A 54,231-nucleotide genomic window follows, 5' to 3' on the forward strand; every position below is an offset into this window, starting at 1 on the left:
GAATGGGCTAGAGAGATGGCTCAACCATTGAAAGCTAGGCTGACAACCGAAACTGTTATAAAGTGATCTCTCTTGTTGATAATTCCCTAATTCCATCCTTATGTTAGCTAGCAGTGTTTACTTATCTTGAACAGACCACTGCTGGTTGTGTACTTCATCTACCAGTACATGAATAATCAGTCAAGAATTTCTTCTATGGTCTTGGAACTTGGTTCTTCTTGTTTTTAAATCTTGCTGCATAACTGGTTCTTTATAAGTCATTTACTTTCCAGGTTAGCAGGTTATCTAGTGGGGTTATGTTGTTTAGTTTACGTATTTCAAGTATATTTTTCAGAGGCTTTGAGTCATACTTAATAGGTAAAGCAGTGAATTTGCGTTTGGGTGGTGGTTTTGCTTTGGTGAATATTCTTTCAAATCCATCTGTCTTAGCACTCTTTTCTTGAGTAGCATCTTTATCAAAGTAACCCGCAATTTTTTTGGTTAAGCTAGAAAACGTTCGGGATAAATGATAAAGTGTGTTTGGAGGTCTTTTTTCAGAAGCCAGACTGTCATGTTTCCTCTTTTGTCTCTCCTTTATAGTCTTTTGCACCCGTTTAGTAGAGAAGAAGAACAAGTCTTTGAGCTGCGATACAGGCTTAGTTCTTTGAAGTTCAGAAACAGTACTGGGCTCATGATTAAATAAAGCTTTGACCATGTCACAGTTTTTTTCTAGAACAGTATTCTTCCTTGCATATGTGATAACATAGGGAGTGAACCTTTTTATCGTGACCAACATGTCTATATATGCTTTGTCATAGAAAGTTACTGGGTTTGTGTGGCTTTCTTCCTGTATAGTAAACAAACAGACAAACAAAAACAGAGTCATAAGTCCATGGAGGCAAAGCTATATATGTATTTTAAGCATGAAAATAAATTTGTAAAATATCTTAAATGACTATATAGAGAGGTACATGATATCAACAAAAATAACTTTCAAATACATAAAATCAGGTGCTTTTCTATGACACAATGCCTTCTCAAAATTTGAAGCCTTGGCCTTCTTAAATCCTTTCTGAAATAAGGTGAGGTATACAGAAGTAAGTACTTAAATTCTTGGGGCATTGTGAATTGAGAGAAGAGGGTTAGTAAGAAAGAACACTGTGTGGGTGATTCTTAAAAGTCCATACTCTAGAAATAAAAGGAACATACCCCCTAAAATAGATTGAGTCAAAGATCTAAAGACATAAGTGAATATAAGCCCAAGTGACCATATATGGCTATTCTAATTTTAAATTTGAATTATATCTATTATTGGGATGTTTAAAACTGTACCTTAGGACTTATACAATACTTGGTAAAAGTGTTTAATATATATTTGAATAAAGTAGCCAAAGTAATACATAGATATCATAAAAATAGAACATGCTTTATTATAGCAATAACAAAATCTATAAAAGTTTTTTTAATTACTACCCCCACATTGGCATAATTAATTTTCACAATCCCTAATTCTTTCTCTAGGAAAAAAATTATTTCCATGGAAACTAGTAAAATATGCATATTACCAACCAGTATGTGCTTTGCAAATCTTAAGTCAATAATTTCTACATTTAAAAAAATAAATAATAGAGATTTATTTCTCACAGCTTTGAAGGCCCGAGAGTCCAGACTCCAAGATGGAATTGATGTGGTGTCTTCTTTGTCCTCTATAGTTGACACTGTCTCACTGTCCTTGTACAGGAGAAGATATGAAGGCAGAAACAGCTCAGTCAGTTCCCTGGAGTCCTTTGTAAGAGTACCGACCCATTCCTGAGAGCTGGTGCAATCACCTCATAAACATCTCTCCTCTTGTGACTATTACACAAGATCTTAAGCCCCAGCTTTTGGATCTGGGGCAACAGAGACGTTCAAACCACATCAACAGCCATCCTTGGGATGGGCATTCTACCACTTTACCTGGCCACTGGGAAAGGGAGCCATGCTCACTGATTTCTTAGATGAAGAAGGACTTGGGACAAGAAGAAGCCAGGGAAGGGCCGGAGATGGGCAGAGAGAAAGATCGGTGGTGGGGGAAGCTGGCACAAAGGGTTGGTTAGGAGCCATTACAGGCTGTCTGGACTGGGGGATGGACTGGAAGGGGACCTCAACTGAGGCAGCGCTTCTCTCTTCCATATTAAACTCTGACATTTGCTCTGTCTTGGGCCTAGAGCTCCATTCAGTTGAATGAGTAGAGCCACAGCTGGTTCCTCAGCTTGAGGTCCCCTAGACTTTGGGCAAGTCACTGTCTTATGCTAGCTACAGCGACCCGGGAGGTCTCTAGGTAGAGTAAATTAAGACAGAAGCAGAGTGTGTACCAAGGGCAGTGAGGCTGACTGAGCCCTGGACAGCAAGCCCGGGTGGTCTTTCCCAGGATGAAATCAGAAATTAGATTGATGGTATACAAGTGTTCTTAGCATGAAATATATCCCAATGGCTGTGATTCCTGAAAAGATGACCAGAGAACCAGTTTTACTATCCTTTGGTGATAAACGTATTACCAACTTAGCCACAATAGTGGCCTTTGCATTAGTTTTGGTTTATCCAACACTGTAGGTAATTCCCATACTATAAGCCAGTGGTTCTCAACCTTCCAAATGCTGCAACCCTTTAATACAGTCCCTCATTTTGTAGTGACCCCTGACCATAAAATTATTTTGTTGATACTTTATAACTGTAATTTTGCTACTGTTATGAATCATAATGTAAATATCTGATATGCAGGATATCTGATATGTGACCCCAAAGGAGTCACAACCCACAGGTTGAGAACCACTGCTATAAGCCCATGCATTGTCAGATATAGAAACTATTTTCACCAGCCTTCCTGGAATTAGGGAATGGGACTCTGCCAATCAGATCACCTATAGGCATCTTCAGTTTAGAAGGAGTTGCCATGATAAGCTAGGGATTTGGGGGGGGGGGGGAACTAGTTATTTAGGATTGCAGAAGCTATAGAGGTCTTAGAAAGTGTCTCTGCTCTCCAGCATCAAAGTTGTTAATTATGACCTGTGACTGTAGCAGAAACTCAACAAAGCAGAGTGGGATGTATTTGGATGATTCCTAACAAGATAGACTTCAAGTCACATTGTCCTTTCAGCCTTCTCAGAGGCTCGTGGTATTCATTTTTACGGAATAGTAGCAGATATTACCATGGAATAAAGCACTGTCTCTCTTGGACCAAGGTCAGTTATCTTGATTGTAGGATTAGTCAGTACATCCTCAAAGATCAAAGGGAGTAAGATGCTCTGTTTTACTGGACAAAGTGTTCTTGCTTGGTTATCTCTGGTTGGCTCATTTTCTTTTGTAACAGAATCCTTTACCAGTGGATGATCCTTTCTCCTTAAAATGAACATAGTTTAGGGATCGTATTATAGGGGCAATTTCAGCTAATCATCTCTTCTCTCTCTCTCTCTCTCTCTCTCTCTCTCTCTCTCTCTCTCTCTCTCTCTCTCAGTTACTGCCAATATCCCCACTGATCCAGTAGACATTAATCAACTTGATAAGGCCAACCCTCCCTGCCTGGTTTGTGGGAGAAGCATTTCAAGGAAGCCAAACAGTTGCCTGGGTACCTGTGGACTTTGAGTGGGGAGCGTGCTGTGGAGGCTGAGTGGAACACTATGGGAAGAGAGACATCTGACACAACCTTTTCTGGGGCTTTTTAACAGTTTAGTTAAGAGGGTGCAACCGTGTGCACAGACATACAGAAAAAGAGGTTTTGTCTCCGGATTCCTTTGATTTACATGGGAAGTGGGCTTATTATTATAGGCTTTTGAGGTAACCCATAGTGTAAATTTGGCAAAGATGAGGTAGATAGCCTCATTCCCAGAGGGCAAAGATGGAGGAGATGACAGAGCCTCAGAAAACCTGTCCTCTCTGTGAGTCCTCAGAGTGGACCCTGACCAACTTCGTGGAGAACTGACCATGAGCTCATAAGCCACATATAATCAGCAGCAGGAGAGATCTGGCTCTGACCCTGGTCCAGTACCTTGATTTTCCTTTTCCCAAAGTTCATCAAGGTCCTCACTTGTGCATACTCCACAGATACTGTCTTGTAAGAAACAGAAGGGCAAGTTAAGCCCAAAGAGCCCATCCATCATTGCTATAAGTTGTAAGTAGGATTTTTGCTCCATTATGCAGAGATGCTGATAAGAATAATCTAGGTGTTATACAAAAAAAATAATAAAACCACTTTTTCACCTCTGTGTGGAAGTATAACTAAGTCTGTGCCTACTGCAAAACTGTAGTTATATTCTCTGTCTTCACTTGACTGTGCTCAGGTCCAGATGGAATGCCCATTAGCTGTCTGGCCTGGGACTCCTCCTTTGATGGAGGAGCAACTGTTAGTCGTAAGCCAGGAAAAAGATCATCCTTCTGTATTACGCAAGGGAGCACTTGTTCTACCAGAGCCATAATTGAACAGTACTAAATATTCACATTTTAAAAACCAATTACCCCTTTTCCGTAGAATCTGTGGAGTGGACTGTAGAGTACATGGACCTCTTAGCTCTCTTTTTGTTTTCATCTGAAATCACAGATTTTCATAAAAAATAGGTTAAGTTTATGCTACCTAGAAAATGTCGGTATGACGTATCTTGTAGTTTAAAATCACATAGAAAACATCTGGTGTAGTGGAAAATCTGTAGTAGCTTGTTGTAGTGTATGTTAAGTGAGTGACCATGGAGGCCAGAAGTGTCAGATCCCCTTAGAGCTAAAGTTACAGGTATTTGTGAGTTGTCTGATGTCGGGGCTGGCAATCAAAATCAAATCAGTAAGTGCTCTTACCACTGTGCCATTTTGCCATCCATACTTCTTGAGTGAACAAGATAGAAGATATAGGCTTCAGTGTTCAGCTGTGGCAGTGTAAACATAAAAGTAGCCTTAGAGAGTTTTCGTGGAGAAAAGTTTTTTTTTTTTTTTTTTTTTTTTTTAATGTTTTTTGGTACAAGGTCTCATGTGGCCAAAGCTAGATCTGAATTCCCTGTATAGTTGGGGATGGCCTTGAACTTCTGATTGTTTTTCCTCTACTTCCCACGTGCTAGAATCATAGACATGTACTAGCATACCTGGTTTTATGCAGTGCAGGGAACCCAAGGCTTCATGCAGGTTAGGCAAATGCTTTACTAAGTGAGCTGTATTTCCAGCCCAGAAAAGCATATTTTAAATATTTCTACAATATCAAGTTGCATGACCAATAGGAAGCTTGGGATACTCAAACATGTTGGTATGGAGAGAAGTCACTTAGCAGATAGCAAATGGATCTTACCACCTGACATGGGGAAGTCTTCAAGGCTGAATTCTTCCAGGTATATTTAGTGGCCACTCCAGAATTTTATTGCCTTTTTAAATGATTCCAGAAACATACTGTCTTAGTAATTGTTCTATTGCTGTGAAGAGACACCATGACCAAGACAACTCATAGAAGAAAGCATGTAACTAGGCAGAGGTGGGGGCCTTTCTTATAGTTTCAGAGGGTTAGTCCTTAATGAAAACAGGAAGCAGACAGGCATAGTGTTGGAGCTGTACCTGAGAGCTTTATATCCTCATTGGAAGGCAGTAGGCAGAGACACTGGTACTGGTGTAGGCTTTTGAAACCTCAAACTCCATCCCCAATGATACACCAACTCCAACAAAGACATACCTCCTAATCTTTTCCAAAAAATTCATCAACTAGGGACTAAGTGGGTGGGGGGGACTCAAAACAGCTTGATCACATAGCAGCCATGATAGGCTTCAAGGCCCAAACAGCTTTGGTGACAGACTTACTGGCAGGCAACACCTGGATCCAGGAGGAGCCATAAGCTGACCTCACCTAAGGAAGGCCTGCATCTAAGGGTAAATACCTGACATTCCAAACATTCTCTATACCCTTAGACAAATGTCAGCCAATCAGGGTCCTGAACCCTGTAAATCCCCTCACCCCAACTTCTGCTAAGATAAAAACCTCACCCTGTCTGGCTTCGGGCTCTCTGCTCTCACTACTGTATTGGACAGAGAGTCCAAGCTCCAAGCTTGAAATAAAGGCTTTTTGTTTTTACATATGGGATTCAGTCCCTGTGGTCTTTTTAGGGTCCCTGTGATCTGGGCATAACACTAAATGTTAGAATTCCTAGCCACTCCCCAAACTACATGACCACAAGTGTGTGCTCTGGCAAGATTCTTAGTCATCCCAGGGCCTTAAGTCCTATGTAATCTGTGCACTGCATGATCACATAATCTATGCACATGTGTGGCATAGCTATGCAAGCCCATATGTGCATTGCTGGGGAGGAGGGACCTATAAAAGGGGGTTCCACTTATTCTTCCCCCCTCTTCCTGCACAGTCGTTCCATAGGCCTATGCACATCTTTCTTATTCCCTCCCCTTAATAAACTCTTATAGTGGGTTTTGTTGTACCTCATGGCTTTTCTCCGATGGTAGATAGCACCGCTTAATGAATAACACTAAGCATGGAAATATATTAGCCCATTGATGCCATTCCCAATCAAACCGTCATATCCCGCTCCCTGACCTCTATAGGCTTATAGCCATATCGTAATGCAAAAGGCATTCAGTTCAATTTAAGTCTCTATAATCTTTCAGCCTCAAGATTGCTTAAAAATCCAAAGTCTCTTCTGAGACTCAAGGCAGCCCTGTAACCTCTTGTAAAATTAAAATTAAAAAGCAGCTCACATACTTCCAAGATATAATGATACGGAATGTATATTACCATTCCAAAAAGGAGGAAAGGAAGCGTAGTGAGGAAATACTGGGCCGGCAAGATTGAAACTCAGCAGGACAAACTCCAAATTCTGCCTCTCCATGCCTGATCTCCAACTTCTTTCAGCTTTGTTGACTGCACCACACTTCTTTCTTTTGGGCTGGTTCCACATCCAGTCTGCAGCTTTCCTAAGCAGGTATCCCATGGCTCTGGCATCTCCAACATCTTGGGGTCTCCAGTGTAATCCAGGCTTCACCTACATAGCTCCATGCAATGACCTTTCTGGGCTTCCATCAGGAACTGCTCTGTTAAACTCTTAGCCTTGGTGGCTTTCTTTAACAGTGGTGGAAGATTCCATAGCCCCTATACACTTGACTTTTAAGCCAGAACCGCTTGGCTGAAGCTGCCAAGTTCTTTTGCTTGCTGAGGCTAGAACCTGGGACACCCCACCCAGCCCCCAGGGTTTACATTTGCATAAACTTGGATTTATTGATGATGTCTAGGCCAAGGAAATGCTTCCGGTTTATTCTTTTCACAACTGCTGGTGGTGTTTTGCCTTGAGGATTCTGTAGGCTGGAACCTCCAGTTCACTCCTGCTTGATCCAGAAAGCCCCATTCCTCTCTCTCCAAACCCTGCCCTCTCAGAAAATCTCCAACAAAGAAAAGGTGTCAAAAAGCCCAGTTCTGTATTCTTGGAGGCTGTGGCAGCTCCTCCCATGAAGTTGCCAGTTGCCCAAGACCCTACCTAAAGCAGTCAGTTTTTGATCATACTTGGGCACAAACCCAGCTTGTGGAGGACACGTCATCGCCCCCTTGCCTACAGAATATGTATGCTCCCTGCTTTAGTTCAGCTGTGTGATTTCTCTGGACCCAATCTCTGGGCCTGAGGGCTCACCTAGGAGTTGGTTTGCTCAAATATACATCTTCTTTTGTTTTTTGGCTTGATCTGGCTTACTGCGTCAGCAGAGAAACCTATTATCGCATTACAGAAAATCTATTAGGTACCACTCCCTTTATTCTATTTTGAATCTGGCCTTTGTTTAAACTTTTAATCTTGAGCACAGGACCTGGCTCCAGCATTACATTTTCTGTGGGTTTTTTTTTTCCTCCTCAGACTGTATATTTTTATTTCTTTTTGTCCAACTTGCTCCTTTTTATTGTAGATCTACATGAGTAATCACTAATAACCACACAACACAGTCAATATATTTGCTCTCTTAAAATCTTCTCTGTTGGTGTCATTCATCCAAAACTCTTCAACTGAGCCTCCAGAAATTCTTTTGGACAAGGGCAAAAAGCATCCATATTCTTTGCCAAAATATCACAAGGATGATCTCCAATATTATCCCCCTTAGAAACCTCTACCATAGTTCGTGTATCTCTCAGCACTGTAGTGGGTAGCCATCCCAGCATTGGCCTGGAAGTTCCAACCCCCATTGAGGCTTCAGTAATGATCACGCCCACAAGGCGGGGCAGAGGAGGGAGCGGAAGACAGAGGATCGAGAGGAGGGCTCTCTCTTGGTTCTGGGACGCTGGATGCAGGAGGTAGACCGAGCAGAGTTCTCCAGAGAACACCGCCAGACTGCGCCATATCTTTGCCAGACCCTACAACCTAACCCTTCATTTGTAAGTTTCCCCACAAAATAAACCTCCCTTTTAACTACGTGGAGTGGCCTTAATAATTTCACCAATAAGCACTACTTTCTCTCTTGCTCCTACTAGGATGGCCCATTTAGCCCTGCTTAAAGAATTCAACCACTTTTCTAGTCCAAAGTCCCAACATTTTCCACATTCCTCCAAACAACAGTATGTGCAGTCTTGCCCACAATATGGCACTCCCTGGTATCAACTTCCATCTTACTGTATGTTCTATTGCTGTGAAAAGACACCATGACCAAGGCAACTCTTATAAAAGAAAGCATGTAACCGGGGGCTTGTTTATAGTTTCAGAGGGCTAGTTCATAATGAAAGCAGGAAGTGTACAGGCAGATCCAACTCCCCTACTCTCATCCCCCATTTTTGGAACCCATGGATAGTAAGTAGCGCTTTCCAAATATTCTTGGATATGTGGTAATCACTGGACTTCAGTCAGCTTCCCAGGGCCTACACTCTTAGAGAAAACTGGTTTTCATTTCCCGGCTTTGGAACAGTAGCTGAGAGCCCTACATCCTGTTCTAGAAGCAGCAAGTGGAGAGACAGACAGAGACAGAGAGGAGAGCAGGCAGTGTGCCTGGCATGGGCTTTTGAAACCTCAAAGCCCATCCCCAGTGACAGACGTCCTGCAACAAGGCCACACCTCCTAATCCTTCTCAAACAGTTCCACCAACTGGGACCAAGCATGCAAGTGTATGAGCCTCTTGGAACTATTCTCATTCAACCCACCACACATGCTGTTAGTGAGGTATTCTGATTCTTCTTGTCATCAAGTAGTTTCATTTTCGTATGTTGATCTGAACTCTTTTCCACATCCTCACAAACATTACAATTGGTATTATTTGTAGAGTACTCACTCAAGAGTGACAGCAAAATAAAGACATTTTGGAAAAACAAGGGTCCAAAGAGTTAGCAATATGGCACAACACTTCATGCATCCCATTGTCAGCTGAAGAAAGTCAATGTGAACACAGAAGGCTGTGTGCAGGAGCCGGTGGTGGGCACACGCTTGGAGAGGTTACGCCGTAATGTCCAATTATTATTGACTTTTTAAACCAGCATCTGGAGGTGATGGATAGATAGTTCAGTGATTACAGCACTTGCCATGCAAGCTTGAGGACAATAGTTCAGAAATCCTGTTTGTAATTCCACCACTGGGAAGGTAGAGATGAATCCCCAGAGTGAGCTTGCTAGCTAAACCAGCCATATTGGTAAGCTCTGCGTTTAACTGAAAGGCCCTATCTCGATGAATAAGGTGGACAGTGATTGAGGAATGCTCCTGACATCAACTTCAGGTTACTGGGTGTGTACACACACACACCACACCATGCAAACACACACATATTCACACCACACATTCCAAAAACGAATATTTTCAATTTTAAACTAAATTTTATTGGTATTTGTCATATTGGTACAAGTTCTTTTCTCAGTTATTCTGACAATTACATTTTCAGTATTTTAGACTGGCGTAGTGTTGGTTTTTTGTTTCCTTTTCAACTTTAAAAAGTATTTATTTCTTGCGTATGGGTATCTTGCCTCCATGTGTGTCCATGCATTGTGTTCATGAGTGGTGCCTGCAAAGGCCAGAAGAAGGCATGAGATCCCTGAGACTGACAGATGGTGGGCAGCTGCCATATGGATGCTAAGAATTGAACCTGGGTCCTTTGGAAGAGTAGCCAGTGGTCTTAACTACTGAGACATCTCTCCAGTCCCTTAACTTTATTTAAAAAAAAAAATAGTATTAGATCTTTGAAATTTTCATAAAACATATTTTGATCCTACTCACCTCTCCTCCAGCACTTCCCAGATCCAACTCCCCCACTGTCATCCTCCATTTTGGAACCCATGAAGAGTAAGTAGTGCCTCCCAAATATTCTTGGATGTGTGGTAATCACTGGACTTCAGTCAACTTCCCAGGGCCTACACTCTTAGAGAAAACTGGTTCTCCCTTTCCCAGAAGCTATCAATTGCCAATAGCTACATGGCGAGGGGTGAAGTTTCATGCCCAGCCCCACTCCCCACACTGGCATTTGATCTGGCTTGGGTTTGCACAGGTCTTGTGCATACTGTCAGAACCACTGTGAGTTCCTATGTGCAGCTGCCCTGCTGTGTCTGGAAGACTCTATTTCCTTGTAGCTGTCTTTGCTTTATTGAGGTAAAATTTATATGCAATAAAATGTTCACATCTTAAACATAGAGTGTAAGGATTCTGTCCTAATTATGTCACCAGCCTGTGATGGTGTCCCAGCCTAAAAAGTGGGTGTGCCCTCTGTGCGCTCTCCTTTTTCCGCACTCTCTCTCCTTCCGTACCCCGCCCCAGTGTTCTCTTTCTCTCTCTCTCTCTCCCTCTCTTCCTCTTTGTCTAAATAAAGCTCTAAAAGGTAACCATGGCTCATGACTTTTCTCCAGCACTCTCCTCCCTCAGCATGGCCACCGCAGGTGGCAGCCAGCCACGAGTGCCACCGCCTTAACTAACATATAGTTTGGAGAATCGTGACAACATATTCATTTAAAACTAAGCCTTATATCATGACTCCAAAGATGGACTTTTGGGAAGTGGGGGAGGAATCACCAGGCCTCTTTATTTGCTCTTCTTCCCAATGTGGCCACACTGGATATATCTTCTTTTTCTGCATGTTCGGTGGCAAGTTAATCACAGATGGTAGGAGAGATCAAAGAATTCCATGTAGCTGCTAGGGTGACTTTCTTCCAGGAAGCTTTTTTCTTATATTCCACCTTCAACCAGCATTCGAACAACTGGACTTTGCTTTAGACTTGAGGAAGTTTGACCTTTAATAAGTTTCTCCCTGATCTTTCTACCCTGGAGTTCGTCTTCACTTTAGTTTTGAGTCTCCATTGAGCTCTACAAGTTCTCTCTGAGTCATTTTGGTGACTGGCTTGGTTTTTCTGAGCTGTTTTGCTTCTGTTGGGCTGTTTGGGCTCGATGTCCCTTGTATGGCAGGCTTTGTCAACTTGAAAGGGTTTTGAGGCTGTGCTGCACCATTGGGGTTCTGTGAGCCATTTAAGACAAAGAGACAAGGTCTCTATTGTGGTTTGTGTCGTGAGAAATAAGATGGTTAGGGTGTGTGAGATGGCTCCAAAGGTTACGCACTTGCTGCCAAGTCTGGTGACCCAAGTTTGATGCCCAGAACTCACTGGATAAAAGAAGAAAATCACGTCCCTCATGTTGATGTTGTCCTTCAACTTCTACACATGCAAAGTAGGATGCATGTGCATGCATATATGCATACACATAACATAAAAATATAAGTGTAATTAAGTGTTTAAGTTTTTACTGTCTTAATTCTATCTTTTATCCTCCCTAGGGAGAATTTTACCTGACCAGTCTTTGGTGAGCTTTGATTTCTAAGCAGTGATGAAGACAGGAGATGGAAACAGGTTAGGCATATTGGGAGCAAGCATCCTAAAAGTAAACAGTTTCAGATTTGTTCTTGGCTAGAGTAGATGTCTTTGGTTTTGTCCTGGCTGAATGCCAGTAGTGCCAGACTGGAGCTCATAAAATAATTTGTAAATGGACTTGAAATAAGCATAGGACTAAGGAATCCAGACTTTACCATTTTTTCTAGTAGTAATAGATGTTGCAAAGTAATAGCATATTATGTCTGTCCAACTAAACAGTGCTATTCCTTGGTTATATATTTTCTTAATGTTTATAATGTAGATTCTTTGCTGTTACATTTTAGCTCTTTTGATGTAGACATGTAATTTGCATACCTGTAAATGGAGTAGAGACTTTCTCCTTCTCACTAGCATTGGATTGACTGGCATCTGTAGGATACAGGACTGAAGACTCTAATGATCTTTTACACCGGTTTCTAGGTTGAGACTGCAGAAAATTGAAGGGCTTTGCATATTCTGCCTAAACAGCAGGAGAAATGGAGACTTCTTAGAAATTGTGTCTTTCTGCTAGGAAGCCTGGATGGGACCGACCTAGGCCCTCTGCATGTGGGTGACTGTTTGTACCTTAGTCTGTTTGTGGGGCTCCTAGCAGTGGGATCAGGAACTGTCCCTGGCGCATGAGCTGGCTTTTGGGAACCCAATCCCCAAGCTGGGTTGCCTTGCCCAACCTTGATGCAGGGGGCAGAGCTTGGTCCTGCCTCAACTTGATATTCCCTACTGTGTTGACTACTATGGAAGGCCTGCCTCTTTCTGAATGGAGACAGAGGAGGAGTGGATGGGGTGGGGAGGTAGGTAGACGGGAGATAGGGGAGGGAACAGGAGGAGAGGAGGGAGGGGAAATTGTGGTCCGTATGTAAAATAAATGAAAAAACATCATAACAAAAATAAAAAAAAGGAATTGTGTTTTTCCATCTGTATGGTAATTTGTACTTTATTGTTCAAGTTGTTTGTTTGTTTTTGTTTTTGGAAACAGAGTCTCATGGATCCTAGGCTGACTTTGAGCTATTTTGATTCTCCTGACTCCAACTCTTGAGTGCTCAGATTCCACGTACGTGCCACCACACCCAGTTTATAGTATGGTAAGAATCAAACCTAGGGAATTATGCACATCAGCTACATTCTCCCATCCTTAATTTCTTAGATTTTGAATATATAACTATGATAACTACCAACTATTTTGTTCTTAAAATACTTGCTTTTTTCAGTACTGGGATTGAACCTAAGGCCTCATGAATGCTAGGTTATACCATTGAGCTTACACTTCAGAGCTGAGTACTTTCAAATACGGTGTTTTATGTAATCCCCGGAGGTAGATGTTATCATTACACTTTATGAATAAGGGGAAAAAAACCAAAAAGCCAAGGAACTGAAGAGATTTTTCTAGGTTTGTGTTCACTAATGACCATTTGCCTTGTTAATGAAACTTGGACTTTATGTTTATAATAAACATTTTTCTAAATGGAAGTGAAGTTCAGACCCAGGAAAGCATCCAGTTGTGTTATAACAGAAATGTTCACACAGAGCGGGACAACAGAAAAGTTCAGAGTAGAGGACAAGAGGTTTTTTTGTTTTTTTGTTTTTTTGTTTGTTTGTTGTCTGAGCCTTTTTTTTTTTTTTTAAACCTCTCTGGTCTTTTATTTATATATTATGGGTTCTGAGAATGAGGGGAGATTTCATCTTGCCCTAGTCAAAATGTCAAAAACCACCAATAAAATATATTTTAACAAATGCTGCTGGTGCTGATGATGTGGGGAAAGAGGAACATTTATACACTGTAGGTGGTAATGTAAATTACTACAGGCATGATGGACACTAATGTGGACGTTCCTCCAAAAACTAAAAATAGAATGACTGTGTGACTGAGCTTTTCCACTGCTTGGTATATATTCAAAGGATGCTAAGCATTGCATCACAGAGGTACTAGAACATCCATACTTATTGCTACACTACTCACAATAGCTAAGAAACAGATCCTTCAAGATCCTCATCAACAAATTAAAGAAGAAAGAAAATGTGTTATATAAGCATAATAGAATTTTGTTCATCCATGAAGAAAAAGGAAGCCACGATATTTGCAGGAAATGAATGCAGTGGGAAATCCTTATGTTAAGCAAAATAAGCCAGACTCACAAAATACTAATGGTTTCTCTCATATGCAGACTCTAGGTTTAAATTGTGTGTGCACACACACACATACATAGATCATAAAAGTTGAGAGGATCATGAGAAGGAAGGTAGAGATCTTAAGGTAGGGGTTACTATTGCTGTGGTGGAACATCATGACCAAAAAGCAAGTTGGGGAGGAAGGGTTTATTTGGCTTGCATTCCATATAGCTGTTCATCATCAAAAGAAGCCAGAACAGAAACTCAGATGGAAAGAATCTAAAGGCAGGAGCCGATGCAGAAGCCATGGAGTGGTGCTGCTTACTGGCTTGCTCCCCATGGCTTGCTCAGTCTGCTTTCTTGTAGAACCCAGGACCACAAGCCAGGGATGGCACCAACTACAATGGTCTGGACCCTTCCTCATCTATCACTAATTAAGGAAATGCCCTACAACTGGACCTTATGGAGGCATTTTCTCAATTGAGGTTCCTCCTTTCAGATGACTCTAGTTTGTGTCAAGTTGACGTAGGAGTAGCCCCCACAAGAAGGCCATAAGAAAACAAAATCTAAAGATACAGAGAGTGATGAAATACATGTAATGTGACAAGCCCACAGTTGACATTGTACTCTACTCAGTAGGGAATACTTTTTCTCTAAGGTCATTAAGAAGACGATCAATCTCCACTTTCAGCAGTTTTAGTCAACACAGGAGTAGAAGTTCTACCCAGAGCTAGCAGGCAACGGAAAGAAATTAAGAGTATCCAAATTGGAAGGGAGGTAGTCAAGTTGTTTCTGTGTACAGAAAGCAAGATCTTATTTATAGAAAAATGTAAAAATTTTAAAAAACATTATACTTGATTACAAATTCAATAAAGTGGATGATACAAAATCTACATACAAAAATTAGCCAATAAATCTGAGAGAGAAATTAAGAAAGCCATTATATTTCTCTCTCTCTCTCTCTCTCTCTCTCTCTCTCTCTCCTAGCAATTTAATCAAGGAGATGAAAGAAGGTAAAGAAAGCACATACACATCCCTGAAAAGGAAAACATTCTATGTATGTGATTTGGAAGAATTACTAATGTTAAATTGTATATCCTGTCTAGTGCAATCTACAGATTCACCTTATTTAGCTTTCAGTCACATCCTCCATAGCTATGTATAAAATCCCAAAATTTTATGGAATCACCAAAGGCCCTAAATGGCCAAAGAATTCCTAAAGGCAGAGAAAAAGCTAGAAAAAGTAAAACACCGAAGTCTAAAACATATCACATATCACCCAGCATAACAGAGCGGCATACATGCAATGTTGAAACATTGGAGGTTGACATAGGAGCACCTTGAGCCTGGATTGGCTGCCCAAAGAGCGTCTGTCTTTAAAGAAAATGAGAGCTATAGTGCAACTTCATATAGAAGGCCTTTCTAGCAAGAGCCAGGCCCAGGTCCCCAGCACACACAAAAAGGAATGCTTAAGCCCTATTCCACAGCACAATGAGATTACTATAGTTATATATTCCAAAAACTAGCCCAGAGCATTTGGCATGTTTCTCAACATAGAGAAGTAAATGTTTGAGGTGATGGATATACTAATTATCCTGATTTCATAATTACACATTACATGTGTGCCAGTTAAGACCTTGTCAAAGAACCAGGCCCAAATAGATAGATGAATAACTTCTTTCAAACTTTCATGCAGTAAAAACAAAACAAAACCCCAAAAGAACAAAACTCATGTCAATTAACTTAAAAAAACAAACAACTTTTCAGTTGTTTAAATTGTCTGGCATAGTCTTAACATCAAAGCCTGAAAAGAACCTACATGTTAATGTCACGCTGTTAAGAGTTTTAATAAATACATTATATATGCATTATTTTATAATAAAATGCTAAATAAGATACTAATTAATACTATACAAAATAATACTTCAAGTGAAGTATTAGGAATGCAAGATCTCTAAGAGATATGTTATTGTAATTCATTCCCCAACAGGCTAAAATGGACAGAAAACAATGTAATATTTTTCATAACAGTTTCAGTGTTTGCTTGCTTGCATGTTTGAGACAGGATCTTTCTATGTCACCCATGCTGGCCTTGATGTTGCAATACTCTTGCCTTTGCTTCTCTGGTGCTGGGATGACAGGTATGTACCACTATGCCAGGTCCAATGCGATTGTTTTAATAGCAATACTACCATAAATAGTTTGATAAATGTAATAGCTCTCATGAATAAAACCATAATAAATCTATACAAGGTAGCTATTTTAGCATAATTTTGAAGTTTACAACTATAAAACCAACAACTAATATCATAGCTAAGGTAATGAACCCATTAGTTTATGAACCGGTAAGGGTGGCGGGCATGCTGCTGGGGCTGATGGCCCAGCCTGCAATCCCAGCTCCTTCAGAGACTGGGGCTGGAGGAACATAACTTTGAAGCTACCCTTGGGCAGCATTTTACTTATTTTGTTTGCCTCAAAACAAAAAGTGAAAAGAGTCCTGGGGTGTGTGTCTAGATCAGTGTTAGAACACTGCCTACCATGGGCAAGGCCATAAATTCAATGCCTAACCCCATACCAATTTAAAAAAAGAAAAAGAAAAAAAAGCAACAACTATCACCATTATTTATGAATTTTTAGGAAGCACAGAGTAATGAACTGGGAATAATGATGAAACTTGCAAACACACACACACACACACACACACACACACACACACACACACACACACGAAAACAAAACAAAAATGCCTTTGGCAATTCTGATTCACCATGAATCAGTCTCTTATCACTATTATCAAAACTACCTTGCCTCATATGAAAAAAAATACACACACACACACACACACACACACACACACACACACACACACACACATTCCGTACACTTAAAGGCCCAGGATAGTGAAAGAAAGCAGAGACAAAGAGAAAGCCCTGAAATTTGGAATAACTGCTTTGTAGGGCGTGAAGTTGCTGTTTACATGAGGGTTAACTTGACTGCAGGCTGCAGCTGGCCTTGCAAGGAGGTACAAAACCCAGAAGAGTAAAGCCCAGAATGTGACAGAGCACGAAGTTCAGAGCCACCAGAGCTGCTGGAAGCTGAGGGAGGGATGCTTGCAAGAAGGGCACCAACAGGAGGCTTTCTGGCCAAATCTGTGGTGGGCCCCGGATCCATGCAATTTAGGGAGGACTCTAAGTGGCCAGCTAAGGCAGACACAACTGAGCTAAAATATGAGCTGCTCTTCAAGAGGAATTTTGTGTTTTGTGCATCAAATGGACTGCTAAGACAGTGTTTTTTGAAGGATAAGTGTCGTAAATACAACAACCGTGACATCCAAAGTAAACCTAAGTTGATGTACAGAGGACTAGGAAAAGAAGTCTCAATAGAAATAAAGCCAAGTGAGCACAGCCCTAAAGTGACCCAGATGTTCAAACAGATCTTTAAAATTAATGTTCTCGTGTGTAAAATAACGGGTTTCACTTCAACATGTTCATATGTCTATAACACTGTATTTTGATCTGTCAATTCCTCCATTACCTGGCCTTGCACCTACCCCATGTCACTGATCTTCTTAGCCCAAATCTTTAATACTTGAATTTAAAAACATCTCTGGCTAACTTAAACAGATATAGAAGGAAAAAGTCAGGAGCTTACAGGGAGAAAACTGGAGCTTTTATGCATATACACAAAAAATAGGAGTCAGAGACCCATGGAAAACAACTACACACATAACCGAGTAACAGAAGGCGAGCAAAGGGAGAATGGACTAGAAAAATAATTGAAGAAATGAGGCCATGGTAGTTCTTCAATTTGGGGAAACACGTAATTAGTGAGTTGCAGAACCTTGGTCAATGCTCTAAGGAGTCAAAGCGGAAAAGGCCGTGGGTAGGAACAGAGTCAAACTGCTGAGAAGCAGACAGCAAGGGCAGATCTTGAAAGCAGCATAAGAAATAAGATCCAGGACTAACAACTCCAATCCTGTGACTACTCAGCAGAGAACATGGGAGTCAGAACTGGGAGCCAAAGGATGCTGGCACATTAACGTGGGAAAAGGGAAATTACCATCCATATACATATTAGTAAGCCAGAATTTGGTGTCAAGGAAAAACTTCCTTCAGAAATACCTTTAAAAGAGAACTAAGGATTTGATGCCTGCAAACCTCTAAAGTATTCTGAAAGAAATTTGTTAATCAAAAAGAAAATACCAGAAATTTAGTTTCAGAGATGACAGAAAAAAAATCAGATCTGGTAAATACTCAGTTACTTTTTACATATAGGATTATTTCTTTGAAATATATAAGAATATCAAAGGCAGAATATATATTTTCTTATAACAAAGAGCCCAACCATTTTCCTATAAGAAAAGTGTGTACTGTACATAACAGTACAAATGATAGGGTAATAATGAGACCTGCACTATTCAAAGCTTTTTACATAGTAGTATGATTTTTTACTTTAAACAAAGTATGAAACAGTGATGTGTGGGTTTTTGTTGTTGTTTTTTGTTTTTGTTTTTGTTTTTTGTTTTTTGAGACAGGGTTTCTCTGTATATCACTGGCTGTCCTGGAACTTGCTCTGTAGACCAGGCTGGCCTCGAACTCATGGAGATCTGCCTGCTTCTGCCTCCTGAGTTCTAGAGTTAGGGGCATGTGCCACCACACCCTGCTCAGTGAGAATGTGTTTTAACATTCATAGAGAATACCTAAACCCCAAACAGGTACTATATGTAAATAAAATAGAAAATTAAAGTAAAATTTTAATATATGCAGTGTTTTGAGTGAGGATGGCCCCTATAGGCTTATATGTTTGAATGCTTGGCCTCTGATTGGTGGACAGTTTGGGGAAGGATCAGGAGGGGCGGCCTTGTTTGAGAAGCTGCATCAATAGGAACAGGCTTTGAGGCTTCAAAAACAAAAGCCTATGCTACTGCTGACTAGCTCTCTCTTTCCTCTTTCTCCTCCCCTCCTTCTCCCCTCTCCTCTCCTCTCCTCTTTTCCCCTCCCCTCTCCTCTCCTGCCCTGCCCTCTCCTCTTCTCCCCTCTCCTCTCCCCTCCTCTCCCTTTCTGTCTCTTCCCCTTCCTTCCTGTCTTCTTCTTTCTTCTCCTCTCCTCCCCTCCCCTCTCCTCTCCTTCTCTCTTCCCCCTCATCTCCTTCTCTCCTCTCCCCTCCCCTTCCTTCCCTCTTCTCTCCTCCCCTCTCCTCTCTTCTCCTTTTCTCCTCTCCTCTCCTCCCCTCCCTTTCTTCTCCTCTTCTCTCCTCTCCCCCTCCTTCCTCTCTCCCCTGACTCCCTTTCCCTCTCTCTCTCTGCCTCTTTCTTATGGACCAGATGTAAACTCTCAGCTACTGATCCCATGCCATGCTTGCTTGCCTGCTGCCATCCTCCATGCTATGATGGTCGCGGACAAACCCTCTGAAACTGTAAGCAGGCCTCAGTTAAATACTTACTTTTGTAAGTTGCCTTGGTCATGGCATCTCTTCACAACAACAGAAGAGCAATTAAGACAAACAGATTCAAATAATCTCAAAGGTTATATCAAAGGCAGGACAAGGGGAGCAGAGGAACAATAAACACAGGGACTATTAGTTTTGAGTGTGAGATGTTCTTCATAGGCTCGTGTGTTGGAGTGTGTGGTCCCAGCGGATGCTGTCTTGGAAATAGGACATGGGTGGAGAAAGCAGGTTCCTGGCAGATGAGCCTTGAGGTTTACACAGACTTGCCCTACTTTCAGTGCTCACTATGCTTTCTGTTCTGCTGAGGTGTGAGGAGGTCAGCATGCTGTTCCCACCATGTTGCCGACTGCCACCATCCCTACCATGATGGTTTGTATCCTTTCAAACTGTGGCCCAAGTGAGTCCTTCCTGCCTACAGTTGCTTTTGATAGGTATTCTGTCACAGCAACGAGAAAAGAGTAAAAACAGAAAACTGTTCAGAGAACTGGGGGCTTTGCAAAGATAAACCTGACTATACAGTTTTTAGGCACTGAGGATTGGTTTATAGGGGGAACAAGGGAATGTATGGAGCTTCAGACTGGAGAAGAATGCCAAAATAAAAGGCATAATTTGTTGATTTTGGTGGGAATGTTGAAAACCAGATTATGACTAGTCACATGATAAAAGTGTGGACAATATAGGCTGGACTGAGCAAAGACTCCATGAGGAATTGGGCCAGAGGGAATTCATGCTATATGCTGACAATTAATTTGCTGTGTTCTGCCCATTGTACTCAAAATCTAAATGAAACTATTGGTCTAGTTTGAATTCTATTGCTGAGATAACCATAACTAAAACTTCGGGGAAGAAAAGGCTGATTTCAGCTTACAGGTCAGGGCACATCAGTGAGGAAAGTCAAAGCAAGAATTCAAGCAGAACATCATGGAGGAATGCTGCACACTGGATAGCTCACAGACATACTTAGCTATCTTTTATATATAACCCAGAACCATCTGCCTAAGGAATGGTACCCCCACAGTGGGCTGGACCCTTCTATGTCAACTAGCAATCAAGAGAATGCCCCACAGATGTGCAATTGAGACTCTTCTCAGTGACTTTAGGCTGTGTCCAGTTGACGGTGAAAGCTAACTAGAGCAGCTATATTAAAAAATAATAGGTTAAATTGTTTGGTGGAACAAATTTCAAAACCCCCTAGCGTTTAGGGGGTGGCATAATTACTGATCATTGAATTTATTAAGGGTTAGAAAGAGAACCCAGAGCAGAGAGCACAGCAGAAATTAAACAAGCATGCCCAAATGCCCTCTAAATATTTATATTTATAGTCATAGATCTATTCTTCTCTCAGCCTTGGTCAGATATGGTTCTCTTTGCAGTATGTAGCAGCCAATCTGCATAAAATTATTTTGTTGCTACTTCATAACTGTAATTTTGCTACTGTTATGAATTATATGATATGCAGGATATCTGATATGTGACCTCCAAGGGGTCACAACCCACAGATGGAAAACCTTGGCTTTAAGAGGTTAGGCCTAGCTGAAAGAACTGAGTCACTGTGGAGTGAGGCCCCTAGGCTAATCTGCTTCCAGCCCTTGATCTGATTTCTGATTTGCCTGGATCTGAGCAAGTTTTGGCTGCCATGCCTTCCTCACAGTAGTGGACCACCTCTCCTTAAACCACAAACCCCAATCAATCTTTTCTTCCTTCATTTAATTGTTTCTTTCAGCAACAAGAAATGTAACTAATCAGGAGAACAACAAAAATTAAACAACAGGCTGAACCACTACCCGTTATGATAACTACATTAAATTTTAGTAAACTAATCATTCTAATTAAAAGTAATTGTTAGATAAATAAAAGCAATTCTGTCTTAGTTGGGGTTTTTATTTCTCTGATCAATCATCATGACCAAAAGAATCCTGGGGAGGAAGGGATTTATTTCAGCTTATAGTTTCACAGCACAGTCCATCCATCACTGAGGGAAGTCAGGGAAGGAACTCAAACTGGGCAAGAACTTGTTTAAAGGCTTAACATATGGTCTGACGTTGAAAGTACCAGGTACGTGTGAAAAGACTCTAATATTTAGCACTTCTGTGAGGCTCTATTTTATAAACATTTAAGGATTCTTAAATATACAACCTAAACAAGTCTTAATAGGAGTTTAGGTTTAAAATGCCACAGAATATGTTCTTTGATTAAAATAGAATTAAATTAGATATCAAACATTGCTATGTATCTGGAAAAAATTAAAAATGTGGAAATTCTACAATACATCTCAGTGAAGAAATCTTAGAAGAAAATAAAACATTCTCTTCAGAGTGAATGACAATGAAAAGATAATAATCAAAATTAATGTCATTTTATTCAACATCACCATTATTTATCTAAACAAAAAACACAAGGAATTATTCTAAGTACCACATTGAGCCACTTTAAAGGCCCTCAAGGGGCTGGAGAGACTGCTCAGTGGTTAAGAGTACCTACTGTTCTTTCAGGGGACCTAAGTTTCAAACGCTCATATTTGCAGCATCACAACTGTCTGTGTGTAATTTCATCTCCAGGGCACCTGGCAACCTCTTCTGGACTCCGTGGGGACCCATACTTATGTGTTTGAGCTTAAGTCACCGTCCACTGAGCACAAAATAGAATTGTCTGAAGTAAAATTGCCATGCCAAGCTGCTGTGGCTTGAACAGGAAGTGTTCCCACGGGCTCACAAGTAAGCCCAGTAGCTGGTGTTGTTTGGGAGGTCTTCAGGAGTTTGAGCTTCACTGGAGGAAGTAGAGGCTTCATGTTTATGCTCTACTTCTTGAGAGTAGATTTGGTGAAAGCAGCCATATCTACTACCATCATGCCATTTCCTGCCCTGTATCCCCTACGGTGACACACCGAATTCTCTGGAACTGTAAACCAGAATAAACCCCTTTTATGTCATGGTGTTTTGTAATAGAATTAGGAAAAGAAATGAAGGCATTAGGCACATCCTCAAGTCCATGCAGAATAGTACTCATAGAAGAAGGTCCTGGCTAATTTTAACCATTAAAATTTTTGCATATTTTAACTAACATGGCTAGTAAATTATCATGATGAGGAAACTGTGATGTTATACATTTCTTGGGAGATTTTTATTTAGCGGGGATTTAAACGTGTAGATAAGAATAAACTTATAACCTGGGGCATGGATACTATTAATGCTTTTTTAATTTTTAAATTTAGGAATGTGAAACAAAAAGAATAGGTATATGGCTGGGGACACAGCTCAGTGGTTGAAGACTTGCCTAGAGCACATGAAGCTTTAAGCTCAATACAGTACCAGTACTGCCTGCCCCATGAAGGATAAAAAATAGTTACTAATGATTGTCATTAAGCATACACATAGCTTCATGTTTCTTTCTCCATGTCAGTAATACTCAGTTAATAGCAAATCAATGTAGAGTTAAAAGACTCAAGTAGTTTACCCTCGCTGATTCTTTGGGTTAACTTATCTCTCTAGTCCCCTAGGTATGGCCTGCTGAATAGTGGCCAGGTGTCTGAAGAGGGCAAGTTTTCAGAATGCAGGTGAAGCCCCCTCAGTGATTGGTTGATTCTAAATCTATCTTGGTAGTTTATTGTATTATCTAACCATAGCTCAAAAAAAAAAAAAAAAAAAATGGCCTGAGCTACACATGAAAAGATCAACAGGCTTATGCGTTTATAAGTTTAAGTAAATGTTTAAATTAGATATGTATAGTTTTAGCTTATGCATAATTTTTGTGTTGTTTTCATCCATAAGACTTTATATCACATCAGATGAAATTGCTTTACATCTGTACTTTTGGATTCTAAACTTCACTTAAATTGTGATACATAGAAACAAAGTTATTTGAACTAGCTTAAATAACTGTTAAGTAGTCACAAATATGTAAATTACACTCACCTCATTTTTATCCTTAAGAAAACGAAGAGATATAGGACTCAATTTTAGATTTCCTCCTTTTGGTTCTAAGGAAATCCAAACACACACACAAAAAAATTAAAAAATAACTACTTCTAATTTCTCTACTACTCGTTAATATTTTAACACAACATTTTAATTGATTCTTTGAGAATTTCATCATGTACCCCATCACATTCAGTTCCCAGTCCATGATCTACCATCACCCTTGAGACCTCCTGCTCCCCCAATAATAAAAAAGAATAAAAATTTAAAAAATCCAAGTCCAATTTGTGTTATCTATATACTCCCCAGAGTATGATCAAACTCTCAGTGTCCTGTCCCTTAAATTGTTGTTCCTCTCCCATACCCCAATTGTGGAGAGCTAACCTCAGCATCCTTATCACACTTTTTCAAAGAGTTCTCTTTGATGGCTTCCTGTTTAGGCTGTTACTTTTTTACTTTTTGGGGGGCAGGACAGTTGGGAAGGTAGAGGTTGTCACAAAAGCTTTTCCCGTCCCTCTTTTACAACTGTGCATCTGCAATCATTGATATCACTGCAAAAGTAGCTTCCCTGCTATTTATAGACAATGGGAGCATGGATAATGGGTTTCTGGTGACAGCACAGACTATGGCCATGGTCACCGGCAAGGCTCTTGGAGGTAGCCTGGGTGAAGGACATCAACATGGCTTCAGGCAGCAGCAAAGACCAGAGCAGAGATATCTGCTGGCTTTCAGTGGCAACATGGGCCATGAACATCAACAGAGACCCCAGCTGCAGTAGGACCCTGGACCCTGGGCATCAGCATGGACAGACATGGACATCACCATGCCCTCAGGTGGCAGTGCAGGTCACCCACATCAGCCTGGTCCTCACTGTTGTTAGTCTCCAGTTCCGCCCCTTTCCACACATCACATACCACTGTGTTTTTCTCTTACCCATCTCTCTGTCACATATCTGTTCATCTTCTGCCACCTGTCCTCCTAGTAAATATTTTAGACCTATGCTTTAATAATCCTGTTTGCTTACATATGCAATATTTTTATATTGGTAGAGATAAATCTACTCCAAAATGACTCTCTTAAATTTTTTATCGTATTTGGTTTTGTAGCTATGCATGTGCACGGGTGCATGCATGACACAGAGCATGTATGGACACCAGAGGACAAGCTGTGGGAGTCTGTTCTCTTCTTCTGCCATGTGGATCCCAGGGATTGAACTCAGGTCATCAGGCTTGGCAGCAAGAACCTTTACCAACTGAGCCATCTTGCCAACCTCTGAAATTATTTCCTTTAAAATTGAGGTTTTAAATGATAGAATATAATTTTTTAATATTTATTTATTATATACAGTACAATTTTATTTTCTTGGAAAAGGACTTTTGAAATAAAATAGAAACATGTATATTATTCAAAATAATATTTAAGTTGTAAAAATAATCTTTAATAAATCCATGGAAAAGAGAGGTATTCTCCTCAACTGCATTTTCCTTTTCCTAATTATGAATGTTATTCATTCATATTATTATATAATAATTTTCTTAATATAAGCATAGTGTATGGGAGAAATAGCCCAACTCTGGTTTAGATAATGCTGCAATTCAAACCAAACCCATTTTTGTAAGTTATATTATCCTGAAAAGTTATCCTCTTTGACCTTTCTGCCTCATCTGTTGGTTTCAGATATTAATAATTATCATATGTGGATGCTTTGAGGACTGAATAATATAATAGACATATCCAACAATACAGAGTCTGGTTATTTATTCAGTTGATATCTAGTAAGCACTGGTGTTAGCCCTGAGTTGAGATCACTTAATGGCAATACATACATTTTAGTGGGTAACACAGAAAACCCCAAAGAGTGAATGAATGAACAGTGAATGTGTGTAGGCAGAGAGGAAATCCAGAAGTTGTGTTGAAAGGAGTCTGGTGAAGAGGTAGTCCTTCAAGAGACAGTGAATGATGTCAATCTATCTATGGTAAAGTTTAAAACATTCAGTGTCTTTGTAGGGAGAGCACATTTCATAGTAAGGGTGGTGACAAGCCAGTGAAGAGGCTTTAGAATAGGATGCTAACCACCTTTTCAAGGAACACTACGACTGTACAAAAGCAAAGGGGTTAGAAACCTTACTGCCATAATGGAAGGTCAGGCAGATAGTAAAAACTCTCTCTTAGAAGGTAACTAAAATGTTAGGATGAAGTACTTTTTTTTCTGACAAAGATGCAAGGTGTTTTGGTTTTTTTTTAATTAAGAAATTTTGTTCTTTGACCATTTTATGAGTACGAGGCACAAGCCAGTAAGCAGTATTCTTCCACGACCTCTGCCTGAGTCCCTGCCTCAGGTTCCTGCTTGAGTTCCTGCCCTGACTTTCCTCAATGATGGACTGTGACTCGGAAGGGCAAGCTAAATGAGTGCGTTCCTCCATACATTAGTTACTCTTCTGTTGCTTCGATAAAACACCAAGACCAAGGCATCTTATAGAAGAAAAAGTTTATTCAGGCTACAGTTCCAGGTGGGTAAGAGTACGCGGTGCTGAACAAAGGTATGGCAATAAGCGCAGGCATGGTGGCAAGACCAGGAAGCTGAGCTCACATCTTGACCCACAAGTAGAAGCAGGAAGAGCAAACAGAATGGCATGAATCTTTAAACCCTCATTGCCCACCTCTAGTGACACAGTGACATCTTCCTCCAACAAGACTGCACCTCCAAACAATGCCACCGCTGGGGCCCAGACATTCAAATGCCTGAGCTGTGGGGGACATTCTTATTCAAACACCACACTGCCCCCTGTTGCTTTAAATCTTGGTATTTTGTCACAACAACAGAGAGCAAATGGGACACCTAGAGTCGGAAAGGGTAGCTATTACACAAGAGTTTGATGCTATTCGCGTCTTTGTTATGTGTAATTGGGAAGATGGAGAGGATGAAAGGGCTTCAGTAGGTAAAATGTGACTGGATGGGGTAGCAGCCAGCATGGTGAAAACTGAACTGGAAATGAATTAGCGTGGAGAGGACTTGCTGGGCTTTGAGAATGGGGAGAAAAGGAAATCATGGGTGACCTCATGTTTGGGCCAGTCTCAGTCTGGTGTGCTGTGTTGAGGATGCTGGAGGAAGAGGGTGGGAAAGAATGGTCAGCATGTGTGGTGGGGACAGGCAATCATACATCTTGCTCTAGGCACTGGATTCAAGGTGCCTGAGAGATCAGAGAGGTAGCTGACACTCAGAGACACTTATGTATCATAGTTAGAAAGAGTGTCATAGCATTTCTATGGTACATTTGAAGTGTGTGTGTGTGTGTGTGTGTGTGTGTGTGTGTGTGTGTGTGTGAGAGAGAGAGAGAGAGAGAGAGAGAGAGAGAGAGAGAGAGAGCGAGCACTGCATGTGGAGTTTTTTTCTGTTTTTACCTTTATATAGATTCCAGAGGTCAAACCCAATTCACCATGCTTGTGTGGAAAGTGCCCTTACCCATTGAGTCGTTCTCACCGGCCCTGCTTTTATGATATTTAAAACTGTACGAGGGGTAGGCTTAAAGAAGGCGAGGGTGTGGAACAGGCAGGCTCAGGATTAGATCTGAGCAAATGTATTTTAGGGGTGAGAACAGACATTTAAGAGACCGAGAAGCGCTTAGATAATAAGAAAACAGGAGATATGGATCCTGTGAACAAAACCTGCCAGAAATAGAATGCTACACCTGTGTTAGAGATTTATAAACTCTCTGACTCATTAGAAATTCAAGTGTGGGGGTTGGAATTTTGCGAATCCAGAGCCAGAAGTCTCTTGGGCTAACTTTAATCCTTTTGAGGAGAGACAGATAGAGGTACTCGAAATTCTTTAAGAGCCCATTTGCACTTCATACTGTAGAAAGGAATCTGCGTGAACATGTTGTAAGTAGCTGTCTTATTTGATTTCCCGTTGCTGTGACAAGACACCATGGCCAAGGCAACCTATAAAAGAAAGTGTTTATTTGGGGCTTACAGTTTCAGAGGGTTAGAGTCCATGGCCATCATGATGGGGAGCATGACAGAAGACATGATGCTGGAGCAGTGGCTTAAAGCTTATGTCCTTATCCAAAAGTAAGAGGATGAGGGAGAGGGAAGGAGAGGAGAGGGGAAGAGAGGGGAAGGGGGAGGACAGGAGAGGAGAGGAGGGGAGGAGACAGGAGTGGAGGGAAGGGCAGGAGTGGAGAGGACAGTTGAGGGGAGGGGAAAGGAGGAGAGAGCGAGCTAACTGAGGGTATATGGTCTTTTTTAACCTCACAGTCTACCCCCAGTGACATATCTCCTACAACAAAGCCACACCTAATAATCCTTCCCAAACAATTCCACCGACCAGGGACCAAACATTCCAATGTATCAGCCTATAGGGGCCGTTCTCATTCAAACTCCCGCAGTAGTCCATCAGTGCACAGTGCTAGTGTTTATTCTGAGTAAACCTTTAGCTGAGTGTCACCTAGATAATGACTGGGGAGAAATGTGAAACTTAGAATGAATCATTGAGTGTGGATGAACCTCTCTGTCACACAAAGGTGGGGGAGAGGGAGGGAGGAGGAGGGGAGAGTGCAGGAGGTGATGGAGGAGAAGCATCAAGGCTGTCTGTCTCACCAGGAAGACAGACCTAAGTTCAATATTTATTTATATTATCTCACATGACTGTTTTACAACATGTCTGTGCCATGTATGGGCCTGGTGCCAGCAGAGGCCAAAGATGGCATGGGTTCTCCTGTGACTGGAGTTACAGATGGTTGTGTGAACTGACATATGGGTTCTGGGTCCTCTGCAAGAGCAGCAAGTATTTTAAACTGCTGATCCATCTCTCCAGTCCCAGACACAGACTTTGAAATGATTATTTGCCTTTATGTGGCTGGGGCCCATCACTGTTTCAATAAAGCATCCTCAGCCTGTTGGTGGAGTCTGTCTGCTTCTGTGTCTCATTTTCCTAACATAGAGAGATAGATTTATCCCAGGAGACCTTAGAAAGAATGGTACCAAAGCAAAAGTGTCTAAACCTGGCTCAGTGGTTCAACAAAGGGCTGATGAGGATCATAAGCATTTTCAGAACAGAGCTGTCAACCACAATGTCAAGATGGTGACTACAGTCTATATTTCACAGAGGGCTTGATTTACAAAACACAGGAGTATTGACATGAAATTCTCTTAACTGGCAAACATTGCCCATAGAGTATATAATGATTGTGTACAGCTAAAGACATACATAGACAGCTACCATCCTCTTAGGACAAAACCTCAGGATACAAAGACAAGGAGGCAAGGACAAGAAAGGGACATTGGTGTGCCTGCTGTGGAGACAGGTCACTGGAATCTGAGTGTTCCAGGAAAAAGCCATGCCTGAAGCTGAAAGTCCTGTCTGCCCAGGAGTCTGGTTCTGAGGAAGACGGAGGAGGCCTGAGATTCAGGGCTCAGACAGCCAATTGCAGTTACTCCCCCAGAGTCTCAGGTTAAATTAACTTTGACTTTGCTGGTGGATACTGAGGTTAGTTATTCAGTAATAAATCATCCAATCACAAAAGCCCCACAGAAACAAGACAGCACCAATCCTGAGTATCTGTGGTTTCCGAAATCTCTGGAATGTACAATGGGAGACAGGGCTGGGTGCTGTTGTTGTTGTTGGTGGTGGTGGTAGTGTATGTGTTTCTCTTAAACTGGGTCTTAATGTAGTCCAATCTGGCCTCAAACTTGCTTTGTAGCCAAGCTGGCCTTGAATTCTCAATCCTACAGTGTCTACCTCTCAAGCTCTGGAATTATAAGCATGCACCTCCATGTCTTGTTTAGGAGACAGTTTTGACTCACAAATTCCTCTTTGGGGGAGGGATCTCTAACTACGCTGCAGGCTCAGGTAACTTTTTCCCTACAGAAGGCCAACAGTTCCACCTACAGGGTCCTCTGGAGCAGTGGCTCTCAACCTTCCTAATGCTGTAACACTTTAATACCTGATGCTGTAGTGACCCCCAACCAAAAAATTGCTTTTGTTGCTACTTCATAATTGTAATTTTGCTACTGTTATGAATCATAATGTAAATATCTGTGTTTTCTGATGGTCTTAGGCGACCTCTGTGAAAGGGTCATTCAAATCCAGATGGGTCACGACCCACAGGTTGAGAACTACTGCACTAGAGAAAATTGTCTGGCAGGCAACACAGGTTATAAACCCGCTAAAAGTTCATTGCGTGATGCCACTCATTCCCATGCTTGGCTGGTCTGAATTTGAGTCTCAGTATTCTGCTTCTGACAGAGAAAAGGCTACTGGCTGCATATCCTGGCTTGATTGATGTCTGTTGCTGGGAGAAACCTCTCTGACCAAATGCAACTTGAGGAGGAAAGGATTTATTTGGCTTATACTTCCAGGTCACCATCCATCATTGAAAAAGTCAGGGCAGTAACTCAAGCACAACATGGAAGAATTCTTCCTGCTGGCTTGCTCTCTGACTTGCTCACAGGCTTATACTTACCTAACTTTTTTTTTTTTATCCATCTCAGGACCAGCTACCTGCTTAAGAATAGTGCTCTCTACAGTGGGCTGGATCCCTCTGCCTCAATCAGTAATCAAACCAACACAGACATACCCACAAAAAAAAACAATCTGATCTAAGCAATTTCTTAACCGAAGCTTCTCTCAGATGACTGTGTCAAGGCTAACCAGAGCACTGGAGATTTACCGAATCTGGATAAGACAACTGGACAAGAAACAAGAAAGGAACAGTATTCCTTCTGGCCTACTTGGTGGGACCCATGGTTGAGCAATTGAGTGAGTCACTTTTTGAAAAGACGCTTTGATTAATTGCAATAAGCTGTCGATTACAGGACTAGGGTTATCCGAAGCCATATGAAGAGCATAACATTAGCTAGATATAGAATTTATCTTAAGAATAACCCAAAGAATGACCTCAACAAAACAGGGATTTTCCACAGCCAAGGTCAAGACCTACGCCAGGACTGGCAAGTCAACTTTATTCATGTGCCAAAGCCAAGAGTGTTCAAACACATGCTGTCTGTGTTGATACTTTTTCAAGGTATGTTGTGGTGTTTCCCATATCGACTGACAAAGCAACTGCAATTATTAAAGACCTTCTGAGAGAGATTATCCTTCATTTTGGACTGTTTAATAGCATGCATGATAATAACTGTCCTGCCTTTGTTTTTGAGATAACACAAAAGGCAAACAAACATGAATCCACTGGAGACTACCTAGATCCTGGTGGCCCCAAACCTTGGATAGGGTAGAAAGGATGAATCATGCCTTGGAAAGGACAATCTTAAATGGTGCCATGATGCACCTACATTGGGACCAAGTCCCACCTACTCTGAGAGAATAAGAGTAGTTCCCCTAGGGTTCCCTTGACTTGAGCCCTCATGACATTGTTTATGGGCAGCCACTCCAGACCAGGCTTAAACTGGGTGACTAGGTAAGAGACTGGGAATGGAAAATCCAGAATCATGTTCTTAAACTTACCTAGAATGGATACATGTGTTAGAGATTCTGCCCTTGGTGACAAGGTTCTGTTGAAAACTGGAAACACAGGCTCTCTGGAAGACTGAATTGTGGACTGGCCCATGGGAGGTGGTTCAGGTGACATTCATAGCAGAGCAGCTTGCTGGAGTTAAGCCTCAGATATACAATGCAAGATGAAGATGACATCAAAGACTAACAGACATTCAAATGAACAGGAAATCTGAAATGGCCTCTGTGCTCCTCAACAGCCCCAGAGGCTAGGAAGACTCTTGGAATAGCTGTCTCAGAAGGACCACAAGACTTACAGGTGTGGTGATTGACAGCAGTTGTCAACTTGACAGGATCTAGACTCCCGTGGGAGATAAGCCTATGGACATACTTGTGTGGAATTACCTAGAAGAAGTTAATTGAGATGGAAAGACCCACCCGAAGAATGGGCATTGCTGTTGCCTGGACTGAGGTCCTGAACTGCAGACATAAAGAAAGGGGAACTGAGCTTGCATCCATCTCTCTCTGCTCCTGTGTGCAAGTGCACCATGACTTGATGTCTCAAGCTTCTCCACCATGATGGACTGTAGCCCTGGAACTGTGAGGCGAAATAAACCCTTTCTCAAGTTGTTTTTGTCAGAATATTTTACCACAGCAACAGCAAAAGTAACTAACTCACCAGGCAAGGAGAAGAAGGCCATTTCCCACACACTGACTTCTGAGAGTACAGCACACCAATAGATCACTCATTCCTGATGATGCATACCTCTGTGAACATTTGTGATGCCAATTCAGGGCTTAGAAGTTGAGCATATGACTTGATCTATGGTAAAAGCCTATTGGGGCTATTGGACAGAAATCAGGTCCAGTAGGGGAAGCAGTCCTAGGAAGTGGGCTACAGTAGATCATTTAATACTGCGAGGTAACTGAAAAAAATGTAGAAGGATGCACTTTTAACCAGACAGGCAGAGCTCAGTGGGTTGAACAAAAAGCTAACGCAGTTGATGACACTGTCTCTGACATAAAGAATAGAGAAGGACTCTTCAGTGTTAATTTCTTGTGCCTTCTGGCTCCCAAGCCTTTCTGGCCTCAGAGCAGCCTTCCTGCTTTTCCTGTTGCTTATACTCCTCTGCACACCTGTCTGCTATCGTAAAAGTGCTCTGACTTACACAGCCTGTCTTGCTGGTAAGATGTTGAACTAACAATGATATGCCCAGCTGCAGATGCCTTATTTCATGTGAAACCAATATGAGTTATTACTAACAGTAGGAAAGAAGAGGAGACAGATAGGGAAATGTCATATTCTGCAGTATGAGGGCACATTTGTACTTCATATCATCTGCATTAAAAGCAGCCCAGCAATGCACATTGCTAATGCTTTGTTTGTTCTAAGTTAACCTTTAACATAGAGATAGTCTGTGTGGTGACTCCGGAAAAATGCAGGACTTGGGAGCCTTAGGTGTACACGAGCTCCTCACTACACAGAGTGAGCTGAGACGAGAGGAATGTGCAGGGAGCAATAAGAAGAGAAGCAGTAACATCCTGAATCTCATGGACAAGGCAGGCTTCCCAATCCGAAGTTCAAGACAAAACCTTGAATTGATGAATTGCCTCTGTACCAGCTCCCTAGACAATACACTAGCAGGAGCTGGCTGGAGGCAGATTTCCAGTAGTTTCTGAGATGGGTGGCTCTCTACACAAAATGAGCTTTCAAGATTCTGACTTTTGATTGCTATACTGACAGACACGCAATCTCTGGTATTCTGGTTAGATTTTCAATAGCCATTCATTGCCCACATCTGTGTATGATCAAACAGCCTTGTGACTCCCAGGTAAATCTTTTCTAAAGGTATTAATGTAGTCAACCACAAGATTCTCCCATCCCCAAAGGTAAGGAAGTTATCAGAAAACATGTGAAACCTCTAGCTGAGATTTTGTCCCTTGACTGTGACCTCAATGTTCTCACTAATATATTTGGAAAACACCTTGGTTTATGACTTTTTTTTGTTCCTTACCTATGATAACTTCAAAAATACATCTCCACATTGGGATATGTTATTTGGGGCATTTGGAATCTATGTTCTTATGCCATGGACACTCATCTTTGGGTCAAAAATAAACTATTTCTTATTTTTCTTGAGAGCTGTGTTTGTTATCAACAGTCCCAAAAGCTTAAAACTGATAATTTCAAGAAGAAGGGGATGTACTACAGAACTATAATAATAAAAACAGCTTGGTACTGGCATAAAAGCCAACATACGGACTAATGGAATTGAATTGAAGACCCTAATATTAATCCACACACCTATGAACATCTGATTTTTGACAAAGAAGCCAAAATTGTACAATGGAAAAAAGAAAGCATCCTCAACAAATGGTGCTGTCATAACTGGATGTCAACATGTAGAAGAATGCAAATCAATATCTGTCACCGTGCACAAAACTCAAGTCTAAGTGGACCTCAACATAAATCCAGTTACACTGAACCTGACAGAAGAAGAAGTAGGAAGTAGCCTTGAACGCATTGGCACAGGAGACCACTTCCTAAATATAATACAAGTAGCACAGACACCTAGAACACCAATTAATAAATGGGACCTCCTGAAACTGAGAAGCTTCTATAAGGCCAAGGACATGGTAAATAAGACAAAATGACAGCTTACAGAATGGAAAAAGATCTCTATCAATCCCACATCTGACAGAGAGCTGATCTCCAAAATATATAAAGAATTCAAGAAACTAGACATCAAAATATCAAACAATCCAATTAAAAAATGAGCTACAGAACTAAACAAAGAATTCTCAACAGAAGAATCTCAAATGGCCAAAAAACATTTGAGGAATTGCTCAACTTTCTTAGTTATCAGGGAAATGCAAATCAAATGACTCTGAGATACCATCTCACATCTGTCAGAATGGCTAAGAACAAAAACACTGATAATAGCTTATGTTCCAGAAGATGGGGAGCAAGGGGAACGCTCTTCCACTGTTGGTGGGAGTGCAAACTTGTACAGTCACTTTAGAAATCACTATGGTGGTTTCTGGGAATCAATCTTCCTCGAGACCCAGCTATACCACTCTTGGGCATATACCCCAGGAATGCTCAGTCATACCACAAGGACACATGTTCAACTATGTTCATAGCAGCATTATTCATAATAGCCACAACCTGGAAACAACATAGATGCCCCTCAACTGAAGAATGGATAAAGAAAATGTGATACATATACACAATGGAGTGCTACTCAGCAGTTAAAAAAAAGAAAAATGACACCATGAAATTTACAGGCAAATGGATGGAACTAAAAAATATCCTGAGTTAGATAACCCAGACTCAGAAGGACAAACATAGTATGTACTCACTCATAAATAGATACTAGATGAAAAGCAAAGGATAACCAGACTGCAATCCACAGCTCCAGGGAGGCTAGCTAGTAAGGAGGGCCCTAAGAGGGACACATGGATAGCCCTGGGAAAGGGAAATAGATGAGATTTCCATGAGCAAACTAGGAGTGTGGGGGCAATAGAGGGTATGAGATGAGTGATAAGAACACAAGAGAATAGGATGGTCAAGCTGGAGAGCAATGAAAAGAGATACCATGATAGAGGCAGACATCATGGGGATAGAGAGAAACTGGGTGCTAGGGAAGTTCCTAGGAATCCACAAGGATGACCCCAGAAATAGTGGAGAGGGTGCCTGAAGTGGCTTACTTCAGTAATCAGATTGATGAATACCCTAACTGTCATCATAGAGCCTTCATCCAGTAACTGATGGAAGCAGATGCAGAGATCCACAGCCAAGCACCAGGCCGAGCTCCAAGAGTCCAGCCGAAGAGAGGGAAGAAGGATTCTATGAGCCAGGGGCATCAAGATCACGATGGGGAAACCTACAGAGACAACCAAATTAAACTAGTGGGAACTCATGGACTTTAGACCAACAGCTGTGGAGCCTCCATGGGACTGAATGAGGCTGTCTGCATAAGTGAGATAGTTGTGTAGCTTGATCTACTTAAGGGGACCCTAGCAGTAAGATCAGGATCTATCCTTGGTGCATGAGCTGGCTTTTTGGAGCCCACTACCTGTGGTGGGTCACCTTGCACAGCCTCGATACAGGAGGAGGGGCTTGGACCTCAACTGAAAGTACCAGGCTCTGCTGACTCCCCATGGGAGGCCTTACCTTTTTGGAGGAGGGTGGGGGGGGGTGGGGGGAGAGGAGAGACTGGAGTGGGCAGGAGGAGGAAAGAGAGGGAGATCGGTGGTTGGTATGTAAAATGAATAAAAAATTTCTTAAAAAAAAAACAGAGGGGATGATCAACTAACTGAGTCAAGAAGTAGAAGAAAATGGAAATGAAAAATGTTTGGATTTAGCAACATTGGGCCACTGGCAATCCTGGTCAGTGTACTTCAAGCAGAATAGCAAGGGAGGGATCCTGACTGGAGTGGGTTGGTACTTAAACAGAAATGGAGAGAGTAAAGGCCATGAGTATAAACATGTCTTTTGAGAATTCACAGTGCACAACACAGACATAAGGCATTAAGGGGCAGAGTGTAGACAAGAAGCCTCTGTCAAGGAGGGTGATTACAGTGTAATCACGAGGTTGACAAGGACAGAGAAAAACAAAAGTAACAGACAACACTCAATCCCTCTGAAAACCAATAAAATGCTCGGTCTGGGACCACAGATTCCTAAAATTTCTAATCCTGTAAGTATGTTTCTATTAAATAAGCAATTCATACTTGACTTTTTTTTTTTTAACTGCAAGGAAAGTCTTAGGGTTGAGTTAAAAGAAAAGTTGGCATTTCCTTTTAGAAGAAAGAAAAATAGTGCCGTAGTAGAGCTATTTCCTCTAGGTGTGACTTTACCATTGGCCATCATGACTCAGTAAGTGCTGTGGTGACATACGGAATGACTTGACCTTCTCTATGTAAGGAAATAAGGACAATACAGTGAGAGTCTGTGGTGAAAGCTATTAACATTCCGTCCTAGGAGAGATGAGGGTCACTAGGCTCTCACGTGAGATTCCAGTCACCACCCCCACTACACCTACCTCAAGATACACATAATTTTGCCCCTGTGCACATGGCCTGGGAAGAAGGGGTAATAACCAGGAAATACAGAAGGTGGGAAGGTTGACTGAGGGTTAGGGTTCTTCAGTAGTGTAACTTTGGAAATAGAGGGACTTCCTGGTGGTATCCTGGCAAGAGTCAGCCATGTTTCTGTAAGTAATTTCTCACCCCTGTATACTCACGGAAATAATCTGAATGAATGTTTTACTTATCAGACTTCAATGGAATCATTTTTCTTTGGTCTGTTCATACCCTATCTATCTGGGGTAATTGCTACTTCTTCATGTCTCCCCAGGAAAAGAAATGAAACAACCACATAAACAAAAATATATTCATAAAAATGTATTTGTGAATCAGGTATGATGGTATATGCTTGGTTGCCTGAAAAGATGAGCCAGAGGGATCTTTTGAGTCTAAAGAGTTCAAGTCTAGACCGGTCAATAAGGTGTGATTACATCTAAATGTGTGTGTGTGTGTGTGTGTGTGTGTGTGTGTGTGTGTTTATATAAGTAGGAGGAGGAGGAGAAAGTAATTAATAAATTACTACTCAATAGCACTCATTAATAAATGAAGGAAGTCAGTATTACACACAGCATTACCCATTGACTCACTTTCTTCACAGTTTATATTTGCTGCAAGACCAGGTAAATCTGACTCTTCAAGGTCACTTCTGGGTTTAGGCTTATATTTGAAAGATGCATGCCTGGAAGAAATGAAAGTTATTCTGAATGAAAACAATCAGAAAATTTACAAAACATAGATAAGATATAGATTTGGAGAAATATAAACATGCCCATTTTACCGATGGAAGGCCGAAGACTGAGACCGAACCTGAAGTGGAGGGGACGGGACAAACCTGCTGCTAGGGCAGGAACAAGGGCACATGGGGTGCCAATATTTACAGAACATACATCAGAACTTGGTTCCAGAAGATTTGGGGGGACAAATCTAAATGGAAAGTGTTGAGATATGGACTCAGGGACAGTTCATACACGAGATAGGATGACAGCATCTATGTATTACATGGAGAATTTCACTTTACACTCTTTTCTATGTACTGTAACTGTCCCAAGAGGAGTGAAGATATTCCGAGGAAGGAAACTTGTACCAGTTTCTTGCAATGGTGGACTGCAAGAAACTGGCATATCTCAGAAGTCTCATGCTGAGCAAAGGGGAGGGCTGAAGCCTAGCATCAGCCAGAGGAGGAGCTGGTTTCCTAGAAAGAGACTTCACATAGTACAGGCAGATTATCAAACCACCTTTCAGAGCACACAGGCGATGAGGTGGTGAGGATCAGCAGGACCACACCTTGACCACAATGCTTAGGTCTATATGCCCCTTGCCCTCTATTTAAACTTAAATCCCATGTCAGGGTTCTGAAAGTGTGTGTGTGTGTGTGTGTGTGTGTGTGTGTGTGTGTGTGTGTGTGTGTGTGTGTAGGGGGACTACATGTCTGTGGACCTATTTATTTGATTCCCAATTTGTTCACTGTGGCCACAGTGAACAGCTCTTCTTTTTCTGCCATTTACTGTTATTTCTTTATGTGGTGTATTGAGGATGAGTGGCTGAGCCTAGCTTGTCAGGGTTAGGAGGATTAGAGTCAAACCCTAACAACTCTGGTAACAGTATGGTGGCTAAGATTTTTAGGTGCCACCTTGACTAAAATCAGGAATACCTAAAGAACTGCCAACTAATTCTCTCTGCAAGAGTGTTTCTAGACTAGGTAGGTACAAGAGTTAGTGGACTGAAGAGGATCTGCCCTCAGTGTGGGCAAGTGCCATTCAATCCTCCGGGATTCTAAATACAGCAACAACAACAACAACAACAACAAACAACTTTTTCTCTTTCCCAAGTGATGCACTTATCTCAGGCTGTTCTTGGATACCAGAATTGTAGGTCCCTTATCCCTTGGGTTCCAAGACTCCAAGTGCTCCCACCTTCCCTCAGGTTCTCAGGCCTTCAACTTCAGATGGAAAATCGGACCACCATTCCCTCATATGCTACTGTGTGGATGGTTTTGCTGAGAATTGCTGCTTGAAGCCGGCTTTTGCAGAACCAACTCTCAACCTGTAACCAAGTTACTGTGTGTTTTGAGATTATTTATAACCATGTACTTATTCTGCTTGTGTATAATCTACCCAACTTGTTGGAAATTAATTGACCTTGAAAAAGCAAAAACAAAATCATTGCAATCAGACTTATTATGCTTTGGCTCTGCAGAGCATTATGTCCCCTGCTTCTCTTTCATTGCTCATTCATGGCCCTGACTCCAAACAAAGTATGTGTGTATAAGATGTGGTGACTAGATCTAAGACCATTTGCTGAAGCAACAAAGCATTGAAAGCAATGCCTCATCCTCCCCTAAATATGGAAAATAATATGTTAGTGTAGCCTGGTAATAATTGATGATGTCTGCTTGTGTCTTTGTGTGCTGTTCTGAGTCAAAAGAGTCAGAAAAAGAGTATCTTCCTTGGTGAGGTTGGTTGCTGTAAAAAAATTGTTAAGACAAATTCCTCATCCCTTTTCAATACCATATTTACTTTGCTGTTCAATAAATAGGAAGAGTGGGCTTTGTTCAGGAGGAGAGATCAGAACTCTTCAGAATAAATTGGGCTCATCCTTGGGTAAAGGACACCAAGGGTTCCTTTCTTCTATATGGTGCCATAACGTGGTAGTAGCTTCCCAAGGTTTCCAGCCTGCAGAAGGCCTGATGGGGCTTCCCAGTCTCCATAATCCCATGAGCCCATTCTCCTAATAGAACTCTTGAATCTCTTCTTGAACTCACAGAGCTCCGCCTGCCAATGCCTTCCGAGAGAGAGCTGGGATTAAAGGTATGTGCCACTATGTTGGGCTCGATGTATTTTCTTACATTATCAGATAATCTACGGCTAATACAGGGCTTTAAAACTTTCAGCTGAATTATGATAGTTACATTTTTGACGTCTTAAGGTCACATGACCTAGCTGTTATCTTTGCTTCTGTCTTAGGTGTAGGTGGAACAATTGTGTCTCCAAATTCCACTTGAAGATCAAACAGCAGAGGTGTAGTCAAACGATTTCCTCTCTGTTTAAGCTGAATGTTGGTTTTCTGCAGTGAAGTCAAAATGAAAAAGTAAGTGTTCTTTCTACAGGCAAAATTCTCTATATTAAGTACAAAAATTATTTTCTCTCTTTCTCTACAGGGAGAGGGAGATAGAGAGACAGAGAGAATTTATGTGTAAGGGAATAATGGAAAATATTTCAGATTTATAATTAAAGACTGAAAACACTATGCATTACAATTTGAAAAGAACCTTATACCTTTACTGTATAACCTCTATGACTCTTACCCCATCTATTCAATAAAGGTAACACACTGATACCCATTCAGGAGCCTTTTTAACTCTAAATTTTTAGAATTTAAGGAGAGACCTATATAATTGCTGTAGACTCATTTCCTCTGAACTGAAATCTTCCTGCCTGGAGGGAGGAGGGAGGGCCATAGGACAGGAGGCTCATGAAACTTATAAGACTTGGGAAGTTGAGAAAGAAAGATCTTCAAGGTCCCTGCCCAAGTTATAGAAGTTGTAACCAGCTGCTCATCAGTGGAGCCACTTGCGAATTTTGAAGGGAATCCAAGGATATGGCTTCTCTCTCTCTCTCTCTCTCTCTCTCTCTCTCTCTCTCTCTCTCTCTTTTTTTTTTGGTTTTTCGAGACAAGGTTCCTCTGTGTAGCTTTGCGCCTTTCCTGGAACTCACTTGGTAGCCCAGGCTGGCCTCAAACTCACAGAGATCTGCCTGGCTCTGCCTCCCAAGTGCTGGGATTAAAGGTGTGTGCCACCACCACCTGGCTAGGATATGGCTTTTATGTGTTATCATTGATGCTGGAGTAGACTGTTTGGTGATGTAGCTGCCTCTGAGGTATGCATGCTCTCACAAGTAACCCCAATAAACTCACTGGGTTCACCGGTTTTTTGATCTGTTGTCTATGCTCCTCCTGTGGTGAGCAGATGTTTGCTTGTGTCTCTCCAGAAAGAATCATATAGTTCACATCTGTACAGGGACCAACAATCAAATATGATTTGGAGAGGTGCAGCTACATGTCCCCTGTGATGGGTAATAAGACATGCTACTGATATTGATCCATCTGAGGGTGGAGCATCCTTTGTAAGCAATCCTAACATGGCTTTCTTTTCTAGTATGATATGAGATACTGTGCTTCTTTTCTGCACTATCAATTGTATGCTTCTTTATGGGTGATAAGACATGCAACCAGAATTGAGCCATCTGAGAGTTCAGCATGCTTGCAAGATATCCCAGGGTGATCATCTTCCTCTATGTGGAATGTGGTGGCATTCCTTTTGGATGACTGATGTCTATGACCTGAGTAAGGAGATGCTTTCCAACTGGCTAATGGACCAGATGATATATTACAATCTGGTAAGTGGCATGGATATGATGGTAAGCGAGCTATGGCATCACTTGTATGGTCTGTGCTTGTAACTGAAGTTCATCTTTCCACCCAGAATGAACTTACCTCTGTAAGGAAGGAATTCCCATGGGAAAAAGACATGTAGATGCAAATCTCGGCACTAGCCTCTGATTTGGTAGAAAGGATGAAATAAAAGGACGAGATGTAGGTGTTGACTTGGTATTTCTCACAGCGGGGAGGACTCTGTGGGAGGAGATTAGAAGCTGGATCTGTCAGACAGCCCTTCCTGGGAACCCAGGAGAAGGTGTAGAGAGTGAGAAGGGAGTGAAGAAGTAAGCGTGCCGTGACACTTTACTTGTGCTCTAACATATAAAGCTTGCCTATAGATCAGAGCCGGGAGCTAGCCACTAGAGGCCCAGCAGTGGTGGTACACACCTTTCATCCCAGCACTTAGAATCTCATGCCTTTGATCCCAGTACTTGGGAGAAGAAACAGGAAGTGATATGGCTGGGTAGAGAGAGGAAGTGATAAGGTGAGGTGGAGACTGGGAGCTGGGCCCCTTTCAGTCTGAGGATTCCAAGAGGTAAGAAGTCTCTCTAGTGGCTAACTGCTCTGTGTCTCCGATCTTTCAGCTTTCACCCTGAAATCTCTGGGTTTTATTATTAAAACCAATTAGAATTTGCACTGTAGAAGTGACAGAAGAGAGCCCTCAGGTCTGAGTGTTAACTAAAAGGAAAACCTATGATTCGGCATGCAGATAGAGCCCTAATAGGCACAGTGTAGGAAACTGTGATAAGCAGGAGATGTTCAGTATCTGAATGACTTCAACCAAGAAAGAGTTCTGGGTAAGAAGAGTTTCTCACTGCTTAGCTTTTGGGGTCAAGGCGCAGTAGAAACAGAGGAACCAAGTAATAGAATTACTCATACCTCCTTCAGACAAAAGCTGTAGGATCAGAGGAAATCAGAGGGAGACAACTTCCTGATGGATAGTCCCTTACATGCCAGTTATTGCCAGCTTGGGGGCCCATATATCAGGGACTGGAAGACAGCAGAGGATAGGTAGGGATGTGGCTTTGAGGGCCAGTGTTTGATGCCCATTCTACAAAGCTGAACAGGAATGGGCATCAAATACTGAACTGGGCCTTCAATGGCCTTTGCTGAGCTCCACAGTGGGATGCAATCTTTATGAGGAAGGAGAGCTGTGGCAGATCTGAATGACTCACACTGGCAGATAAGTTGGAATCAGACGGTTCTAAAATCCTTAGGAGATGAAAAAGGATGACTGGACCTGTCCAGGTTACTTGAAAGCAAAGGTGGCAAGATCCCTGTCAAAGTTCCTTCTGGGGGACGGGAGACGGGATTGCTAGAAATCCAAATGCTGTGCTTTGGAGGCTTTAAAGGCGGGGTGCCAATTAATCAGGGTAAAGGGAGTAAAATACCAGGAGGTACCAGGTATTCCTGCTTCAACTCCTTGGTGTGGAGGAAGGGAATCTTTGACACTGCACCCAAGGTAACTGGTGATTACAGACTCCACATTGAACTGTAGATTTGTTGGTTCCTGACTAATGTGCAAAACACTTGTGTTTCAGTGGATACTGGAGCTAAGTATACTTTAAGTAATGACAGCTCCCCAAAGTACCAGAGGCAATGGCCAGCAATAGATGAATACAGGGATAGAACAGTATGAGAAGGAATGATTAAGCTTGTCCTGGGGGGTAAGCAATTCTTTTCCCTAGAGAATATGTTTGCATTTGTTCCCTGCAAGAAAGTACACTGGAGTGGGGATTGTTCATTCAGTCTGTAGGTCTTTAACCAGTTAGGTATCTCTGATGGAGAAGTGAGGCCTCAGATCCTTCTTGGAACTTGTCACCCTCACCCAGGGAGCTGGCTCAAGAGGTGGGAATGCCAGGCCAATGCATGAATGCCTTTGGCCCTGTTCTAGGGGCATCAGAGTAATCAGGCTTCACTTAGGACCCTTGGGGGTGGGGAGACATCCAGTGGACCTACAGCAGTGGTAGCACCCCAGGGTGAAGAGGCCAGATGTCTCATAAAAGGTGATTGACAGTGGATCAGAGAAAGCTAGATGAGGTAGCGTTTCCATCCACACTGCTGTACTCAGCACCATCATTTTGATGAAACAATTGGTTCAAGTGATGGAATCTTTTTTGTTTTATTAAACCTTGCTAACTTAAAAAAAAATCCCCTTGGTTTTTTAAATCTCAAGATTAACATTTGCTTGGGATGAGTGTAAAAAGGTCTTTAAATTACATCATGTGTTTATATATTATTTTGAAAGAAGTGTGAGTTGAAAAGGCACTTCCAAGAGCAATAGGGCTGTTAGGGGATGGCCTCAGTGTAAGTGGTGGGTTTCCTCTCTAGGACTGTCCATGGAGGTCCGTCCCTAAGACCATGAAAATAATAAGACTATTGTCTGTACAGCTGATGGAGTGTCAGAACTGAACTAGCTAAGACCATATTGCTGGCGATGTCACTCACACACTTTGGCTGCAGGACATGGAGAAATCAAGTAGACTAAACTGCAGGGTTCCTCCCTGCTGGATGGCTGTTGGAGCTGTAGGTTGTTTTGAGCCTATATTTAAAAATAATTTCCGGGGAACAAAAGTCAACTTACTCGTGCTAAAACTCTAATATTTGGGAAGTATTACCTTGGTTAACTGTTTTGCCTTGAATTCTGAGTCCTGCCTACTTAAGTTTACTTTGTTTCTATATAGTTCAATTATTCTTAATCCAGTAACAATGCCAAATGTTACTTTTCCTTTTTAAAGTTTTACTTATATTTTTTTGAGAATGTTCTACACTGTATTTTGATCATATTGTTTCCTCTTATCCTATTCCTCTGAGATCTGCCCCCAACTTTGTGTTCTTCCTTTCTTTAAAACAAACCAAAAACCCAAAACCACAGAGTCCAATTTGTGTTGACCAATTGCTCCTGAGCATGCAGCTTGTCCTAGAGTGTCATTCCATTGAAAAAAAACTGATTTTCCCTCTTCCAGTAGCTGTCAATTGCAAATAGCTTCTTGGTTAGAGGTGGGACTTGATACTTTTCAGGTATCTACTAAGTAACTTTGTATGTACTTATCATATTGGTAACAACTGTGGGTAGCCATATTTAGTGCTTGGGAGGCAGTATTTTTTAAAGCAGTTTTGATACATATGTGACCTAGCACATGACAGCTACCTAGAAGTGATCTTATATAGTTAATTGTTATCATTGCTGTTCTTTTTTGCTGTCCTGGGGCCTCCAGTATCTCTACCACTGAATTATGTATGTCCTTGATTACTTAATAAGTATTTTTATTATCTTCTTAGATAAATGACTTTCAACTGATCTTCTTATAAAGTTAAAAGCCATTTATATGAAGATATAAATGAACTTGTCATATTAATGCATCATTAATTATAAAGTAAAAATCTTATCTGAAATGTTAGGTTTTTTTTTTAACGGTACAGTATTCCCAGCTTCCACTTCATACACCTTTGATCTGGCGGCTGCAAGTACCCTTGCATTCTCATCCAGAACATCTAACTTCTCCAGAACTTTTTCCATCTTCTGTCAAACAATTCCTGTTTAAAAGGGAAGAAGAAGAAATATACAATTCAACTCAGACTGAAACACATGATGGCTATTTAGGCATAAGAGGAGAGTCCTTTTCTATTACTGGTCTGGGTACATTCTTTGTTGGTCACAGAATCAGTTGCAGAATTATAAAAGCACTTGATTTTTTTTTAACAGGAAAAAAACACAGAACTTTGAGCTGTCACATGAGAGCCTGATGTGTACCTACTGAAAGTAAGACCGTGTGACCGAACATCTGTTCTCTTCTGTCATGATATGATTTAATTCATTTTATTTTAAAAATACTTCATCTATTTTTGTTTTATGTGCATTAGTGTCTTGCCTGCATATATGTCTGTGTGAGGATGTCGATCCCCTGGAACTGGAGTTACAGACAGTTGTGAACTGCCATGTGGGTGCTGGGAATTGAACCCGGGTCCTCTGGAAGAGCGGCCACTGCTCTTAACCGCTGAGCCGTCTCTCCAGCTCTCATGATATAATGTCAATGAAAAGAATGCAAAGACTTCAACGTCCTAATGTTGACACTGGCGCATAGCCTTAGCAGGCACCTGGGAGCGCCGATCTGAAAATCCTCCCTAGGGCTCAAAAGATGCGATGCCTATGAGCTGGATAAACGTCAAAGTCTGGTCTAATTTATCTCTGCTTTTGGATGAGTATCATGTGATCACACATGCTCAGTTCCCAGCTATGACGAACAACTGTGGCTTCTCATGTGCATTCATCTTCCTTTACTTGTTGCTTCTTAATATTTATATTATTATAATTTAATATAATAATAAAATATTAATGTTTATATGGCCAGTCTTCCACTCCCTCCATTCCTAACTTCTCTTCATCCAGCAACACCTCCATAGAAAGCAATCCCCCTGCACCATGATATGATTAGCAACTGTCTGCATGCAGAAGAAAGCCTCCTGGCTACCCCCTCTGCACTGTGCACTTCTAATTCACCGCCGAGTCTCTAATACCCTCACAACTTAAGTTGTTAGCTGCCAGAGAAAACGGACAGCTGTGAACGCTGTGACTGTTTTGGCTCCAGCAAGGCTCTTGCCTTTGACAGTGCCCTCTTGAGGTTCTTCTGGTCCTTTTTTTCAATCTATCAAATTGAAAAAAAGAAAATAAATGAAAAAGAAAACTGAGGGAGAGTGAAAGCAACAGAGCCCATATTGAGGGCACTTTGACAAACACTGGACACATGAGCAGTGCTAAACGGACTCAGCAGGTTGTAGTCACACACACACACACACAAGGCATACACACACTCACACAAGACACTCACACAAGACACACACACAAGGCATACACACACTCACACAAGAAGACACACACACACACACACTCACACAAGACACACACACACACACACACAAGACACACACACACACACACACACACACACACACACACACACACTCACTCACACCCCAGTAATAATAAATCAAGTTATGAATTTGAGGGAGAGTTGCATCTGGGGGAGTTGTGTGCCCTGAGAGGAGTTGGAGGAAAGAGGTGATAGAAATTATGTAAATGCAGGACTCGAGCACAAAATTTCTCAAGAAGTAAAAAAAAATCTAAAACAGACACAACCTAACTAACAAGCCAACCAAGCAACTAAACCAACCCTTCTTTTCCCCCACCTTCAAATATACAACAGCATCAGGGTCCTGCCTGAAAGCATGGCCTCTGGAGTCAGATGGACTGTGCTTAATCTCTTAGCGATGCCACAGGATAGCTGTATGGCGATGGGCTTGTTGCTTAACCTCTCTGTGTGCCCCATTTAAAAGGCCAAAACAATAACAGTATGGAAATCATGGGGCTGTTGTAAAGTTTAATTGTGCAGAGACAGTTGGGAAGATAATTGTTTGATAAACTCAGTGAGGATAGACTTACCAGTTAGATGCCAGGTGTGTGGGATTCCTTTTTCATACGTGCAGCACTAAATGTCTTCTTGGGCTGCAGACCATCTCATCTTCTGCTACTCTTGCCGCAGTGTGATTAGTGGAGACCTGCATGTGTCTGTCTGTCTGCTTGTTTCCTTTGGCTATACTTGCACCAGCTTTCTCAGAAACTCAGCAAAGGACCAGAGTTCCACAGTCTTTTAGTGTTTTTTCTTATCTAGCAACTCCTTGTCTTCCATACAATGACTTCCCATGATCTTGCTTCCGAATTTCCATCCCTATTTTACTCACGGTATTATGCTGAGTTTTAGATAAATTCTTGTTTATCGTTTTTAGTTCTGGGAGCTGGAACTAAAGCTCTGTGTTACAAGACCCACAGGCAGGCCTTGAGTGCCCTGTGACTATTGAGGAAGAACACCGTGTTCAGCATCCCCCATGTCTCCACACTGGAATCTCAGCAGCAAACAGGAGTATTGTGGTCAATAGTTTTCAGCATGTTTCTTTCTGCTGATATAACTGGGGGCAAGAGAGATGGACTAGTGTCTGAAATCTGCAGAGGTCTCACGAGCTCTTACACTTTGGTGGGCAATGGTCTCTTCTGGAATGTAGGGTTCTTACATGTCACAAAGCCAACCTTCCAGACCTTTGGGGTTAGAACTCACCTTGAGGCTATCACACTGCTCTGTGAGCAGCCAGGCTGTGCTTTTGCACACAGGAAAAGCCCTTGTCATCCTTGCCATGATTCCATTGTTCTTCTCTAGCCCTTTAGGTTTCTGCTTTTTCTCCCCAGGTCACTGCAGCCTACCTAACCCACTGATTTGCCTTTCTCTCAACGGTGTTCCTCATCCTCGGAGTAGTGGTCATTCACAATGCCTTCTGAGCAGTCTGTTTTTCATAAGACAATGATAAGGTCCAGCTCTAGCCCACAAACTATGGCTTGGTCCACCTTATCTAAGGAATGGGCCTCCAGGTTTTCAGATGATACCCAAGAAAAGACAATGCAAGATGTCTATCTACCTCCCCCACAATATTCTCTCATCTTCTCCCAGACACGTCCCACCGATTCCTGACCATGTCTGTGAACTTAGCTCTTCCCTCTACTCTGAAAGTCCTCTCTTCAAGTGTTCTGATCATAAGCCTGCCTGTCAAATCCCAGTGTAAAGCCTCCCTCAGTTTTGAGCCTTCCCTTGGCCTCCTCTCTGTCTTGGTGATGTCTCTCTCTTTTGTGTGTTCCTATCGTACTTCATTTTACTTCCTCCTAAAGAGAGCCACTCTCAGCCTGGCGGGGCTGGCTCACTCCTTTAATCCCAGCACTCGGGAGGGGGAAGCAGGAAGACATGTGAGTTCAAGCCCAGCCCAGGCTACAAATCGAGTTTCAGGACAGCCAAGACTGTTACACAGAGAAACCCTGTCTCAAAAACTAAAACATAACAAAGAAACAAACAAACAAACAAACAAAAGATCCACTCTCTGACTCGTCTCTTCCTCAGTGTTGAAGCTCATTTGTAGGAAGACTTGAGCTGCTCCCCTCTGCATCTCTGTATCAGCATTTTGCATTCAAATGCAACCTGCACAGTACAATTTAATCTGGAGATGTCTCCAAGTGGAACGTCTTATGGGTGAGCACCTTGGTGCACCTACAGTGACTGGTGTTAATTCAGGATAATTCTCTTTGTGGAAGATGAAATATTGAGGTGGGGGGATTGTTATGAAATGTAGATTTTGCCGTATTAAACTCAGTACAATAGTTTTTAAAGGGAATGAATTTATGGTTTTGAGTTTGTTGTTTGTTTGTGTGTGTGTGTGTGTGTGTGTGTGTGTGAGAGAGAGAGAGAGAGAGAGAGAGAGAGAGAGAGAGAGAGAGAGAGAGAGAGAGTGTAAGGGAGGAGACAGGGTCTCACATTATAGTCAAGGCTGGATTTGAACTCATGGCAGCCCTTCTGCCTCAGCCTCTGACATGCTGGGACTTATAAGCACAGGCCATAGCTGGGTGGTGGTGATTCATGCCTTTCATCTCAGCACCTGGGAGGTAGAGGAAGGTGGATCTCTGTGAATTCGAGGCCAGCCTGGTCTACAGAATGAGTTTCAGGGCAGGTAAGGTGGTTACACAGAAAAACACTGTCTTAGAAAAACCAACCAACCAACCAACAAAGAAATAAATAAAAAGCATAAGCCATCACATGATTTTAACTGCTAGATATGTAATGATAATTTTTGATACGTGTAGGGGTTAACAAACAAAATAGAAAAGTTAGATTAGAGCACAATAAATTCCTAATCACTCTCTGGTCAATAACCCACAGCCCTCACTTCAAAGGCTGTCACAAAAGAAACATTAGGAGCAGTCTCATCAGCCCACTAGAGACTGAGTAATTATCAAATAACACAGAGCTTAAAAAACAACAACTATTTTTAAGAGCACAGTTCTAACAGTGTGCTCCTGACCTCGGGACTAGAAGTTCTCTCTAGTCCAGGTTCCCTGAAGAGGCTTGCTTCCCGAAGCCCCGAATATCTGTTGAGAGAGTTCAGAAGAACCCAGAATCTCTAAACTCTTAAACAGCAGAGCTGAGCAATTACCGAGAAAACAGAGGTTTAAATCAAGATTGACTTCCATTATGTGCCTTTATCAGCTCAAACATTTATCCCTGGAAGACAAGACCAGTGAGAGACAAGGCTGGCTTTTTTTTGGTCTGGCACATCCTACTCAACACTGTACTGAGATTACAGAGCAGACACCCTCTTCCTTTGTCAAGTAACTTCTACTTGCTAATCAGCCATCTTCCTCGGCTTACATTTCCAAGTGCAGTTACAGATAATTTTTCCCTTTTAGATCAAAGATGATAAATGGTCAGTGTTACAGAGTGAATACCTCCTCCCACCCACTAACCTTCAGTCCTCTAGAATTCGATGATATCTGGAGATATGCTCTCCAAAGAGGTCAAGTAAAAATGAGGGTGGTGGGTCCCAACTTGTCCCTAAGACTGGTGCCATGTAACAAGAAACCAGCTCTGACGGATACAGGGTAAAGTCACAGACAGAAGCCTGCACACCAATGTGAGGTGCCTAAGAAGGCGACCCTGCCCACCCCTCTTTCCAAGGCTCTGCATCTGGAACTGTGAAAACACAGTTGCCTGCTGTTTACCCTCCCGGTCTCTGATGCTTTGTCATGACAGCCCATAAAGACAAGTCGTTTTCAAACATCCTTGAGCAGGACCTGGTGGAGCAGGCTTTAATCCCTCTAATCTCAGATACTTGGGGTTAAACAGGAGCTTCCAAGGGTTGCCTGGGAAACCTGGTGAGACCTTATGTCTTAGTTAGGGTTTCTATTGCTGTGAACAGACAACCATGACCATGAAATGCTTATAAAGGAAAACATTTAATTGGGACTGGCTTACAGCTCAGATGTTTAATGCATTATCATCATGGCAGGAAGCATGGTGACATGCAGGCAGACATGGTGCTGGAGAAGGAGCTGAGAATTCTACATCTGGACCTGTAGGCAACAGGAAGAGACAGTGAGCCACTAGGCCTGGCTTGAGCTTCTGAAATGGCAAAGCCTACTCCCAATGACACACTTCCTCCAACAAGGCCAACCTACTCCAACAAGGCCACACCTCTTACTCCAACAGTGCCACTCTCTATGGGTCTCTGGGGATCATTTGTATTCAAACTACCACAACAGTGAAAAAAGGAGTCTGGGATATAGTTCCATGGTGGAGAGCATGCCTAGCATGAGCAAAGTGCACTGGATCCTAGCATCTCAAAAAATAAAATAAAATAAAATAAATATAAATAAATAAATAAATAAATAAAATATAAACAACCCACACCAATTTTTCTCCTTTCTTTTTATTAGAGAAAATTTACTCTTCATTTAAAATATTAGTATATATTCATTATATATCACAATAGATTTTACTATAGCATTTTCAGAAATGCATACAATATATTTTGATTATATTCACTCACCCTCATTATCCTTTCTTGCCTCACTCCAATTTTTGCTGATCCCCTTTCTCTTCCTAACTAGTTCCCCTTCTAAGTGAGGGGTTAATTGCAGGAGTGTGGGCAACCTACCAGCGGCTTTGCTACTGAAGAAAGTGTCTCTCTATCCACCCAGAAGCCCTAGCTTCCTGTAGCTTCTCAGAGCATTTCATTGGTGAGACTTCTACTCCATCTTTCTGGAATCATATGCCTCCATCTTTTCTTGGGGTAGTGATTAACAAAGCCGAGAGGAATGCAGTGGGCCAGTGGTTGAACTGTTTCTGACTTCACAGTTCTGACCCACTCTTCATTTTCAATCTTTAGCAAAATTTGCCTGTCACCAATTTGATATAAGATTTCATGTTTCAAAGGAGAACTACCAAAAGATTTTAAAAGTATGATCAACATGCACATATGGGCAGGCAAGCAGAGGGAATAATTTAGCAGCCTGGGACTTGGTTTGAATTATGCACACACCTCATGTGTTCTTGACAGCCTAGGACCTTTTTCTGCACATGGAAACCTAGAGACTTAGTCAGGATTTCTATTGCTATAACAAAACATCATGACCAAAAAGCAAGTTGGGGAGGAAAGGCTTTATTTGGCTTACACTACCACATCGCTGTTGATCACTGAAGGACGTCAGGACAGAAACTCAGAGGCAGGAGCTGATGCAGAGGCCATGGAAGGGTGCTGCTTACTAGCTTGCCCTCCCTGGCTTGCTCAGTCTGCTTTCTTACAGAACCCAGAACCACCAGCCCAAGGATGGCACCACCCACAATGGGCTGAGCCCTCCCCATTGATCACTGATTGAGAAAATGCCTTAAAGCTGGATCTCATGGAGGCATTTCCTCTACTGAGATTCCTTCTTCTCTGATGACTCAAGCTTGTGTCAAGTCCACACACAAAACCAGCCAGTACATGTTTTTATAACTCAATGTGTCAATCAAAATAGAGAACCACCCTCTCTAGGACCTCTTAGCAACCAAAAGCCTTTTTTTTTTTTTTGACTCCCACAATAAGAAGCCACAAACATTAATTGGGGCCCTTGAATACCTTTACTCATATGACCTACTGTCACCCTGATGGAGGTTCTGACCTGTTCTACAGTGTCTCTTTTCGCAAGTCTGTGTGAACCTTTATTTCAATTCTCTAGACCTAGAGACATCCTCTGACCACTGAACAACACGAGAGAGTAATACTTTTCCACAGCCTATCAAATAATGGTTCAAAGAATTGCTAGGCCAATCTGGAACTCTACCATAATTACCACAAAAGCTAATAGAACTTCTAGCCATTCCAGATTGCTTCTGCCTCAGCAAGTTGAAAAATCTAACCATTAATGCTGCCCTGTTCGTGTGTCCTGCCTCTCATGCCTTACTAGTGAGGGAACCCACCTCAAACACTCACCTACAGTGTGTTAATGAGAAGCCAAAACCAGAAATAAAGTTGAGAGAGCTCGCCCCAAGTTCAGTCAGTACAGAAAGAGCAAAGGGGTCTTTCTTTCTTTCTTTCTTTCTTTCTTTCTTTCTTTCTTTCTTTCTTTCTTTCTTTCTTTCTTTCTTTCTCTTTTTTCTTTAGTTTTTCGAGACAGGGTTTCTCTGTGTAGCTTTACGCCTTTCCTGGCTTGGTAGACCAGGCTGGCCTGGAACTCATAGAGATCCACCTGGCTGTGCCTCCTGAGTGCTGGGATTAAAGGCGTGCGCCACCACCATCCGGCGCAAAGGGGTTTTTCAAAGAACCCGGATAGGCCTGTGGGCTCCATTTGCACCTCTGTCCTCATACATTCAAGAATGTGCTTTCCCATGACTTCACATCCAAATGTGGTCCTCAGGACCCACCTGCGGGGGCCAGAGACAAGCCATCTCCTACCACAGGACAAATCATGACCTTCTTGAATGCTGGTTCTTCCTCAAACAATCCGGGTCTATGCACCTTTGTCTTTCAGCTTGCTTGCTTTCCTTTGCCTACTTTGCTAAGATAACAGTGCATCTTGTATCCATAGAAACCATCTCTGGAGCTCTCCACCTTGAGACCAGCATTCTTACTCTCTGAGGTGTTTCACTCCACATGCTCTTGTTACCCAAAGCCAAAGTGACTCATAAGGTACTCATAAAACTTGTGCAGAAGGAGCCGAGGGAGAGAGCCTAGAGCGGGAAAATGACCTGGAGAGAAGAACGAAGGGCAGTTGCTTTGTGTTTCTCATAGAAATGGAGAAAATTTTAATAAGCTTAAAACTCACATGCAGCCTGCAGGTCTGAATTGAAATTGGCAGCTTATATTGGAGTATTTAATGGAAACTTATTTTCATTACTTATGAAGTTAGAAAAAATCCATTCTTATCCACAAGGCCAAGAAGTATATAGAAAGATCCTTGTACACATGAACACACAAACAAACACCACACACACATACACACACACACACACACACACACACAGAGTGAGAGAGAGAGAGAGAGAGAGAGAGAGAGAGAGAGAGAGAGAGGACAGACATCATACAGACACACATACACATCATTCACATGCAACACAGAATTACAGACTAAAGATGAGTACTTGGAAACAGCTTGAATTTGATCAGGAGTGGGGGAAATTTTATATAAGATGGATTAAAATTTCAGCCAAGAGTTCTCTTGATAAACGTTTGGAGAATGCATCAAATATGCATTGATACATCAAAATAGGAAAAAGAAAAATTTAAACAAGAAGGTCTAATGAGAAGCCCATCCATGTCCAGGGCAAGAACTTGGAAACAAACTGTAGTGCCATACAACAGTCATCAAGTTGGTATAGTGCTCAGTAGCAAAGCAGTTGCTTGGCAGTGGTGAAGCCCTGGGTTCCATTACCCTTTGGCCATGTAACAACCTTTAAAAAGGACCCTGAAAATAAAGGAAAGAAAAGAAAAAATAGCTAGAGTTTGCTAGTCACACTCATAGCCAATGCATGAACTCATTTTATTCTATATACTTGTCATACAAGAAACACAATAATAAAACATATAAGTAGTTGACACTATCACTTGTTGAACTATGTACACTGAAGAACAAAGGCTTGATTGGGATCAGTAACATGAATGCTATTGGCCATAGCGATTTGTCAGATGCTGTTGCATGTTAAGGAGTTTTCAGCAAAGCTACAGCTGTCCTCAGGAGTAGATTGGGGCGGGGGTATAGGTGGACATTTGCAGAAATGGCCACAGGGACCCAAAATAACTGGCGTGTATTTTTCTGTCTCTGTCTCTTTTGTCTCTCTTTCTCTCCCCCATTCTCTATCTCCCTTTCCCTTTCTGTGTGTGTCTTGAATGCAATCAAGTGGAGTTTTTAAAAGTATATAAAAGCAGAGAGAAATACTTTCTCTTAGAGAAGATTTCACCACTTGGTGGCAGTATACCCAAGTTTAGACGGTTGAAAATTAAAAGCAAACTATGACATGAAAGGCACCAAATATCTCCTGACCACAGTTGCAGAATCACCCCCAAAGTGCTCCCTGGCTGGCTGGAAGTTGGGCTGCTGTTCTTTATGCTGCAGGTGTCAGAAGCACCCTTCTCAGGCTGAGGAGGCTGGCTCTGTGCAGTGTTTGTCTAGAAAGCACAGGGCCTTCACACGAAAAAGCCATCTCTAGGGCCAAACATTTTGTTTCACCTGTAATTCATGCCATTTTAACCCTCATTATGGATCTGTGAAACTGCTTCTACACAGCAGTGGATATGATTAAATCAATGCTTAAGCCACTTTCTTATTTCGGATATCTTTCTTTTTGTTGCCGCTGAGACCCAATTCATACTTTTTATATTTGGTATTCCTTACAGAAATAGGAAAACCTCTCCATCTCTCCTTCTCTCTCCTTCCTCTTATCAAGACCTTGCTATCTAGCCCAGGTCAGTGTCAAACTTTCAATCCTCTTGCTCCAGGCTCCTAGGTGCTTGGATTACAGGCATGCTCCGAGCTCAGCCAGGTCTTTCTTTTAGTGAGAGACATTCTCACTTAGGGATAGGGAGATGGTGAAGTGAGAAAAAATGCTTACTTTGCAAAAAACAAGGACCTGAGCTGTGAAAAGGACCAACCCCATGTGACAAAGGCCAACGGCAAGCCAGTGGTGGTGGCACACTTCTTTCATCCCAGCACTTGCGAGGCAGAAGCAGGCAGGTCTCTGTGAGTTCAAGGACAGCTTGGTCTACAGAGTGAGTTCCAGGACAACCAGGGATACAGGTAGAGAAAACCCTGTCTGGAAAACAAAACAAAACAAAACAACAAAGAAATAAAGAAAGAAAACGTCCACTTGTGATCATAGCACTGAGGAGGCAGAGACAAATGGGTCCCTGGGCTTGCCAGCCACTCAGTCTAGCCTACTTTGTCAAACTCTAGGTCAATCAGAGACCCAGTCTCAAAACAACAACAACAACAACAACAACAACAACAACAACAACAAGCAAACAAACAAACAAACAAACAGATGGGCAGTGCCCAAGGCCCAACACCTAAGGCTGTTCTCTGGACTCCACATGTACTCATGTACACATATATGCAAGCACACACACATGAACATGACCATAGAAGTTCTTGT

The 54,231-nt window shown here is 41.9% G+C and overlaps 1 protein-coding gene across 1 annotated transcript; it reads right to left on the reverse strand.

Moving 5' to 3' along the window:
• Window positions 1-250: 250 nt before the first annotated feature.
• C2H1orf141 (chromosome 2 C1orf141 homolog) lies at window positions 251-43,754 on the reverse strand. The gene is made up of 6 exons (XM_036178580.1): window positions 43,656-43,754; window positions 40,292-40,429; window positions 12,107-12,251; window positions 4,471-4,540; window positions 3,168-3,357; window positions 251-826 (listed from the first exon to the last, which is right to left on the reverse strand). Exons 1-6 carry the CDS (start codon window positions 43,752-43,754, stop codon window positions 251-253), a joined length of 1,218 nt encoding a protein of 405 aa, XP_036034473.1.
• Between the last annotated feature and the right edge of the window lie 10,477 nt (window positions 43,755-54,231).

This window comes from Onychomys torridus, chromosome 2, assembly GCF_903995425.1.
Source record: "Onychomys torridus chromosome 2, mOncTor1.1, whole genome shotgun sequence".
NCBI lineage: Eukaryota > Metazoa > Chordata > Mammalia > Rodentia > Cricetidae > Onychomys > Onychomys torridus.

Bases quoted from the DNA above. Each gene is read 5' to 3' on its own strand.
- C2H1orf141 (XM_036178580.1), bottom strand. From the start codon at position 43,754: ATGGAAAAAGTTCTGGAGAAGTTAGATGTTCTGGATGAGAATGCAAGG. The intron at 40,430-43,655 runs GTACCGTTAAAA...CTCCTCCCACAG, and splicing joins AAGTGGAAGCTGGGAATACT to AGTCCTCCCCGCTGTGAGAA. The intron at 3,358-4,470 runs GTAATTGGTTTT...GTTCATTTTAAG, and splicing joins ACAGATTCTACGGAAAAGGG to GAGAAAGGATCATCCACTGG.